This window comes from Nuphar pumila, chromosome 12 (genome assembly GCF_984573655.1).
Source record: "Nuphar pumila chromosome 12, dmNupPumi1.hap1.1, whole genome shotgun sequence".
NCBI lineage: Eukaryota > Viridiplantae > Streptophyta > Magnoliopsida > Nymphaeales > Nymphaeaceae > Nuphar > Nuphar pumila.
The window spans coordinates 105,790,273-105,844,032 of NC_143260.1; the positions used below are offsets into that span (position 1 = coordinate 105,790,273).

Sequence of the window (53,760 nt, forward strand, 5' to 3'; positions counted from 1 at the left end):
AATCCGACCTGTTGTCATCGATAGAGCTAAGTATGTAAACGGCTCAGATCTAGGCATTACCAAACCCGACTTAATTCGGATTTTGATTCAGATTCGAAGTCCGTTGAAAAAGACAAAACCAAATCTGGATCCGACCAGTCTGAAACCCGATATTTACCCTTGATGGAGTCGGACTTCAATGCAAAATTTATACCGAATCCGACATTCTGATTCAGATTCGGGTCGGATATCGGGTGATATTCGACCCGTTGACATGCCTACGACATAGAGCCCACCCTACATACATGAGCACGGCGCTCACGTTATCATTCTCCCATTGGCGAAATAACAAGAGGGCGCAAAGTCGCGCGTTTTTTACCCTCTACTGCGATGTGCGATCCGCGGGCAGTCTCCGTTTTCGTCTTCCATTTATCGCATCGTCAGGATTCTTTGCTCTCTTCCTTCTCGCTCTCTCCCGTTTTCGATTCGAAACCGTGTGGTTTTGTAGCTCAATCGACCCAATGAAGTTCACCGGACGATTCCTTCTTTGCTGTTTTCTCGTGATCGGTTCGTCGATCTTGATCGCCGAATCTTCGCCGGACGGTGCGTCGAGGAACAAATTCCGGGAGCGAGAGGCTACCGACGATACGCTCAGCTACCCTAACATGTAATCATCATTCACAGTTCGTTCTTGTTCAATTCGGAGCTTCACGAATTGAATTTGGATAGAAGCATCAATTCTTGCTTAAAACAGTTTTATCTGTTTCTAGGGCTTTTGTGATTTCATAGGTTCGCGTTTCGTTGCAGGAAATTAGATATTTCTCTCTTCGTCGTCTTTCAGACGCGCAGATGCACGCAACAAACAAAGATGTATATACACACCCAATTGGTGTATTAGTTTTGCACCAATTTGGAATTAGAAGATTGGATTCAATCGATATCAGTTAGGAACATTTAGCGGAGAAAATCCGAACACTTAGAGAATTAGTGCTAGATCATGTAAACTACGTGCCGTTTGTTTTTCTCCGTTATACTTGACAAGTTCTGTATGAATCACGGTGGAGGAAATTTTGATCCATAAATTTAACCACGTTATTCAGGCGCGAAGAGGAACTATTTTTGTTCATTAGTTTCTTCTCATTTAAGCTTTACACGGGTCGACTTCCGCTGCGAATAATTTTGAAGAGTTCTCTCTACGTTTTGTTCTTCACATGCATCGAACTGCGACTGCCGCACTTCTTGATTAGGGTTGGGTTTTGAGGGACAGACGATGGACCTGTATGTGTGCGCGTGTAATGTATGTAGTTATGTACCAACGTGTGTAATTTTGTGGAATTTATAGCAAAGAGTTTTGTTTTTGTCACCGATGTCATTGTTGTTATTGAGATCACTGTAATTATTATTTTAGTACTAGGTCGGAATCCTATTTGACAGCACTGGAATTGACTACACGATTTCTTTTGCAGCGACGAGGATTCTTTGTTGAACTCTCAATGTCCTCGCCATGTTGAATTAAGATGGCAGACAGAGGTTAGCTCTAGCATATATGCCACTCCTTTGATCGCCGACATCAATAAGTAATCTCTCTCTCTCATCATTTTAACAGTTATACGCTAATCGACATTTGCTGTATTCTTGTCTAACATTATCCATCAGCCTTGTGATGAATGAGTATGCAGTTTGTGTGTTTATTTTTATTTTTTGTTTTTTTGGATTGCTTGTTCATAACGGTCCTTATCTGCTCGTATTGCTTTTTGTAATTTGCAAAGCATCGTGCCATTTTATTGACGTTCTAATATACCACAATCAAATTTTTGGGGCGATCTTCTGTAGTTTATTGACATCGAGTCGATCACAGTTTCTTTTTTTTTATGACAAGAAACCCTCGCCAAAATGAGGAAAACCCCGGGTGCCATGCCTTACGTGGCCCACCTCTGAAAGCTATGGACACACCCGTGCACCATTGGGGTTTGATCCGGTGCCTTCATCTCACCACCCTCACAACCACTCTGCTGGCCACGAGGGCAACCCCCGCGGCAGTCGAGTCAATCACAGTTGACAGGGAGAATAGAGATGAGAAACCATGGAATTGTTCTTCTTGGTTAGCATTAATCAGTTCCTTCATGAAGAGTGTTTTGTGATAATCTTTTGTTCTATGTTTTTAGGATGCCAAATATTCTAGTTGATGTTAACTGGTATTGATTCTAAAGTCTAATTATGCAACCAATTACATTGCTCCAGTTAGATGGAAGCATGCTCTTATAATCATATAATTCCGTTCTAAAAAACTGATCAATAAACACTTTGATTTAGCCCACAAAGATACACAACTACAACAAAATTGAGAAGTTGAGATCACATCGACTTCTACGATTATACCGTACATCAAAATTTGTATAGATTTACCTATTTTGACCAACACATATGCATCAACATGGCAGTCAACAAATTGGATAGTTATTCTACTTTAGGTTCATTAATTTAAAATTCTTAGATGACCATGAATTAATTCCACCTTCTGGACTAGAACTTCAGTTTTTACCCTTGCTGCTGATCTCTATTCTATTATTATTTTTTTTTTAAATTTGTTACAAAAACAATAAAATTTACTAAAAGAAAACACATAGGCAACAAAATGATGAGTAGTCAAGAGCAAAAAAGAAATGAAAGGAAAACCAAGAGAACAGTGACTGCATTTATTTGGACTGCTATATTGTTCTTGGAGCTTGGGTTTTGGCAGCTGTCGCTTTGGTTTCAAGAAACTTAAACACACATGTTCATGGTAAAATTGTGGTGATAGATTGGGTTTTCCATGGTAAGTGATTTATGTCCTTTATGTTTATCCAGGTTGTTTTTTTGCCAAGCTTTTTTTTTATTGTTTTAAACCATGTTTGCACACATTTAATCTAGCTATTTGGCACAATCCATTCAAATTTCATCTAGCATCTGGTTTTGCATGTCTGACAACTGAAATGGAAACTCTAAATCTACTGACCACGATGTGCTTGACAAAACTGTTGGCCTCAGACAGTGTACTGAACAAAATGCTCCATTACAATATAATAGTAAATTCCGATATGGGTATTGCCTCTCAATATGCACACCTACAAACTACTTTAGAAGATGCCAAGAGTTTGCAGTAGATAACCAATGTATTTAGGTTTTGTTGGCAAATCATGACGAGTCTTGCATGTAGCATCATTCTTACCGATGGCTCTGATCCTATGTAACACAGACTCCTCTAACTGGTTACCGCACCCGCACCCATGCAGGTGCGATGCTTGGACACGGGTTCCTGGTGAACACACTGAGGTCCATTTCTGTCCAAAAGTAGATTCAGTTAACCCTAACCAAGTCCAGTTTTATCTATATTATATATATATATATGTATATATATATATATATATATATATATATATACACACACACACACCCTTCCCGCACCCAAGTTTTTTTAAAGTGCTGCATCGTCGCATCCTCACCCACACCTATGTGACATAGCTCTGCTCATTTTGATATTTATTCTGATTGTTGTAATATTGATGTAATGCTGATCAGTGATCACATTTAAGGAGCTATATTAAGAGCACAATATCTGGAATTCTTCAATTTGCTTAAGACTAATATATATTTGCTTTCTGTGCATTTCAGTGATGGCAGATTAGAAGTTGTGGTGCCATCTTTTGTTCACTACCTGGAGGTGCTGGAAGGCTCAGATGGAGATAAGGTTCCAGGTCAAAATTTGCAGCCTCGTTGATTCTCTCTCTCTCTCTCTCTCTTTCTCTATATATATGTATGTATGTATAAAACTTGAACCACAGTCCAAGCCTTGCTCCTATTTGTAGACACATTTCTTGACAATATCTGATTTGTTCAAAGCAAATTTGAGAATTATAAAAAATGTGCATAAAAGTCGGGAGCTATTGTTAAATGAGAGTCCCATAGTCCACACTTTTTACCTATCTATAACCAGCATAAGAGTTGTGTTTTTAGTATGTTTTTTCTTTCTCTCTCTTTATGACTTTCATATCTCATCCTTCCCATTTCCATGTCCATCTCTCTCTCTCTCTCATTTTTCATGTATTATCCCACATAAATAATCATATAGAATGATGTAGTAAAAAGAATTTAATAATGATAAAGATGACGAGGGGATAGTGGTATCATGGTTTGGGCTGTCTTAAAACCTAAAATATAGGGGAGAAAATGGATTAGGCTTTGTCAGACATTCAATCTGGATCTGATGTTTTTATGGTTACAACAACAACAACAACAACAACAACAACAACAACAACAACAACAACTACGCCTTCATCCCAAAAGATGTTTTTATGGATACAATCTAAAAATTAGATTCATTTAAGAATTTGGATTAATATGAATTTGCTTAAGCAAACTTTGTTACATTTAGATTCAAATTCATATTGATATTTGTATCAAATCTACATTTAAATTTGCCAAATTCTAAACCTATATATATAACTCGCATACACATAAAATTAGTGACCTATTGTTTCATGGGAGTCCCATGCCACCTGGTCTCAGTTGTGAAAGAATGAAACCCTAATCTACGATGAGAGAAGAGAAGAGAGGGAGAGAGAGATTTCCAGCTGAAAGGAGGGTTCAGTCCATCGTGACTGCCCTCTCATTCTATTTAACATAAAGTGTAAACATTAGGGTACGAAAATACCCTTTTACAAAATAATAATTTACAATACATGAACTGGATCTGGACCTGATCCATTATACAAATGGATCGGGTCAGACATACAATGAAGATAATAATGTCTTCTTTTCAGCCTCCCTCAAGTTGTGCATGGTGTTGGACCATGAACAACTTGTTCTTCAAAAACCAAAATCTATCCTTTGTTAAACCTTTAGTGAGGATATCAACAACTTGTTCTTTTGTTGACACATACATGGGCTCAATCTCTTTGTCTTCAACCTTTTTCCTGATAAAATGTTGATCTATTTCAATGTGCTTTGCTCGACTATGGTGAATGAGATTGAATGACATGTTGATGGCACTTTGATTGTCACATAGCAACAGTGATCGAACAATCGGCTCTCCCATTTCAGTCAGAAGATGTCTTATCCATGTACCCTCGGTCGTGGCAGTGGCCATTGATCTGTATTCGGCCTCAGTGCTCGATCTAGCAACCGCCTTTTGTTTTCTACTGCTCCAGGATACCAAGTTTGGCCCAATGAAGCTGCAATAACCAGATACTGATCATCGTTCGTCTGGATCCCCCGCCCAATCAGCATCAGTATAAGTAATAATCTCATGGCCCCCACCTGGATCTAATTCTTCCTTGCCTTTGTATACCAGCCCATCACCCACTGTACCCTTTAGGTAGCGAAGTATACGTTTGACTGCCTCCATATGTGACACACGAGGTTCATGCATAAACTGGGATACCTGATTAACCGAATATACTATGTCAGGTCTAGTAAAAGTCAGGTATTGCAACATGCCAACTAAACTGCGATACTTAGTGGGATCTCCATATATATCCCCTTCTTGCGAACTCAATTTCTGATGAATGACACTTGGAGTTGTTAACGGCTTACAATCTGTCATGCCTGCTCTGCCGAGAATGTCCAGCGTATATTTGTGTTGAGTAAGGGTAAGTGTATCATTCTTGTTATCAACTTCTACCCCAAGAAAATATCGCAGCTCTCCCAAATCTTTCATCTTAAATCTCTGATTTAATAACTTCTTCACCTGCTCAATGTGGCTTTTACAATTCCCTGTGATGATGATATCATCTACATATATCAACAGAAGAGTAGTAACTCCTTGTTCATTGTGAATGAATAATGAGTGATCCAGAAGAGACCTAGAAAAGCCATGCCGTTGTATTTCTAGAGAAAAACTGTCGAACCAGGAACGAGAAGCTTGTTTCAAACCATAGAGTGCTCTCTTTAATTTGCATACATATTTTTTGGCGTCTCGTTCTGCATATCCAGTCGGTTGTTCCATGTAGACCTCTTCTTTTAAATCCCCGTGCAGAAAAATATTTTTCACATCCAGCTGGCTCAATGTCCATCCATATTTAATGGCTAGACTCAACACAATACGAATAGTCCCCATCTTGACAACAGGACTAAAAGTTTCATCAAAGTCTTGGCCTTCCTCTTGTGTGAATCCCTTGGCTACCAGTCGAGCCTTGTACCTTTCGATGCTCCCATCTGGTTTATATTTTATCTTGTACACCCATTTTGACCCAACTACATTTCTGTTCAGTGGTCTAGGCACAATCTCCCATGTGCCACATTCATGTAAGGCCTCCATTTCTTCATTCATTGCTTCTACCCATCTTCTAGAGCTCGCAGCTTGATAGAACATAAGAGGCTCATCCTCTTTACTTATGGATGTCAAGAATAACTGAAAATCCATTGAAAATTTTTTATAACTTACCCACCTGTCAAGTGGATGTCGAATCCGTGAAGATCTTCTGATATCCGTGTTCGAACAAGAAGTGAATGAGGGCTCTTTCTCTCGCCGAGTGTACACAATTCCCTTATACCTTGTTGGCTCCAAGTCATATGTGACAGTTTCCTTCGTTTGAGTCTCATTGGCTGAATCCTCATGTGGCTCATTCTGACTGCAATTTTCTGGACATTCTACTGTACCATTGGAGAAGAGTTCTGAATTTAACCATGGGTAGTATACCTAAATGCTGGAGCTTGAGTTATCAGTTCCACCATAGTTGAATTATTATCCTGATCAGCAAAGTTCATTTCATCGAAAATAACATTCCTTGATATTTTGACACGCTTACTCAGGGGATCATAACACCTATACCCTTTGTAATCTTCGGCATATCCTATAAACCTGCATTTCAAAGCTTTATCTTGGAACTTGTGCCTGAGTGAGCTATCAATGTGCACATAACAAACAGACCCAAACACACGTAATTCATGATAATCAGGTTGTATGCCAAAAAGAGAGAAGTATGGTGACTTATTTTCTAAGATATTCATGGGCAAGCGCTTTATCACATGAACTGTGGAGTGGAAGGCCTCAGTCCATAATGATGTAGGGAGATTGCTCCCGTGCATCATGCTCATTGCAGTCTCAACAATATGTCGATGCTTCCTCTCAGCAATCCCATTTTGTTGAGGTGTATGAGGGCAAGACACTCTTCTCTTTATCCCATTATGTTGAAGAAAATTAACAAAGTCACTCGAGGAGAATTCACCTCCTCCATCACACTGGAAATTAAGAATGTTGGTAGAGAAATGATTTTGAACGAAAGAGTGGAATTTCTGGAACAATCCAAAAACTTCTGATTTGTGCTTCATAAAGAATATCCAAGTATAACGTGAATAACTATCAACGAAAATAAGATAGTATTTACTGCCAGAAAAAGAAGTAATTGAAGCAGGCCCCCAGACATCTGAACAAATGACCTCAAATGGCCTTGAAGCTCTTTTATTAATGGAAGCAAAAGGTAAGACATGACTCTTACATAGATGACAGCTAGAACATTTTGTATCAACGACTTCTGAACTCAGACTGGACTTAGGAATAAGATTATTCATGACAAGTTTTTCAATAAAATGGCGACCACAATGGCCAAGACGACTATGCCAAAGTCTTGGCTTATTACTTTCAGAAACATTAAATAAAAAATCAGAATCAAAGACTTGGTGAGGCTTCAAGGATGAATAGTTGGGATGAATGAAGGAAGGATCTTCTTGGAAGATGTACATGTTGCCCCATCGTTTTCCTTCAGCGAATGTCCTCCTCGTGCGAAGATCCTTGACATAAACAGAAGAGGGAGTAAATTCAACTGAAGCATTTGCATCATCAACAAGCTTTGAGACAGAAACAATGTTCTTTTGAATATTAGGAGCATGGATGACACTTGGAAGTTTAAGAGAGGACTTTGACATGTGTATAATGGCATTTCCAGTATGTGAGATGGCATGATGTGATCCATCTCCTGTGACAATGCTATTCTTTCCAACATAAGGTGTAAGAGTCAAGAGTTTACCTACATCACCTGTAACATGAGTAGCTGCTCCAGAGTCGACATACCAAGTTCCTTTGTCATTTTGTTTCATATTCAATCCTGCCAAGGCTGCCAACAACAACTCTTTTACTTCTCCATCCTTTCTAGCCTCTGCTTGTGAAGCTTTCCCTTTGTTTTGAGGATTAAACCAACAGTTCGCTTTAATGTGCCCTTTCTTGTTGCATAGGAAACAGGTGGGAATGGGTCTTTGTCCCTGAACATTGGGTGTTGGAAGTATGCCACGACCTCCATAGTTATTTCTCCCTTGTCCTCCTTTTCCTCGAAAAGAACTTCCTCTACCTCGACCATAACTCATTCCCATAGCCAGCACATCTTGTGTTCCGGAATTCCCATGAAAGGCTTCAGAGGAACCTTTCAGATTCATCTCATATTGCAACAGTTTTGCACGAAGATCTTCAAACTTTGGAAGTTCTGGTAAGCATAGTAAGGTTGTCGTCATAACATGATAATCTGGCCCCAATCCACTCAAGGTTTGTTGTACTTTATCTTTTTCACTGACAAGACACCCAATAACCGCCAACTGATCTGTGATGCCTTTCATTTTATTCAGGTATTCCATAATAGACATGGAATCTTTCTTCAGCATTTGAAATTCTCGCTTAAGAAACATAATTCTTGCCTCAGAAATTTGTGAATATGTTTGAACTAACATATCCCACAGTTCCTTTGCCGAACAATCATCAGGAAGAGCAATAAGGACCTCCTGTGAAAGAGTTGAAGTGATATATGCCACTAGCGATTGATCTCTCTTCATCCAAGCAACACATTCTGGATTCCTGTGAAGAACAACAGATTGTTCGCCTTTATCGTCCACTTTTTCTTGCGAGAGAAATTCTGGAGGCAGTGGGACCGATCCATCCAGATGGCCAGAAAGGTCCTGACTTTTTATAAACGGAATAATCTGTCTTTTCCAGGTCAAGAAATTACAGTTATTCAATTTTTCAGAGACTAGTTGACCAAGAAAACTTGAGGACAGGCATGATTGCCCGTGAGTAAATTCCATTTGATGAATATGCTTGAACTGACACTTAGGTATGAAGAACAAAGAACTCGGCTAACAGAAAAAGACAGATAAGATATGACAGATGGCTAACAATGATTAGCAGTGATTAGCAGTGATTAGCAGGAAAAACAGCAGAAAGGAAAAGGAAATCACAGATCAAGAGATTAACAATGGTTAGCAGGGATTAAACCACAGATCAAGAGATTAAATGTAGGAAAAACAGCAGGAAAACAACAGGGATTAAACCTGATGAACCTGATTTCACAAAGAAGCAATCACGGCTGAAAAGAAAACACAGATTGATGCTGTAACACACGGCTGAAAGAAATCACAGATTTTCTTCACACAGATTCACGCTAGGTATTTGAGGACCACAATACCACACAGATTCACAGAGATTTACCACACAGATTCAAATCACGGCACACAGATTCACGCTGGGATTCACGGCTGATAAGTTCACTCTGCTGACGCTGGTGGATTCACGCTGGGATTTGCTCACGCAAACTCAGGCTGGGTTTTCTTCACGCAGACGCAGATTCACGCAGATGGACTTTCTTCACGCAGGCTGGGCTTTCTTTCTTCACGCAGGCTGAAATCACGCTGATTCACGACCAGACATTCTTCACTGGGTATTTACGCTGGGTATTCACACCCAGATTCACGCAGATGGCTGATGCAGATCCACGTTGATGCACACGCTGTGCTTTCTTCACGCAGATTCATGCAGATCCACGCCTTGCTTTCTTCACGCAGATTCACGCAGATCCATGCCCTGCTCTGATACCATGAAAGAATGAAACCCTAATCTACGATGAGAGAAGAGAAGAGAGGGAGAGAGAGATTTCCAGCTGAAAGGAGGGTTCAGTCCATCGTGACTGCCCTCTCATTCTATTTAACATAAAGTGTAAACATTAGGGTACGAAAATACCCTTTTACAAAATAATAATTTACAATACATGAACTGGATCTGGACCTGATCCATTATACAAATGGATCGGGTCAGACATACAATGAAGATAATAATGTCTTCTTTTCAAGTTGGACCTCTCATCGGGATTGCGAGCACTTTTCTGGTAATTTTGAATAACGTTAATTCAAAATTGCAATTGGAGGCTTGGAGCTAAACCACATTGTTTAGGTTGCTTTGGGTTAGTAGTCCCTTGAAATATCAGTTTGAAGATTTTACATCTTGGAACTTATAACTGGTCTCTCTCTCTCTCTCTCTATACATTGCTTGTGATTTTTTGATGTCAAGTAGCTTTTGCCCTCCCTCTCTCAGGGTTCCCTGCCTTCCACCAATCGTATGTTCATTCGAGTCCTCTTCTCTTTGATATTGACAAGGACGGTGTAAGAGAGATAGCTTTAGCTACATACAATGGTGAAGTGCTTTTCTTCAGGTAGATGTCCACATTGAAAGTTGTATATTTGGGTGGCTGTGATGGTGTTCTGAATACTTTTGATGATATAAACATATGCTTCTTGTTTTGCAGGGTTTCAGGTTACCTGATGGCTGAGAAATTGGTTGTACCCCGAAGAAGAGTGCATAAAGATTGGTATGTGGGCTTGGACACAGAGCCTGTTGATCATTCTCATCCAGATGTTCATGATGAATCTCTTGTTAAACATGCTACTGATAAATTATTGTCTTGTAAGTAATTATTAGATAGATCAGGCCTCTTTCTTGTTTGACGGTGGCTTTGTATTCTTTTTGTTTACAGATATTGTTCTGTATTCTTCTGATTCAAGAAGTCAGTTATATGGATAAATTTTACTTGTTGGCAAAAAGGGGTCTTGCAATTCGTTCTTTGGAACTGATACTTTTGTGTGTGAAGTAGTGGACAATGATGGTTGAGCTGCAAAAACCCTTGAAAGGGAATTGTTTAGAATCTAGATGTAACACCCCAAAAATCCAGGACTTGTAACTTTTTATGAAAAGCTTGGAAGCTTTGTAATCAATCATTAATCAGAGTTTTTAAATAATAATTCAGCGGAAAATAGTGTTTAAAATCTAGAATCAGTTTGGTGAATGTATCTATTTTCCATGTAATGTTAGAAAATTTTAGTAGGCTATTTGAATAGAATTTAATCCAAAGAAACATACATATAGCTATGTCACATGGATATGGCTGTGGATACGGGGATGCAGCATTTTTATGAAGTTTTCAAATATGACTAGTATATAAGAGGACACAATATGCAGACAAAAATGGAGTGTCCATGTGACATAGACATATAGTACATTTTAATGAAGCTTTCTGTATGAAACTGAAAACTACTTGGAAGCTAGTGATTGGATGTGAACAATGAACTCACGAATCTATTCCACAGTTAAGTTGCTTTCTTTAGCAGTTTCAAAAGGCAAGTGCTGGTGCCATATAGCTTTGTTTTTTCAGCTTTGTGTGTGTGCGTGTTTATGCTATGTTCATGTGCTTGCAGGTAATTATCCTGTTTTTAGGTTCTTTGTCATAGCATAAACATCTAACTGAATTGATTGTAAACTTTCTGGTGATTCTTATTTTCACTGAAACTTCTTTGCAGCAAATACAAGTTCACCTGGATCAAATGCATCCTTCTCTGCACCAACAGAAGATAACCTTGCCCTGCTCAACAGTTCAAAAATAAATGAAGGCAAGGAGAATGGTACTCAAACAGTAGACCATCTTGAGTTGCCAAAAATGGATAATAAGAGTGTGAAAGCCGGTCCTGAAAATAATAGCAAGGCAGATGGTGTGACACAATCTCTGAGGCGTCTTCTTGAAGACACTGATTCAAAGGGGTTTGAGGTTCACGGTTCTAAATCCAATATTAATGCTAAAGATGATATTGGAACAAACAAATTCACGGTAGAGAACAATGAAAATCTGGAAGAAGATGCTGATTCCTCTTTTGATTTATTCCGAGAAGGTGATGAAGAGCAGGCTGATGACTATAATTATGACTATGACGATCATGTTGATGAGTCAATGTGGGGTATGGAGGAGTGGACAGAGGAGAAACATGAAAAGAAAGAAAATTTTGTGGAGATAGATTCCCACATTTTGTGCACTCCGGTGAGTGCAGCCAAGTCATTTGGTTAGATAAGCCCTTCCTTTTAATGCATTTGTGGTGGCGTTGTATTTTAACCGTAGATTAATTTTTTTCTTTTACAGGTAATAGCAGATATTGATGGTGATGGATTATCTGAAATGGTTGTTGCCGTGTCATACTTCTTTGATCATGAGTAAGTCCCTCTCCTTACTAACTAGGAAAATTTACTTGTTTCCCTGTACGCTATTTTGGCAGAGTTGCTGCACAGCATTTTGATATGGTTATGTGGTGAAATGTTGTTTTCACCCACTACTTTCGTTGCTTGCCATTAGGGTGGAGAGATGCATAGCTTACCATTAAGGGGAGAGAATCAGCAAAATCTTTCTGCATTTATGTGGAATACTAGGATGTTTATTACACTTGTAGACCAGGACAATATAGCATACATCACACCTTATATCATAGCATTTACTCATCACTTATAAACTTCATACTTTTCTCATGGAAATATTCTGTCTGGCAAGTTTGCAGGTATTACAGCAACCAGGAACATTTATCAGAATTAGGCAACCTAGATATTGGCAAATATGTAGCAGCTTCAGTGGTTGTTTTTGATCTTGATACAAAACAAGTTAAGTGGACTGCGGAGCTGGATTTGAGCACAGATAATGGAACTTATCGTGCCTACATATATTCTTCTCCTTCAGTTGTTGACTTGGATGGTGATGGAAACTTGGATATTCTTGTTGGAACCTCATATGGGTACTTTTATGTTATTGATCATAAAGGTAAACTTTAGAGGTTACATACTTGTTTTTGTATTCCACTGATTTTCTTGTTCCATTTTGATTGTCAATCTAAGGGTTGCTCCAAGGGTATTGAAACCCAATATCCCTGCTTAATATAATGTGACTCTAACAAGTCTAAGATTGAATTGTGCCTAAGTTAGAGATCCATGTTTTGATATAGCTTATTGTTGATTGAATTTCAGAAGCTTATCACTTTCGTAACATTGTGGGCTTCTGAATTTGTTTCTTTTAGATGTTGGTGGTATATTTTTTTATCTTTCCTGCTCATATATATTCTTTTTGTTTGTTAAAGTCAGTGAGTTGTCAAACTTTGCTGTTTCTCCAAATTTATGAAGCACTACTAGTTAATGAATTCTATTTACAGTGGACACTGATCATTAAGCCCATAATTGCTTGCCTTCTATGAGAGCAGGTCTTGACGAAAATAACCTATTACCAGTTCTTTGAACTCTCTCTCTCTCTCTCTCTTTGTATTCTGGGTTACACATGATTACTCTTTCTTATGTCATTGCAACAACATGACATATTGAAGGAGTGAATCTGATTATGCAGAATGATATATGTTAGGACTCAGATCTGTGTTGAAGAACCAAATGCCGTAGTATATGGCGTTTCACTTCTTATCGATATGTTACGAAGGGAAACTTAGTCACTTAGAATTAGCAGTTTCTTCAAAAAGGCAGTTTCTCAGGAGAATTTTGTCATTTTTGTTGGAAATATTTCACACAAATGGGAAACGGAGATTTTTGAGAACAAGTTGAAAGAATTGAGGTAAATACTTTAATTGTTTTCCCAATAATATGTGAAGTAGAAAATAAATATGATTAGTATTTTTCATGTCAAGGCCATGTGTTATGAAGCAGAATAATCCAAAATGTGACCTAATTTGTTTTTTTTTTTTGTATTTCGACAAAGTATGGAGCTACCATTGTCTAACCGTGTGGTTGACTTTGGCAGACTTTCCATCATCATTGTGATGGCTCTGTTACCTTGTATCAAGGCAAGGGGGTATGTAATATGTAAGTGGTGGTTCTTCCTAACCTGGTTATTCGTCTGGTTCAAAACAAACTAGAGGGTTTTCATTGGATCAGGCCAATTGCCCTTTACAGTGATTCAAATATCTTTTACTACTGGTCAGAAGCAGAAATCAGTTGGATTGGTTGCCAAGAATCAGGCACCCATTTGGAGTGGTGTAGCACTATTATAATCTCTCGTTACTTTGTCTTTTTAAATGGCCGACACCTTGTCACCCTTCCTCTTTTTCTCCATACTTACACTAAAAAAAAGGCCCTGTGTGATCTATCTAGAATGGGCATGGTCATTATAGTTTGAACATAGTAAACACCTAAATTTATTCAACAGGTAGGAATATTTAGCAACGGGACGTTTGGGTTGTGCATTGAAAAGTATAACATTATATAGTTGCTCATGTTGGAAACCCCTTAGATATATTTGGTATGGTGATGAAGCTGCCTTTGGAACATTAATAGGATTTTGAAGTCAGGCATTTGTTGAATTTAACTGTGCTACAAAGTTTTTCGTAGCAAAGTCATTTTTTTAATTTAAATAAAAGGGTTCATAAGCATTTGCTGATTTATTCTATATAACGTGAGTTGCATCTGAACCCATGTGCTTCTCAATGTTGACATGAATGATTCTGTTTCAAGTTCAGATGAAATTTCATTACATGGAGAATTTCTATTGTTATTTATTACCTTTATCAACTATGCCTCTTAGTTAAATCATGAGTTTCAGGTGAGAACTCAGGAACATGTGTATGTATCAGGTAAAGTCAGAGAGAAGTTTCCTCTTCAGATGGCTGAGATTCAAGGAGCAGTGGTAGCAGCCGATATCAATGATGATGGTAAAGTTGAACTTGTAACAACTGATACTCATGGAAATGTTGCTGCTTGGTCAGCAAAAGGAGATGAAATATGGGAAGTTCATTTGAAAAGTCTCATTCCACAGGCAAGTTGTCTTTCTCATTGCATTTTCTAGTTTGGGAAGAAAATATCATTACATTCCACCTGCAGTCTTCTCTATGGTAATAAGGGTGCACATTATTGGTGATCAGATGTAGATATACTTAAAAGATGCTAACTTTTTTCAAACTTAAATATTACTAAGGCACTGGGACATGATACATAATCAATATACTGGATGGTTTCGTGTCCAAACTTAAGCTTACCTTTTCATTTTGTTGTTCAAATTTAGTCTATATTGGTGCACGTATCTCGCTTTAGCAGATTTCCTGGATTTTATGGGTCAGGATGCTTCCTCTCGAGTTGGATTCATTTGAATGCAATTCTGTTTGGCATTCTTGATGATATTTGGTTCCATAGGATTTCTGTTTTGTTCGTTAAAGTAGTGGGGCCTAACTATGACGAGAAGTAACATATATTTTAACACTTGTATGTGTACATAAATTGGATCCAGGTTTACCTTTAAGTGGAGGTTGGGGATAAAGTGTGCAAAAGAATAAGTGGCCCTAGGCACTGTAAATAGGTCCTACCAGATTCTTGGATGGGCTTAAGAAGAAAAAGCTATAGTTTGGTGTAATATTTTGTAAATTAAGGGTGCGTTTGGGTTGATGGCAGAATTCTAATTAATTGGGTTTCCTAGAAATTTAGAAGAATGAAAATTCAGTGGCACATTTTTTTAATGACGATAAACCCTTGTTTAGAACTGGGTCACTTAATGGGCCCGCGAGGTAAACCTCGGCAGGGTCCATTGTTAAAATGCATTGTTTATATATATACATGTATATATATTACCTGATATACACATATTTATACATATACATATATCAGGGGTATTTTGGTCTTTTTATGCATTGTAATATATGCAGTCTTACTTTATTATGTAATTCAGTGTTGACCGATTGGGAGCTGCTCCCAATGGTCTTAATTATAACCGTTGAAGGCAGTCCAACGACTGTTGGACTGCCTCCATTGTCTCCTTTTTGGCTGTATTCCATGCTCTATAAATAGAGCCTTATGTAAACCTGCTAGAATATGCTTTCAGGCATATTTGATAAAGAATACAAAGAACATTTATTTTTTCCTTTGTGTTCCTGCTAAGTTTGGATTTTTTATCTCTTTTATGTGATTGTATTCGGTCCTTTAGAAACCATATTGTGATTGTACACTTGTATAGCCTTTTGTTGGCATTGTGATTGTGCACTTTTTGTTTCATTTCATGGTATCAGAGCCTTGGTCTCTTGTAGGGTTGAAAATCATTTTGGGTGTTCTCTCTTTGTGGTGGTGGTCTTGAAGCTTTGTTCTTCCACTTTCAGCTTTGAGGTTTTGTTAGTGGTGTTAAAATATAATATATATATATAATATTCATATTATTATATATATATATATATTTATGTATTTTTTATCTTTTTTCTTTCTTTAGTTCTTTTAGTGTCTAGTTCTAATAGAACTAGGCATACCTTATCTAGTTAAGTTCCACTTGGAACTTAACTAGAAAGGTAACTGTCCAACGGTTACATTTCTAACCGTTGGAACTAGTCCGACGGGTCCAACGGCTATAGGGAGAGCTCCTTAACAGTGTTGTGAGAGGCGTACGCCTCAGTACCTGAAGCGTACGTCTCAGAGGCGACGCGCAAGCTCAAGGTACCGAGGCGTTGTAGTGAGGCGTTTGAGTCTCGAAGCGCACACCTCGCGTCGAGGCGCGCTTCGCTTCTAAGGCGTACGCATCATGTTACTCTTCCCTCTTCGGTGCGCGGTGGCCGGAACCTCAACTTTTGGCGGTTCGTTGGAGCCGAAGATGACGGTGCCAGCAGCTGCAGTGGATGAGAAGAAGAAGTGGCCGACCTCTGGGCTGTCAAGGAACGACAATGTTGAAGACAGAATGCTGTCTTTCTCCTCTGCGATCGTCCTTCCGTCTGGGGTGAAGTCGGGGGGAGACTCGGTCCACTCCGACCTCGAGGCGTTGGTGCGGGAGGCAGAGTCCTGAGAAGCGACAGAGGAAGCAGGGCAGAAAGCCAGCCAACGAGCGGGAGGAGTCACTGAATCATGTGGAGGCGGAGCGACAAAGGCGAAAGAAGCTGAACCAGAGGTTCTATGCCCTGCGAGCCGTCGTCCCCAATGTGTCGAAGATGGACAAGGCATCACTTCTCGGTGATGCTGTCTCCTACATCAACAAGCTCCGCAACAAAATGCAAGGGCTTGAGTTGGACCGAGACAATTTGCAGAGCAAGGTCAAGGCATTGAAGAAGGATTTGGCTGCCCGAGAATCCCTGATCTCTAGCTCAATGAAGATCTTATCTTGGAACATCTCTGGGCTTTGCGAAGGCATCGTCTCACAGGGAACTATAGAATTTTATTTGTTCCTATCGCCCAGAGATGATGTTTACGCTTACATTCATCAATGGAGGTGTGCAACTATTTGTTCATATAGAATTTTTATTTTGATCATGAAGCTTACGCTTCAAAGCCTCGAGGCCTACACCTCGCTTTATAACAAGCTCAACGCCTCGTTTCGCCTCATCGCATTTAACAACCGTGCTCCTTAAGAGCTCTCCTCTTCCCACTTGTATATATAGGGTGCAGCCCCTCTTGTAAAACTCTCAATGCTTCTTAAGCATTTTAGCATTTTTCAATAAAGATTATTTCTATTTCTTTTTGTTCCCATTATACCCTTTTAAGGGTTATGTTCAAGTGTCTCTCTAGACACTTTCTCTTGCGGATCTAAGTACTTTTGTGAAAGATCCTCACTTCATTTCATGGTATCAGAGCAAGGTTCATCCTACATTATGAAGATTTCTTGCCTTGTTTTCCGTGCCAAGCTTGCAAAAGTGTTTCATCACCTTGGTTGTGGCTCTTAAAGCTTCTTTTGAAGGAAGGAGAGAAAAGAAGACTCGTTTACAACAAAATATTGTGATTGCTTTCTTTTAGTCTCTTTCTTCTCTTTATTTTCTTTTTTGTTGTTTCCCTCCATTTTATCACCCTTGTAAAAGATGGATGATCATGATAAAATCACCATCATACCCAGGAAGCTAAACGACACAAATTATGTAATGTGAGCTTTGATAATGAAGCACCACGTATGGGGAAAAGGGCTATGGGGCATAGTAGATGGTTCCGATTCGGAACCTAAACTTGTTCTCACCAAAATGGAAGGTGATAAAGAAGTTCTTTTAACCGAAGGAGAGAAATGCAAAGCCTTAGCGAAAAAAGTTGGAAGGAATGGAGAATAGGGCATGCTAAAATCACGTCATGGCTAATCAATAGCGTTGACATCAAAAAACGCTCTAGTCTCGCCAAATTTGAGCATGACGATAAGGCATGAGAATACCTCAAAAATATGTATTCCTTCAAAGATATTGCATATGTGTGCAATCTTCAAGAAAATGTTAGATCAATGACCAAAAATAACAAAACTATACGAGAATGCTACAATGAATTGTCTGAACTTTGGGGTGAATTGGCTATTTTAGAGCCAAAACGACATTGTCCCGAGGATATTGAGCTCCGTCAAAAGCAACTTGACATGGAACATTTTTATCAATTTGTAAACGGTCTAAGACCGGAATTCGAGTCGACTAAATCGACTCTTCTTCATCGGGGAAAAGTTTCCTCTATTATCGATACTATAGAGGAACTAACTATGGCGGAAAACAGAATCAAGAATACTCCAAAGACTGAAGATGATTCCATTCTAGCTGTATCTAAACCAGAGAATCATATACGATATGATAGACCACCACATTTTAACCGACAAAGTGGTGACTATGATAAGAAAAATGTTATTTGCCATCATTGTCATGAACCAGGACACTACAAGCCTCAATGTCTCAAGCTTAAGGAGCTCAAAGAAAAGAGAGCTGCGATTGCTGGATCAGAGACCAAAGATCAAGATGCACCCAGTTTTTATGGCCCTGCTAATGGAGATTCTCCAACCTCTCATTAAAGGAGCTTCCTCTTCATCTGAAGCTTCGACTGGGGCAGCTGCTTCATCTTTTTTTGATCCAGGTAACTTCCCTTGGCTTCTTGACTCAGGTGCTTCATTCCATATGACTCCAAATGATAAAAGTCTATCTGAATGTGTTAAAAATAAAACAAGTGTGTCAAAAGTTTTTACAGCTGATGGAACTTCTCTTGAAATAGAAGGATTGAGAAATTTTGAAAAAATCCATAAAAATGAGAAATTTTTTATCCCAGAAATTAGATATACTTCCAAATTAAATTTAATTCTTTTATCCATTTCTCAAATATTTGACCATGGGTGTAATATTTCCTTTTCTTCTCATGGTTGCTGGGTACATGATCGCCAGTCAGGAAAGCTGATTGGGGAAGGCCATGTGAATTTGTCTACGAAGAGACAATACATAAACAAGCATAAAAACCTTATAAAAGAAGTGCACGAAAGCACTCTCACAACACTTGAACAAAATACGCGAAAAGTGTATAAATAATAAACATGCAATAATGCATGTATTTCAATATATAAAAGCAAATGCTTGAGACTCTCAAGCTTAGGCAATTACAAGGGGGAACACCCATATTTATACAAGAAATGAGAGGTGCAAGGGGGCTCCCCAAAGGAGTCGTTGGGGAGACCCCCAAGGTACCTTTTTGAAATTACAAAAAGGAGAAAAATAAAAATAAAAGAAATTTAAAAAATAAAGGAAAATATACAACATATTCCAAATGGAATATGCGCAAAATGTAAAAGGACTAAAATACCCTTTTCGGGTAAAAAGGAAAAAATGTATAAATATATATACTTATATATAGAGATACGTATACATATAACATATGTATACGTATCTCTATGTTTATAAGTATATATATTTATACTTACAATAATGTTTTTGAGTATACATTTTAACACCCCCCCTCAAACTTACGGTGTGATAACCGCAAGTTTGTCGAGAAGGAAATGGAATCTAGGCGAACAAAGAGCTTTTGTGAAGAAGTCCGCAAGTTGATACTCAGACGTCACGTATGGTAGATCAATGACCTTCTTCAAGTATTCTTCCCTAACATAATGGCAGTCCATCTCTATATGCTTTGTTCGCTCGTGAAATGTGTGGTTCTTGGCAATGTAGATTGCACTTTTATTGTCACAGCAAAGTTTTGTTGGTTCTTTGACAACTACTCCCATATCTTCCAAAAGACGTCGAATCCATACTATTTCCATGGTGGTAGATGCCATGGCTCTGTATTCGGCTTCAGTGGATGATAGAGAGACCTTTTGTTGCTTTTTACATCGCCATGAGATCAAAGATTCTCCTAAGAAAATACAAAAACCAGTGGTGGAGTGACAGTTACTAGGGTCACATCCCCAATCTGAGTCAGTATAAGCAAGCAATTTTAATTCAGAAGAAGAGGATAAGAATACTCCCTTATTTACCGTTCCCTTCAAATATCTGATGATGTGAAGCACAACGCTCATATGAACGGTTGTAGGGGCATGCTGAAACTGGCTGGCGATGTGAATGACATGTGACAAATCGGGTCGAGTAATGCTGAGATACATTAAAGATCCTACCAACTGCCTGTAAGGAGTAGGGTCAATTAGAGGAACCCCGTCGTCAATCTTCATTTTTGCCCCCACAACTTCAGGAGTTTCGCATACTTTGTCATCAGAAATTCCTGATCTGTCAATAATCTCGCAAGCAAGTTTAGATTTAGACAAAAAATAACCACGTTGCGAATAAGCAACCTCAATTCCAAGAAAATATGTCAGAAAACCCAAGTCTGACATCTCAAATTTTGAAGTCAAGACGGACTTAATACCCTTGACTCCTTGAACATCATTACCTGTAATTAACATGTCATCAACATATAGTAATAATATAACAATTCCTGCCTTAGATTTTCTAGTAAATAAAGCAGTGTCAGTATAACATGAGGAGAAGCCATTTTCCAGCATTACACTGGTAAATCTGTCATACCAGGCTTTGGGGGCCTGTTTCAAACCATAAAGGGCCTTTCGAAGACGAATGACTTTATCTTTAGGGATCTCCATGCCAGGTGGAGCATCCATATACACTTCTTCATTAAGATCACCATTTAAAAAGGCATTTTTCACATCCATTTGAAAGATATTCCAATTTTTGATAGATGCAATAGTGATAAGACACCTAACTGTAACCATTCGGGCTACAGGAGCAAAAGTTTCTTCATAATCAATCCCATACTCTTGCCCATACCCTTTTGCAACTAAGCGAGCCTTATACCTTTCAAGGGATTCGTCACTCTTAGTTTTAACTTTAAAAACCCATCGACAACCTATAGTTTTCTTTCCTATAGGTAGAGATTGAAAATTCCACGTTTCAGCCCTTTTAAGAGCACTAAGTTCATTTTGCATAGCTTCTTGCCATTCTATACATTTCTTTGCTTATTCAAAGTTTCTTGGTTCAAAATAAGAATGAATGGCACTAAGACAAACCCTATATCGGGGCGAAAAGGAATCAAAGGAGACAAAACGAGTGGGAGGTCTCCTATTCCTCTCAGACCTTCGGTGATCGAGAACAGGAATAAGTTCACTATATTGGTCAATAGCACTTCTAAAGGTGTCTTGGTTTCTACGAGAGTATGTTATAGGATCACTTGAAATCCTGTCTTCTTGTTGGTTATGCTCTTCGATATTACTTTCAATGTTCTCATCATGGTTTGATGACATGTCATCATCACTGGATGTATCATCATTATTAGATAATAAGTCAAAAAGGAAGGAATAATCAAAATTTTCTTGTTGAGAAACATTTTTTTCAAATCCACTTTCATTTTCCAAAAAAGTTACATTTCTAGAAACATATAATTTATCTTCTCGAAGATCATAGCATCGAAATCCCTTTTGAGTTTCAGAATATCCAAGAAAAGCGCATGGGATAGCCTTGGGAGAGAGTTTGTCATTCTTATCCGTAAGTATGAAACACATACACTCGAAGACTCGTAACCTATTATAATCTGGTTCGAGTTTATACATAATCTCAAAAGGGGATATTTTTCCTAATATTCTAGAAGGCAAACGATTTATCAGATAAACAGAAGCAAGAGCAGCTTCAACCCAAATTTTTTTTGGTATGTTTTGGGAAATAAGAAGGGTTCTAGAGTGGTCTCAATAATATGTCTATGTTTTCTTTCGGCCAACCCATTCTGTTGGGGGGTTTTAGGACAAGATCTTTGGTGAATGATTCCTTGATCTTCAAGATATATTTTAAATTGGTTGGAGAGATATTCTCCTCCAGAATCACTTCTAAAAATCTTTATGTTACTATTAAATTGATTCTTGATCATCGAATGGAAAGTTCTAAAGCATGAAAAGACTTCATGTTTGAATTTAAGAAAAAAGATCCATGAATATCTAGAGAAATCATCCACAAAAATAACATAATAAGAAAAACCTCCTTTTGAGACAACAGGTGCCGGTCCCCAAACATCGGAATGAACAATTTCAAAGGGTTTTGATGAGAACATAGTTCTTTGCTCAAAAGGTAAACTTTTCATTTTTCCGAGAATACAGTCATTACAAGAAAATAAACTTTTACATAGGTCTTTTGCAAAATGTAAGTAAGACAACTTGGTGATATTAGGATGACCAAGTCTTTTGTGCCACATGTTTATATCTTTGTTTCGGGCAACATTACAAAAAGATTTTGGAACTCGAAGAGATTCCATGTAGTATAAATCACCTTTTCTAAAGCCTTCCCCAATTAATTTCCTGGACAGGCGATCCTGTATTAAACATTTATCACATGAAAATTTAATATCACAACCATGATCCGAGAGTTGAGAAACAGAAAGAAGATTTAAATTAAGTTTAGGTATAAATCTAATTTTTGGAATAAAAAAATCTTGAGTTTCAAAATTACCTATTCCTTTAATTTCAAGAGAAGTTCCATCCGCAGTGGAAACAAAGGATGGAGAAGCATTTTTTGAATAATCGGAAAGTGAAAACATGTTTGGGGACATATGAAAGGATGCACCTGAGTCCAAAAGCCAAGGGACTTTACCTGGAATGGAAGAAGTAGACACGGCGGCACCGGATGTAGCTCCCTTGAGAAGAGGTTGAAGGGCTTCCATTATTTGGTTCAACGAGAGTGACCCACTTGATGATGCCTCTTCCTTTTGTGGTGCGCCGGTGGTGGCCATAGCAAGAAGCTTCTTCCATTTGGGACATACCGGCTTGATATGCCCCGGTTCTTTACAAAAGTGGCATATAGTCTTGCTATAGTCCCGCTTCCCTCTTTGTCCACCATCTCCTCCTTGATTTTGGAATTTAAAGTGAGGAGGACGATAGGTCTTTACATTATTTCCGGGTCTTGATACGGCATTAACCTCATTATTTTCTTCATAATTACAAGAAACCATAAGAACACTTGGTCCTTGTTTACATAAATTCATACGAGTCTCCTCACCACTTAGTTTGGTGAGAACATCTTCAAGAGAGGGAGGAGTAAATGAGGATAGAAGTGATGACCTTATTTGCTCAAATTCCGGTCTCAACCCATTCAAAAAATTGAAGAAACGATCTTCTTCAAGTTGCTTGTGGTGGAGTTCAATTGCCTCTCCACTCCATTTTGGTTCAAGCATAGAGAGCTCATCCCAAATAGAGGAAAGATCGGCAAAATATTCCCTAATAGACATTTCACCTTGAGTAAGGGAGAGGGCCTTCTTTTGAAGGTAATACTTATGAGATAGATCTCTTGATGTATACATCTTCTCGAGATAATGCCAAGCTTCCGATGCCCTTTTGAATTTGATAATGTTGGCATTAATCTTCGTTTCGACGCATGCGAAGAACCAAGAAAGAATCTTGAAGTTCTTCATTTCGCATTTGTCGTGTTTCTTTGAGTATTCTTCAAGAGCTTTGATCCTTTCCTCTCCCTCAAGAATCTTGATTTCACTTCCGTCCATTATGGTTATCTTGGGTTCCGGTTCCGGAATTGTTCCTTGCACATAACCCCACAATCCTTTTCCTTTTATGTGGGCCTCCATATTTCCGGCCCAAATATGATAGTTGGACCCATTCAACTTGAAGCCAAGGGCAAAGTGAGACTCTTTCTCACCCATTAAGACGTAGAGAGAAGAAGAAAAAAAACGTACCAATACGATGTTTCAACTTCTCCTTAGCACAAGATCCTTCTAAAATATTTGAGAAGCAAGATCCACCACTCCAATCTCAAAAAATCCGAAGGCACGGTTTTCGAGGCACTCGAACAAAGGCGGATCTCACGATCTCCAATCACCAACCTGGCTCTGATACCATGTGAATTTGTCTACGAAGAGACAATACATAAACAAGCATAAAAACCTTATAAAAGAAGTGCACGATAGCACTCTCACAACACTTTGAACAAAATACGCGAAAAGCGTATAAATAATAAACATGCAATAATGCATGTATTTCAATATATAAAAGCAAATGCTTGAGACTCTCAAGCTTAGGCAATTACAAGGGGGAACACCCCTATTTATACAAGAAATGAGAGGTGCAAGGGGGCTCCCCAAATGAGTCGTTGGGGAGCTCCCAACGGTCACAATTGTGACCGTTGGGGGCTCCCCAACGACTACATTGGGGAGACCCCCAAGGTACCTTTTTGAAATTACAAAAAGGAGAAAAATAAAAATAAAAGAAATTTAAAAAATAAAGGAAAATATACAACATATTCCAAATGGAATATGCGCAAAATGTAAAAGGACTAAAATACCCTTTTCGGGTAAAAAGGAAAAAATGTATAAATATATATACTTATATATAGAGATACGTATACATATAACATATGTATACGTATCTCTATGTTTATAAGTATATATATTTATACTTACAATAATGTTTTTGAGTATACATTTTAACAGGCCATAGAGAGAGAAGACTCTATTACATGGATTTTTGGAAATGCCGAAGAATGCCTTTTGTTATAAAATTCAAAAAAATGAGTTGGAGTTGTAACACAAAAGACTTGGCCATTCACATATAGCCAAAATCTAATATTTTCCAAATCTAGGAAAATTTTATAACTCTGAAACATTTACTTGTAAAGATTATATTCTTGGCAAAATGAAATGATTACCATTTCAGAAGAGAACTTTTATTTCTTCAAGACCACTTGAATTAGTACACTCAGATGTTTGGGGTCCTGCACCAATAATTTCTAAAGGTGGTTTTGCATATTATGTTATCTTTGTCGATGATTTTTCTAGACATACATGGATTTACTTTCTTAAACATAAGTTTGAAGTATTTTCATACTTTCAAACATTTTATAATATGGTTAAAAACAAGTTTCAAAATGATATTTTCATTTTTCGCAGGGATTCAGGGGAAGAATTTTTGTCCACAGATTTTAAAAATTACCTTAACTTACATGGCATCACACATCAAAGGTCTTGTCCATACACACCTCAAAAAAATAGGCTGACAAAACGTAATCATCGCCATATTATAGAAACCACTAGGACTTTATTAATAGCAAATCAAGTCCCAAAAGATTTTTGGACAGAAGCTACCTTAACTGCCACCTATCTGATTAATAAGATGCCATCCTCTTCTTTGCAAAATATAACTCCAATTGAAAAACTTAGGAACCTTTATCCAGATTACTCTAGACTGAGAATATTTGGATGCAAGTGTTTTATATTTATGGACAAAAATGATAAACTTTCTCTTCGTGCGATTCCCTGTGCCTTTTTAGGATATGCTGAAAATAAAAAAGGTTATAGGTGTTTTAACTTAAAGAATGATAGATTATATGTATCAAGAAATGTTTCCTTTTTGGAAAAAGAGAGCTTCTTTGATTTTGAAAAACCAAAGGACGTTACTGAGTACTCTTTTTTGTTAGATCTGACATCAAAATCTGATGAGTATGATCTTGATTATAACTTTGATAATGATCAAGGTATTATTGATCTTGATCATAATGTTGACAATAAAGAAGTTCATAGAGACACTAGTATACAATATTTCAGACGATGAGAGCCTAATCTTCTATGTGCACTCGAAAGATATTCTGACATTCCAATCAGACGGTTATCCCGAGTCTCGAGGCCTTCGGAAATTTTTTTGTCATATGAATCCTTCTCACCTACATATAGGGCAATTATTGCATTAATTCACTCATATGAGGAACCATCTACATACTTTCAAGCAAAAAATGATGTCAAATGGATAGAAGCCATGAAAGCTGAGTTAAATGCACTCGAAAAGGCTTTTACATAGACTATTCAAGACCTTCCTCTAGGCAGGAAACCTACAGGACATCGATGAGTTTATAAGGTTAAAACCAAGAGTGATGGCATTCTTGAAAGATATAAAGCTCGATTAGTAGCCAAAGGTTATTCCCAAGAATATGGCATTGATTATGAAGAAACCTTTGCCCTTGTTGCTCGTATGACAATAGTCAAAACCTTAATTGCTTTAGCTTTCATCAAGAAATTGTCCATATTTCAGGTGAATGTCAAAAATGCATTTCTAAATGAAAAGCTAGTTGAAGAAGTTTACATGGAAGCCCCTCCAGGTCTTAGTATTCCTAAGGGTAAAACCCTTCGCTTAAAAAAAACTCTTTATGACTTTAAACAAGCACCAACAACTTGGTATGATAGGTTTAATGGTGTTATGCTTGATATTGGTTTTCAATTCTGTTTGACTGACACTGCTTTGTTTATTAAGAATTCTGATGCAAGAATTATGGTGCTTCTTCTATATGTGGAGGATATGATCATCACCGGAAGCGATAAACAGGGAGTTGAAAACATCAAAACACTTCTCAAATTTCACTTTGAAATGACCGATTTAGGTTTATTGAGATATTTTTTAGGCATTGAAGTCGCCAATGCTCCTAGAGGATATTTATTATCTCATACTAAATTTGCTCTTGACATTGTTTCCAGGTCTGAAATTACATATGATAAGAAAATACACACTCCAAAAGTTGTCAATGTTAAAATGAAGATTGATGATGGAGAACTTCTTGAAGACCCTACACTTTCTTATCTATCTATTACCAGACCAGACATAGCACATGCTGTTCACATAACAAGCAGTTTCAACATGCTCCCACCTCTGTTCACATGAGAACAATTATGCGTATTATCAGATACATTCAATCCTCTCTTTCACGAGGACTTTTCTTGTCTTCCTCTTCCTTGATTTAATTGCATATACTGATGCTGATTGAGGAAGTGATCCCAATAATAGACACTCAAACACTGGTTTTTGTGTCTTTTTAGGCGAATCTTTAATCTTATGGAGGTGTAAAAAGCAACAAAAGGTCTCTCTCTCATCCACCGAAGTTGAATACCGAGCCATGGCAACCACGACCATGGAAGTAATTTGGCTCCGACGTCTGCTTGTTGACATGGGAGCTGAAGCAACAAAAGCTTCACGAATATGCTGTGACAACAAGAGTGCAATCTACATTGCAAGCAACAGAACATTTCACGAACGCATCAAACACATCGAAATAGATTGTCACTACATCAGAGAGGAATATCTACATGAGACAATTGATCTACCATATGTTACTTTAGAATATCAGTTAGCAGACTTCTTTACAAAGCCTCTCGCTGCTCCCAAATTTCACTTCTTCTTAGACAAACTTTCGCTCATTGTACCGTAAGTTTGAGGGGAGTGTTAAAATATAAAAAATATATATAATAATATTCATATTATTATTATATATATTTATGTATTTTTTATCTTTTATTTTTCGATATTTTTCTTTTTTCTTTCTTTAGTTCTTTTAGTGTCTAGTTCTAATAGAACTAGACATACCTTATCTAGTTAAGTTTTACTTGGAACTTAACTAGAAAGCTAACCGTTGGACTAGTCTAACGGTTACACTTCTAACCGTTGGACTAGTTCAACGGCTATAAGGAGAGCTCCTTAAGAGCTCTCCTCTTCCTACTTGTATATATAGGGGTGCAACCCCTCTTGTAAAACTCACAATGCTTCTTAAACATTTTAGCATTTTTCAATAAAGATTACTTTTATTTCTTTTTGTTCTCATTATACCCTTTTAAGGGTTATGTTCAAGTGTCTCTCTAGACACTCTCTCTTGCGGATCTAAGTACTTTTGTGGAAGATCCTCACTTCATTTCAAGTGGGACCACTAATGAACCCCAACTAAAGCTAACGGGAAGAGAAGGAGTTCAAATCAAAGTTCCTTCCAAAGAATAAAAGGAGAAGGCTTTGCAAGACTATCTAGACAAAATTGGAGGATTGAGAGGTTAATAACGCTCAAATACTCTCATGGTTCATGAATACCATGGAGTTCAAGATTGCCACTAACATCATCAAGTTCAAGAAAACATCTGATGCATGAATTTTCTTAAAGAGTTCATTCATTCAAAAATATATGGCTAGAGTATATTATCTCCAAGAGAGGGTACGTACAACCAAGCAAGGGGATAAAAGTGTAAGAGATTTTTATGGTCTCTTATCACCTATTTGGCATGAATTGGCAATGTTAGAACTAAAATGAGAAGGTTCAACAATTGAAATGAGAAAACAAGTTGAAAGACAGTCTTTTATCTTTCTTATATGGTCTTCGACCAAAATTTGATCAAGTTAAGTCCTCTTTACTTCATAGGACTTTAACTCTTTCTATAAGTGAAGCCCTTGCTTAAATATGTCAAGCCAAAACTAGACTTGGAATTCACAAGTCTAGTGATGAGGTGCTTGCCGTATCAAGACTCGGTAACTTTGTTAAAACTTATAAACCTCCCCATTTTGAGAGAAAATTCAATAGAAGAGGACATAATGGGGGAGGATATAATGGAGAAAAAATTACTTGTCACTATTGTAAAGAACCAGGGCACATAAGACCGGATTGTCCTAAACTCAAAAAGGTGGCTGCGGTAAGTGAAGAACCTCAAGAATTAACGAAAGAGAGCAACTTTAATGATTTGACAATTGCTTAACTTGCGGAGGCCGTTTCACAAATACTAAAAGCCACTCCTACTTTCGATGTCGCCGTCTCATTTTTGTCTCTTTTAGATAAGTCTTCTTAGATTTTGGATTCGGGAGCATCTTTTCACATGATTCATAATGGGTCTCTACTATCTGATTGCACTAGTTCATGTTTTTCATGTGTGTTAACCGCCGATGATACTTCTTTAAAAGTTAAAAGTATAAGAAATCTTGACAATAATTCAAAAAGGTTCTTTGTTCCAAATGTTAGAGTTATTCCAAAACTTGATTTAAACCTTTTTTCGGTTTCTCAAGTTTTCAATTATGGGTGTAAAATATTCTTCTCATCTAAGGCTTATTAGGTGCAGGATCTCTAGTCAGGGAAGCTGATTGGGTAAGACCATAGAAGAGGAGACCTTTACTATATGGATTCCTTATATCTACCTAAAGATTCTTTTTGTAATCATATTCAATAAATTAATTTGGATCTTTGACATAGAAGACTAGGACACCCAAGTATATCCAAACTATCTCTTTTTCTGTTTTTGAAAAAATTTTGTAAGAAAAAGTAATTTGTATGTGAAGGTTGCATACTTGAAAAAATGCAAATGTTGCCTTTTGAATCTAAAACTTCCTTGACTAATGAAAGTTTTGAATTAGTGCATTCGGATGTATGGGGTCTCGCTCCCGTTATGTCAAAAGGTGACTATTCATACTATATCACATTCATAGATGATTTTAGTACACACTTGGATTTACGTCCTTAGACTGAAATCCGAAGTTTTTTCGTGTTTTAAAATTTTTTATAATTTTGTTAAAAATCAATTTAAAACAAATATTAAGATCTTCCGCTCCGACTCAAAGGGAGAGTTTCTTTCAAATGATTTTCAATCCTTTCTAAAAACCCATGATATTTTGCATAAAAAATCTTGTGCTAGGACCCCTCAACAAAATGAAATTTTTGAAAAAAAATATCTTCATATTATTGAAACTACTAGGACCCTTCTTATTTCAAAAGAAGTCTCGAAGAAGTTTTGGGCCGAAGCCGCCCTCACTGCGGTTTACTTAATAAATAGAATACCTTCAAAAACTTTAGAAAACAAATCTCTTTAAGGTTACTGCTGATTTGAAAAGATTAAAGGTTTTTGGTTGTAAATGTTTTGTGCTTCTTGAAAAATACAACAAACTCTCTCCTAAAGCTATTAGATGTGTCTTTTTTAGATATGCCGAAAATAAAAAAGGCTATTGATGCTATGCTTTTAAAAATGATAAACTTTATGCATGTAGAAATGTAACATTTCTTGAAAAAGAAAAGGGATTTGATCTTGAAAAAACTAAGGAAGAATCCGAGTACGCTTTCTTGTTTGACTTATTGGTTAAACCCAACATTGAGAATAATGATAAAATTAGTGATAATATTAAAACAAATGATGAACCAAATGAAGAACCAACTCATAAGATTATACAATACTCTAGACGAGATAATGGGGAGCATTCACGTGCCCTTGAAAAATATAGCCAATCAAGAAATATAAAAGAATATAGTGTTAGAATATCTGAACGAATACCTAGACCTCCAAATAGGCTTGTCTCCTATGAATCTTTTTTCACAAACTATAGGTCATGTCTTCTAGCAATTCACTCATATCATGAGCCATCCAACTATAGAGAAGCCAAAGACATATTAGATGCATTACATAAAGTACATACTTGAAAAATTCACTTCTTAAGGAAAAGAAGACAATAGGATGAAGATGGGTATTTAAGGTGAAAACAAAGGCTGACAGATCCCTATAAAGATATAAAGCAAGGTTAGTTGTGAAAGGATACTCTAAGGAATATGGTATAGGTTATGAGGAAACCTTTGCTCCGGTAGCTCGCATGACCACAGTTAGGATTCTAGTTGTAGTAGCATCCATTAGGAATTAATCTATATATCAGTTAGATGTTAAGAATGCCTTCTTAAATGACAATTTATATGAAGAAATTTACATGGATCCTCCTCTTGGTTTGACTATTGAAAATGATATAGTTCTTTGTCTTCAAAAGACTTTATATGGGCTTAAATAAGATCCTAAAGCATGGTATGATCGGTTTAGTAAAACTATGGTTAATTTTGTATTGAAGTCATGTTATACTGACAAGACTCTTTTTATAAGATCTACAAGTAGTTTAATTACCATTTTGCTCTTATATGTTGATGATATGATTATCACTGAGAATAATCAGAAGAAAATTGAAGAAATTAAAATTATGCTTAAGAAATCTTTTGATATGACTGACCGTGGTTTTTTGAGGTACTTTTTAGGTATTGTAATAATATTTGCCAAAAGGATACATTTTGTCTCAAATAGAGTTTGCAGTTGATATTGTTGTACGTTCGAGAATCACAGACACAATATGCTGACACTTCAGAAGTGATAAATGCCAAAATGAGAGTTGAAGATAGAGTTTTATTAGATGATCCAACTCTTTATAGGCAACTTATTGGATCACTAATGTACTTGTCTATTACTAGACCAGATATAGAGCATGCAATGCATATTGCAAGTCAGTTTCAGCATGTGCCTACGATAGTTCACATGAGTGTTGTCTTAAGAACAGTTCAATACATCAAAAAAACTATATCTAAAGGGCTATTCCTATCATCTTCTTCATCTTTAAATCTTATTATTTATACTGATTCAAACTGGGGAGAAGATCCCAATAACTGATACTCAGCTACGAGTTTTTTTGTGTTTGTAGATGATTTGCTCATTTCTTGGAGATGCAAAAAGCAACAGAAAGTGCTTTTATCTTCTAAAGAAGTTGAATATAGCGCGATGGCTACAATAACAACCGAGGTCCTGTGGATGCGATCATTACTTTCAGATATGGGTGTTGATGTTTAAGAACCTTCAAAATTATTCTGTGATAACAAAAGTGCCATATAAATAGCCAGCAATCACACATTTCATGAATGAACAAAACATATCAAAATGGATTGTTACTATGTTCGAGAAGAATACTTGAAGGGAACACTTGTGTTACCATATGTTCAGTCCTAATTTCAGATTGCGGACTTCTTCACCAAATCTCTTCCTCTACTACGATTTATGTTTCTTCTTAACAAACTTTCGGTGATTTCACCGTAAGTTTGGGGGGGAGTGTTAAAATGCTTTGTTTATATATATATATATACCTGCTCTATATATATTTATACATGTACATATATCAAGGGTATTTTGGTCTTTTTATGTATTATAATATATGTAGTCCAATAAGGGCTGTATAGTCTTTTTTTTTTCATTTTATTTTATTATGTAATTCAGTGTTGACTGATTGGGACAGTCGTTGGACTGCTTCCCTTTTCTCCTTTTTGGGACTGCTACCTTTTCTCCTTTTTTGCTGTATTTCATGCTCTCTAAATAGAGCCTTATGTAAACCTGCTAGAGTATACTTTAAGCATATTTGATAAAGAATACAAAGAACATTTATTTTTTCCTTTGTGTTCTTGTGAAGTTTGGGGTTTTCATCTCTTTTATGGGATTGTATTTGGTCCTTTAGAGACCATATTGTGAATGTGCACTTGTATAGCCTTTTGTTGACATTGTGATTGTGGACTTCTTGTTTCATTTCATCCATGACCACCCTACCTTACGTGCCCCAACTGTGTAAAAGCTGTGGACACCCCCACATGCTATGGGTGTGATCCGATGTCTTCATCTTAATGCTCTCACACAACCCTCACTAACCATGCGGGCAACCCTCATGGTCATAAAAGTTCAGTGGCATTTAAGGGCCCCAAAGTTCCCACTAGGGCTGGAATCCTCATTATCACCGATAAAGATGGTTATTAGGATTCTCGTTGATGGCTAAAACTTTCTGTGCCTATCTCATGTAAGTAAAGGTACATGTATGGTCACATATACATGCATGTATGACAAGAATTTTTCAAAGTATGGGTGCAGTGTGTATGTATGTATATATGTATTTCTATGCATATATGTATATATAGGGAAAATATATGGCAGTTCTGTACCATGATTCCATATGGTGGTACTAGCTCTTGTTTGCATAGATCTATTCACCAAATGGTAAATCTAACCGTATAAATGTGTTTATCATGTTTTAATATGTTTAATACACCATAAAATTTCATTTTTGAGACTATGAAAATCGATGGCTCACAGTTCATGAAAATAAGGGTGATTTACCTACAAAATGGACACGGTGCTAAATGAAACATGCTAATGGATTTTCAGTGTTTTTATTGAAATTCGGACCATATAGATGTTATCCACTTGTTTTTATAGGAATCACTTTTTGGAGCATTTGATTCCGATGCATGGATAGGTTTTTATAAGGTTTCAAAAACCAAAAGCCTATAATTTTCATAAATTTTTTAGGCTCCAAATACTATTTTTTTTCATCCAAAATGCATGATCCACATGTTGATTTCTAGTAAATCAATTATGTTGAGCACATCTATAGGGTTAGAAGAATTAAAAAAAAAACACTAAAAATCCATTAGCATGTTTCATTTAGCATCGTCCCCATTTTGTAGGTTTCTCTCTCTCTCTCTCTCTATATATATATATATAATGTTTGCTACCCTCATGAGTTCCTAACCCCCTTGTGAAAAACTTTAAATTTTTTATTTTTATTTTTTTTTGCACATCTGACCCTCCAGATGTGATTTACACATTTGGTTTGGTAGAACCCAGTCCTTGGATCGCGTTTTTCTATTGTGAATTTTGGATTTTTTGGGGGTTGAAAAATCAACGGCATACAATGTGCCAAATTCTCAAACCTCAACAATCACATTTTTACATTGAAAAACTTACGATCCAAGTGTCGATGCATACTATTTTGACCATGATGAACACATCCATGGGGTCAGATTTGGTTCGAACAACCTCCCCGAATGAGTTCCAACTAGGGGGGTTTGGAACCCACGAGGATAGCCAATATTTTTTTCACACACACGCACACACACACAAACACTATACAAGAATGAATTTTATATATACATATAAACACAAATACCATACAAGAATAAATAAAAACAACTCTTTGCGCACCTTAAGATGGATCAGGTACACTAAACTGGTCTGACATGAAGTACCAGTACCAGACATGCGTCAACATGGAAATGGGCACCTTGAAGTACTCATGTTACATAGGTCGATGCTTTGTAAATTGATGGAACCCTCATTCTGTCTGACAGATAAAGCAAATGTGTTAGTGTGGGTCTCACATTCTCATTGGTGATATCCATATGCACCTTAAAAAGAACTCTGATATCATGATCAAGTACTTTGTAAAACATCTGACTTTACAATATAACTTGGCAATAGAAGGCCTTATATAGGATTATTATACAAAATGTTTACTTATACAAAAACTGTAATCTGGAAAGGAAATAATTGTATGTGATAAAGTTCATCTTAATTAAGTATTTTATCACAACCTATTTTACAGGAAATCCCATAATTTTCAGGGTCAAACTTGTGGGCTGAAATATTTGAGTCGAGACAATTTGGAGATTGACCTGTTAAATGGAGGGAATAAGCAAAATGCTGACATTTAGATGTCTTCATAAGTATCTGACCACATTTTGTTTATTTATTGGTTGGGTTAGCAAGATTGTTGTTGTGAGGAGGATCTCTAATCGGTATGTGGTCAAAAGGTAAAAACAGTTCATTGTTTGGCATAGGTGGCTTTGCACTACTTTGTGGGCTGTTTGGAAGGGAAGAATTAATCAAATATTCATGGTCACTAGCTGGGACAAATTTCTGTTCTTGCTTCCACTGAAATATGTTTCCACACTTGGGCACCATCGAATGGCTGGGTGTGGATTGCTTTTGAACCAGCTCTTGTTTAGTGGGCATGGGATTCTCCCATGTTTAGGGATGCACATGAGCCGAGCCTGGGCTGTTCAAACTCGTCTTGCTTCAAAATGCATGTGTTCAAGCTCGGCTCGAGCTCGGAGCCGATCTTGAACAACATTGTCCAGGCTTGGCTCGGTTCTGAGCTCGAGCTGAGCCGAGCTTGATCGTTATTAAAAAAAAATGTGCCAGAAAAGGTGGGTTTTGAACCCCAATCTCTCCAGACATAACACAACTGACCCACCATTATACCAGTCTCTGTTTTGTGATTAATATGACCCAGAAAATTTACATATAGTAAAAACCTGCTAGATTATTGAAGAGAGAAAAATTCCAGACATGAAATTCGAAGTCAGCACCTCTTGGGATAGAGACCAACGCCCTAACCACTACGGAGACAACGATTTTCATGTTTTATTTTGCAAATATATTATATATATATACTCTTATGCAAGCCTTATGGAGCATAATTGAGCGGAACAACTTGATCAAGCTCGGATCGTTTATCCACACCGAGCCTGGACTTCACCGAGCCTGGACTTCTGTTCAAGCTCGGCTCGGCTATTTTTTTGAATGAGTTCGAGCTGAGCTTAAACAGGTCGATCCCGAACCGAGCCAAAGCTAGCTCGGCTCATTGTGCATCCCTACCCATGTTAATGTTATTATTTGCTCATAAGATATCTGTGCTTCCATTCCTTGACAATTTTCTTGTTTCTTGTACTCTATGGGTTAGACATTGCTATCTCCTTTCTCTTGTTTATTTATATTAGAGGTTTTCTCTTTCTTTCTCCCCAAAAGGAAAAAGACAAGAAACAAGAAGAAAAAGACCATGACTTTTTGTGATTTGACATAGTGACATCTCTTTTGTAGTGGATAATTCCATTTTTGAGATGTTTAGACTCTAGAGCTTTGCTTAGTTTTAATTTTTCAGTGAGTTCTTGTTGCCATGTTTCTGTTTTTGCTCACGATTAATGAAAGTTTTCAGTTTTCACTTTGTGAAACTGAATAAGATAAATGAAGATTAGACAATTGCCTGTATTATGGTTAATGCACCATCTGCATTACCATTCTTTGACCTAATGGTAGTCTTTTTCAATATGCAATTTGTTCATTTAGTTAGAAGAGGACCGGTGAGAGGGTGCTTGATTAAATGGTAGCCCTTCCCAGTTCTTGTGTTTGACTTATTATCCAGCTCCAGTTCTTCACTTTCGGCCCACTGTGGGCTATTCTATTCTTCCTAGGCTAATGCAAGAATTGCTACAGGGCCCTACAGTAGGTGATGTTAATGGAGATGGGAGGACAGAGGTTGTGGTTCCAACAGTATCAGGGAATATCTTTGTTCTTAGTGGAAAAGATGGATCTCGAGTCCGTCCGTTTCCTTATCGTACTCATGGCAGAGTTATGAATCAGGTTCTTTTACTTGATCTCAGTAAGCATGGAGAAAAGCAGAAGGGGCTGACTCTTGTAACAACTTCTTTTGATGGCTATTTATACCTCATTGATGGTTCTACTGCATGTGCAGATGTTGTTGATATTGGAGAGACCTCGTATGTAGTATTGTGGTTTTATACTAAACAGTACGGATTTGGTTGTTTTCATTATGTGAAAATTGCTCAATATCTATGAAACATAATTCATCTAGTGGTTCTTTTGTCTATCTCAGATACAGCATGGTTCTGGCAGATAATGTTGATGGTGGAGATGACCTTGACCTTGTTGTTACAACCATGAATGGCAATGTCTTTTGTTTTTCAACTCCATCTCCTCACCATCCTTTGAAGGTATAGCACATAAAAGTGCAACTTCTGATGCTCTGAGGGTCCTTTGGTAATCTTTTGTGCATGTGTAACCAAAAGATGGTGGTGGTGTGTTATTAAGGATATATTACTTATGTAATCTTTTTAATTCTATAACATTTTGAATCTACGCAATCTTGTAAATGATCTCTCTGCTACACGTGGTTGTGGCTTCTGCAATGTGCACAAAGGTGTGTAACAAGACACCAAGATTTTCCCATGATTTTTAGGAGAGCTTGTAATGTTTTTAGAAATTGTCTCGCTAAGGTATTATCAAGGCCTATATTCACTGACCATATGCATGTGTGCAGGTGTACATATACCTTTTGAGTTTGTCTCTTATGTATGGTTTTAGTTCTTGGTGATTTTATATATATATATATATATATATATATATATATATATATATATAGAGAGAGAGAGAGAGAGAGAGAGAGAGAGAGAGAGAGAGAGATGTCACAGTGCCTTTGTAGATCTATAATTGTTGACTTTTCTATTTTGTTCTTTGACTAGCTTGGTAAACTTGGTGTTCCGTTGACTTAATTCCTGTTTGTGAACCAGGAGTCTGCCCAGTTTGCTCAATCCCTAAATCAGCAATCGTGAATGAGTTGTTGCGTGTTAAGTTGGTTTTATGCCAAGTCCATTGAAGTTTGAGTTAGGTCGATGATTCTATACTTGGTTGACACTTGGAGCTGTTTCCTTTTTCAGTCTTGGACATCCATCAATCAGGGAAGGAATAATGTTGCATCACAGTATAATCGTGAAGGAATTTACATCAAGCCATTATCAAGAACTTTCCGGGATGAAGAAGGCAGCAACTTCTGGGTTGAGGTTGAGATAGTGGACCAACATGGATACCCATCATCAAGCTCTCATGGGCCTTACAATGTCACAGTAAGCTACTTTTTCTGATTTGTTTTCACTAGAGCAAATTGTTTTATCCAAGTGATTTGATTTCATCTGTTGGAAAATGCAGACGACTTTGTTGGTTCCTGGGAATTACCAAGGACAAAGAAGGATAACCCAGAGTCAGGTTTTTAATCAGCCTGGTAAGCAAAGGATCAAACTTCCAACGGTGCCTGTTCGGACAACAGGGACTGTACTAGTCGAGATGGTTAACAAGAATGGGATTTACTTCTCAGATGAGTTTTCTCTCACTTTTCATATGCATTACTACAAACTGCTGAAGTGGCTGATTGTTCTCCCAATGCTAGTAATGTTTGGTGTGCTTGTCATTCTCCGTCCACAAGAAGTCACACCATTGCCATCCTTCTCTAGGAACACCGACCTCTGAACACTTTGTTCTTGAGTTAATTTTTAGCTTCTCATTTTTGCAAGAAAGCGGCTGCCTTCACTGATGCATACAGCACTGTGGCCCTTGGAATCCCATTGTACTCGGTGAAGTGATGAGTTTGATGCTTCAACCCTTGTCTAGGTAACTGAAATTGTGTGAATGGTTTTGTTAGACTTGGGTACAGTAGCTTAGGACCTGTCTTTTCTGTGTAAATGCTATCAGAGTATTGGTATTCCTCCCAAATACTATAGTGGAACATGAGAGAAAGATTGAAACAGTAGATATGAATGTGTGATGCTTCTACATGGACACTCCTGTTGCTTACTTTGAATGGACCTTCATTGTTGTAAATGAGATGGATTTACACCAGGTTGATTGGCTGAGGTTGTAACTTGGTTGTTTTCTTCATCAAGACAAAATGAAATTGAGAAATGAGTTGTTGGTCAAACAAAATAGATTATTGCATCTATTCAATGTCGCGTATTTTCATACTTAGTCATTTTATGATTTTCTTGAAAATTTGGTTAAGTCTAAGAGAAAAATCGTTTGAACCTCGATTTTGGATTGATGTTTTTGAGTCGGGGTTTGACCCAGGTCTCATCAACTAGGTCTAAATGAGCCAATCAAAACGTGAGAAAAAGTTTTATTTTTACCTTTAAATTCAAGTTATTTTTGAGCGAAAATTCAGAATTTGATATTTGTGTTATATGTTGTTGGATGCGTCTCCAAATTCTGAGCACAACGATATTTTATTTTTCTTGATTCGGGCTACGGTTGAGCCAAAAATTGCATTTTTCTAAAAATTGAGCAGTTTGTTAGGTTGGATCCGGACTTGGATCAGATCGGACTTGATGAATTTGATTCAAATTAATATGAATTTGGATATTATCCAAGACCCATATTAATCTGATTTTGATCCAGTACAAAACCCATTTGGATTTCAGAGATGGATTTGGATCTTAGATCCAGATCCAAATACATGCCCAATGATTTTTCAGCTTTAAATTCATCTAAAACCTTTAAATTGAAGTTTAATTATGTTAAGAAGCCTCTTACGTTATTTTGGTAATTTTTAGAAACTTTCATAAATTTATTTGTAATTTAATATTAATTAATTTAATATAATTTCGAAATTATATTTTTATGTTTGTTTAAGACTCTTGTAAGAGCTTTTAACCATCTCTAGAAACATCTAGGAAGGTTGAGAGACTTAGAGCCTTTTTTTAAACAAAGTTTTGAAAAGTCAAACTTGGAGAGTTTTAAAAAAATTGAAAACAAAAGAGAAATAGTCATAATAAAGGAAGGCTCTCTCTCTCCAGCCCATTTTAGAAGGAGGAGTGACTTTCCCTATGAGGCCTATAAAAATATCACAAAAAGAGAGAAAAGAGAAATGGAAGGAAAAAAAGGAAAAGAGATAAAGTGAGGAAAATAGAAAAAAAATGAAGAAGATAAGGAGTTTGAGTCATCTCCAACCATTTACCCATGTTTTTCAATATCTACCATCATTTTCTTCATCTTGGATTCATGGTACGAGTTTTTCTCTTGTTACGGATGAGAAGAGAACATGGATTTGATTTTCATATGATGTTTTTGAGAAAAAAACCCCACGAGAAAGTGGTAGATCTAAATATTTACTCTAAGATCCATGGTGGAACTCAATGTATTTTATTCTTTTTAAAGGTTATTGTAGAATAAAATATGTGGATCTATTTTTATCTTAAAACAAATTTTTTACCATGATACGATGGTATGTTTAAAAGTATATTTCATTATAAAGGGTTATGTAATGGGTTTATGTAAAAGCTGATGTAAAAAAATCAATATATGTATTCAGGTTTGCAATTTATTTGTTCATATGTGTTTACTACATAAAAATTTGCAGATGTATGAATGTGAAGGAGATATATATATATACAACCACGGTGAGAGCCGGCTGGCAGCCCAGTCGAACTGAACTAGGTTCGGCTGGCCAGCCTGGCATCTTGTTTAGACTCAGCCATCCGTTGGCTGGGCAGGGTGTTTAATAAGGTAAACTGATTTAAAAAAAAATCTGTATATGTCTGTCCTCATGATAAAACATGTTTATTCACGATAAAAATCGTATAACGAGTGCTTGTTTCATGGCAAATTTACTTTTCATGATTAACCTAAGGAAAACATTATATACCTATGCTTATGAAAAGTTCCTTGTACACATACAACATCTCGTTAAGTCAGTCTGCAAGAACATGTTCACTTGTTATGAATAAGGCATAACTGAATGACAATATAAATATTCATGCATACGTGAAACATTAAATTTTTGCTTATACATGCGCACAAATATGATTGTGCATATGCATACATATTTGAAAATTAATGTGTATATTTTTTTTGGTGAAATGTTGCAGCATGTTTTTTTTTTCGGGGTGTGAGTGGCTCGGTAGGGGCCGACTTGGGTTCTACCCAACCCAATCGAACTGGGCTGGTTCAGACCTGGCAGACCCTACTAGGCCAGCCACTCAGCTGACACGTTGACAAAAAAAATTATATTTATTGATGTTGCAGGGAATGTGTTCATTGATAAAAAAAGAAAAAGATCTAGTTATAGTTTGTGTGTCATCTTTTGGGTAATCTTAACAAAAGTCTAATTTATTTTAGTCTTGTAGCAGTTGAGAAAACCTGAGTTTTTGTGAACAATTTACCTGTTGGATAGTTCAATTAATTTGATATATTGCACCTTCTTTATTAGTGTGCTCACTAGATTATTGGGCATACTCATAACAACTTTAAAATCTTGACAGATTCACACCCTGTTGAACCCAACCGACCTGGGTTCGGCTGGGTAGGTGTGCAGGTTATTAAAAGAATAAAACACAGGAAGTAGTGGGTGCTGGATCAGTTTTCCTTAAAAAAAAACATATGCAGTTTGGAGTGAATATGCCCAAATTTTTCTTTTCTTATGAAAATAAACTGGTGGTTATGCTATGCATGCAAATATTTCAAAATATGCCAAATGTATTAGACTTAATCATATGCATACAAAGGGGTGATATTCCTTATGCGCTTAAACTTGCTGAGTGATACTTCAAAATTACTGTTGTAAGCAAGTTTACTTGTGCATACATATATGAAATTTAGATGCTTTTGTAGGATCAGAATGACATGGTTGTTTGCATGTTTTAATTGGAATGATTCAAGAATGAACTCATGCATTTGACATGAATTGTACGTTTAGTGAAAGCATGCATTTAATGTGAGTGTGTGAACTCATATACACACATATGAATATTATAGTTACTCACGCATTATCTTTAAGATGACATAAATGAATGTGCTTTGAGAAGCATTTAAAAGTGAATGCATATTGGCACATGATTCATGATTTTTGCATATAAATGCGTTGATGATCAAATGGACCATTTTGGGTCGTGTGAGCCTTGAATATGTGTTGCTCTTTGTTAAATGCATTACAAAAGTCAAATGTGATATTATTGTTCATATTACAATATGCAATGTTACCACGGACTGTGGTCCCGTGAAGAGCTTGGCATGTTGATTTGCAAGCTTATGTTATTAATTCTGCATGTTCATTTGCAAATGTAAAAGAGATGAATTAATAGCAAGATAAAAGAAAGTAAAGAACAATGTAATTTATGTTTCCTTGATGTCCTTTCTTTAGTGTGAGAATCTTGGATATTGCGGTTTTGAGGAAATCGTGAGGATACTAAAACTCTGTGTGCGTTGTTGTTGCTCCTGAACCCGATATTGAGGTTCTTCTCCTGGTCACAGTTTTAGGGAGAGTCCGCCATTTTGCCTAGGGTGGTGTGTAGACACAATTGTTATTTTAGTATACCAAGAAAGTGACACTTGTGGATGCTGATGTTCTGACATTAAATGATGATTTCTAATATTTCTATGGATGGTGTTGTTTCCTGATATCGGTCGATGGTTAAATTTGAAACCCAGTAATAAAATATTTGTGTGTTAAGTTACTCTGGGGACCTTACTTGATCTCAGAAATTCTTACCCGTTTTGAGTATTCGTGGGTAATGGTAATTAAAAAGAGAAACTTAAACTGTGTGTATTTAATAGAGACATGCATATAAAAAGAAAACTCTAATAAAATATAATAATTTATTCATGCATTGCACTGAATCATACATATTTACTTGTTTTCTTAATTGTGATATATTGGAAAATGATAATGTTGTTTCTTAATGCACATTAAACGACTTTAATGTTTAAACTGTGATATTTGTTGTTATTTAAATGTTCGCTCATGCCTAATAATTATTTTCTATTGCATGAATGATTAATTGAATTATAAATGCGTTATATTTATGTTTCTCTAAAATATCGCGTGAATCTTATTTATGTTCTTTATTCTTATTTGATTCATTAGAGGAACCTGTATGCAAGATTCTTTAGATTCTGACACCTTATTTTTTGGTGTTTTTCGCAGCCTCAGATGCCTAGTGAGAAGGACTTGCTTTTGAGAAGAGTCACAAGGGGACTACACGATTACATGACAGATTCTTGGGATGGCGTAACTCTTTCTTTTTGCTTTCTTTACTTTCATTTACTTATGTCTCAAACTCTTTATATTTGAATAAATAAAGTTTGGTTTGATTTGGTTTGGTATGAAAGATGAGTATAAGATCCCTGATTGTTTCCGCACTTGTTTAAAAAAAAAAAATTCATTTTTTCATAGGTATGAGTTGGGGTCATTACAATTCAGCAGAAAGGTTGTCTTTTCCGTTCATCTTTTCTGACGTGCACTCTGGTTATGCTAATTTTGATACTTGGTCTAATTCAAAGGGTGTAAGCTTTCTGGTTGGTGTGGGCCGGGAATCGGTTTGTCAAAAGGTATACCCTTTCGGGTTGTAGGTTTGGTTTGGGTTGTGGTAGTTTTGGCCTGAAATGCATGCAAATTCAGTATTTTTCATATAGAAATCTAAATCTCTGATTAACTATATGAGTTCTATAACGAGGTATGGAACCTAAACCTAATAAATATGTGCCATCTTTCATGTATTATAATTCTGTTTAAAGCGGGCGCACTACATAAATGTGAAAACATTGTGCTATTATGATATTTAGGCTATGTTTGGGAGCCTTGAATCGGAGGTTGTGTTGTGGTCTCTGCCATGCTCTCATAGTCTTGCTGTTTGAGAGCAGTGGCATTGCTGAAATTAGGGATGCAAACGGATTGGATTTTGGATCCCAAAATATATCGGGAAGTCGATCGGTTCGGATCTGGTACAGCCAAAATTTGCAAATTTGGCTTCCTAAATCTGACCCATTTGCAAGTTGAAACAATGCATTGTGAATGGTGTTGGCAGCCCCAACACCATTTCAGCATCTTTCACGAGAGGATGTTTTTGGCAACTTCATTTCTAAACATCACACATTGGCAAAACGAAAATTTCAAAACTTACATGTTAAGAATTTAGAAAGTTAGTTTTTCATATATTAGAAAGTTTACATTGTGAAGGTGTACAAAGATTTTTGAGGATGCCTACTTAAAATCGTTCATCCTATGGATCATCAAAAAGAAATGTCATCATAATACTAGTTATTATATGCATGCAAGTAATTTTTGTTTTTAAATAAAAATAAAAACAACTAATGAGCAAGGCTCATCGAAATCCTTTTCACTCAGATTGTAGACTTTTTCTTCGTTTATCTATTGAGACGTGAGGTTTCCTAGTTTAGGATGGATTGGTCTGATTGAATCAAACTAAACCCAAGTTAATTCAAGCCTCACTTTGCTTCTACCTTTCCTAGGAGTTGGTCTTTCAATAGGTACTACCTTGAATCAGATAAGAGAGCAATCCGATGCCTTGGTTTCTTCTTTTGGTTGAATCTGACACTTTATCTCTGGATACGCGGATCATTAAACTAAGATTCAAAAGATTATTCGGATTGGGTTTAGATTTACACAATTTGGTTCATTTTTGGATCAGTATTTTGTGTCGGATGTATGTTTGTATTCGCATCTAATCCAATAGGTTTGCACATTTTGCATGTAAAAACCTTGGTTTTGGTCTTCTTTTATGGATTCCAGTATCACAATATATCTTTCAACTTCAGATTCAATGTTACATCGTCTGATGTTATTCGGATTCATATTGTTTGCATAAAATTTAGATTCAGATCAATGCGGGATCCGGTCCATATTCAATCCGTTTGCTGACTCCAGATAAATGATAACGGGTCCAAATCAAACTCCATGCTTCACATTCCTGGTTTTGATGCAGCCATATATCCAGAAAAGTGAAGAAATGGTGCTGAGCACACAACAGGCAATTGAGACCTAAGCCGATGTGAACTGTTCAATTTCTGATTGGATGTGGTCCATACCAGATCTGACTAATCAGATCTTGGCTAAACGGTATGGATTCAGATTCAAATGGTGAAAAACTCATACAAAATCTGATTTTTTTTACATATAATTGGATTCAGATATCCGTTGGATTTGGTATCTAAAAAGCAAACCTATATCTGCATCCAAATATAGTCGGACATGGTATAAATCCAACTAAATGATGTTGGATTCAGTTGAATATCGGATAAGATCCGATCCATTGACATCCTATAAGCTTCTTTTCTTTGAATCAGAGCGTGAAAAGTTCTCAAAGATCCAACCTAATCCAAACCATAAAATTAGGACTGTCAACGAGTTGGGAATCCAGCCCATCAGAGCGTTCCTAAAGCTGCCCAAATAATAAATTGTAGGGTTCAAGTTTTGCTCGGTCACAAAAATGAAATCTCAAATCCGGATCTGTATAATGTCAGAAGTTTACTTTTACTAAAAATACATATAGGATACTCAGGTTGGTTCGGATATATGAAAAAAAGCCAGGTTGGGTTGGGTACTTGGCAAAAATTACAACCCAAATCGGTTCCAGCATATTACTCAGATCAGGTTCGGGTTCGGGTTCGGGTTCGGGTTCGACTTAAATATTTGTTTTTTTATATTTACATAGAGAAACTGCCCCTATGATCAGTGACCTAGCCGTGTTGGCTCTGCCTGCTGTACTCAATATCACTGTCCTGACAGCGTAAAACTCCGTGAGTTTATCCATTGCGCTGGGCAAGAGGTGACACCCATGAGATTTGAACATAGACTGCCTGATTAGGGGCTTAGGCCCTATCCCACTACGCCAAACATCTTTGGGGCGACTCAAATATTGTTCAGTCGGCAGTTTCTATGCCCGAAAATCCAGGTTCAGATCGGGTAGGATACCTGATCCAAACCAGAGCCGTTGATAGCCGAGCTGCGTACTTCAGTGTCGTGTCCTTTCAATGTGCGACTCTTAAATAAGTAGCTACAGCACAAAAAAAAAAAACGTGTCTCATGTCGTACCTTCGTATCCCTGCGACCAGAGAATTTTCAGTGAGTGAGTTCAATTCGACGGCGCCACTCCCTTTCTCGCCCCCCTCTCCCTACGACGAGGCAGGCGGCCGCGCCGCGCCAGCTCTCTCTCTCTCTCTCTCTCTCTCTCTCTCTCTCTCTCTCTCTCTCTCCTGCATTGTTGGAAGCCTATGACGCCACAAACAACTCAGGCGAACCCTTTCTTCTTCCCTTCCAGCCGTCGGAACGCCGCTATCTCCAAACGCTTCCCTTCACTTCCTTCCATGGATTTCCGACGCCCCTCCTTCGTCCTCAACCACGAAATCAAACCCCTAGCCCTCAATCTCATCCGTCCGCTCACCGGCGCCGCCTCCGCGTCCGTCCATCACCATCATCACGAACCCCTTCCCCCCGACGACGATGACGACGGCGGCGGCTTTGCGAAGAAGCTGAAGCGAGCCCTCTCCCAACCCTTCCTGGACTCGTCGAAATGCGGCGAAATTGTCTCCGGTTCGAGCCCGAGCGAATTCGAACGCGCCTTCGCGATCGTCCACCCCGCCGTGAATCCGCTAACCTCGCTCAAGTTCTTCAATTGGGCCTCGAAATCCCGCGATTTCCCCTTCACCGTCCGCTCCTACTGCGTCCTCGTCCACGTCCTTCTTCGCGCGAACCTCCCGGCCCCTGCTAGATTGGTTTTGATCCGGCTGATTGACTGTAACTTAGCCGTCGCGTTCGCCAACCCAGGCGATCGGCATCTCGAAGTCGCCCGTGCTCTCGTCGATACGGCTCTTGTGTCATCTAGCTCGATTGCGTTCGATTTGCTGATCCATATCTGCTGTACTACTTCCAAGGATGCCGGCTTCGCGTTCGATGCGTTTCGGTTGTTTCACGTCCACGGGTTCTTACCTCCGGTAAGAACTTGCAACTTTCTGCTGAATTCGCTAGTGAAATCGAACGAATTCGATAAATGCCGAGTGGTTTTTGATGCAATGCCGATGGGCGTCGCCCGGGATGTTTATACTTTCAGTATTATGATTAATGCTTACTGCAAATTTGGTAAGCTTGAAGAAGCAATTTCGTTGTTCCGTAGGATGGAGGATTCTGGATGTTGCGGTAGCGTTGTTACATATAACACCTTGATTCATGGTCTATGTAAAAGTGGGAAATTAGATGATGCTTTTCGATTCAAACAGAGGATGTTCGATAAAGGGATCGATCCGAGCATTGTTACTTATAGCGCGCTTCTTAATGGTTTAGTTAAATCGGACAGAATTTGCGAAGCGAATTCTGTTTTGAATGAGATGGTTGAGAAGGGCATCACGCCGAATGATGTAGTTTACAATACCTTGATTGATGGTTTCTGTAAAATGGGTAATGTTGCAGAGGCTCTGAGAGTGAGGGATCAAATGGTGATTAATGGGGTTTCGCCGAATGTGGTTACTTACAATTCTCTTTTCCATGGATTCTGTAAAGTGGGAGAGATGCAGAAAGCAGAGGAGCTCTTGGAGGAGATGCTATTGGGAGGGATTGATGTTCATCCCAGTGCTATTAGTAGGATGATTCATTGGTTATTAGGTCAATCCAGATTGGATTCAGCAGTTAGGCTCTTTGAAGAGATGCTATCTAGAGGTGTACGTCCCAGTGGTGCTACGAGCACCATGATGATTAATGAGATATGTAAAGGGGGTATGACGCAGATGGCGTTAAGGTTATGGTCTAAACTGTTTGAGAAGGGATTTGGGGCCAACCTTGTAACCTGTAATGCACTTGTACATGGCCTCTGCAAGGCTGGTAACGTAAAAGAGGCAGTTACGCTTGTTAGGGAGATGCTCGAGAGGGGCTTGCTACTTGACACTGTAACGTATAATTCATTGATTATGGGGTGTTGCAAGGAAGACAAGGTTGATGAAGGCTTTAAGCTGAAAGAAGATATGATTAGACGAGGTATGAAGCTGGATGTTTTCACATACAATGCTCTTTTACATGGCTTGTGTAGTTCGGGTAAGATGGTAGAGGCTATGGGCCTCTGGAAGGAGACAGTTGAAGTTGGTTTGGCGCCTGATTTGGTTATGTATAGCACGATTATAAGTGGGTATTGCAAGCTTAAGAACCTTGATAAAGCGACTGAGATATTCAAACAGATGGTTGAATCAGGGTTGAATCCAAATGATGTTGTTTACAATACTCTTATTGATGGGCATTGCAAGAACGGAAATATGGTGGCTGCTCTCAAACTCCTTGATGAGATGAGACAGAGAGGCATCACACCAACTAATGTTACGTATGCTTCCCTCATCCATAGCATGTGCAGTATGGGCAACATTGAGGAAGCAAAGATGTATCTGGATGAGATGAGCAGCGAAGGGTTGATTCCTAATGTTGTCTGCTATACCATACTAATTGATGCTTACTGTAAGCTAGGGCACCTGGATGAAGCAAACAACATGCTGAAGGAAATGCTTTCTCATGGATTGGCTCCTAATAAGATAACCTATACTGTCATGATTGACGGCTACTGCAGAGCTGGTGACCTTGAACAAGCTGTCAAGCTTCTCAATGAAATGGTTGAGAAAGGGATTGTTCCTGATGTTGTTACATATAACACATTGGCTTATGGGTTCTGTAAAGAAGGGAATATGGAGGAAGCAAACAACATTATTGGGAAAATGCGTGTGTGTGACTTGGCTCCCAATAAGATGACCTATGCTGCAATTATTATTGGCTATTGCAAAGCTGGTGATCTCAAGCAAGCTATTAAGCTTTTGGATGAAATGGATGCAAATGGTATGGTGCCGGATATTGTGACTTACAATTCATTGATTTATGCATTCTGTAAAGAAGGTAATATGGATGATGCTTTCAAGGTCTGTGATCACATGGCACAAAGAGGTCTGGTCTTAGATGAAGTTACATATACAACACTTGTGCATGGGCTGTGTGTTTCTGGGTATGCAAAAGAAGCTAGTTTGATAACCAAATGGATGGTTAAACGTGGCATGGTTACTGGGGATGTTAGGCATATGACATTTCTTGATGAACACTCCGAGATTGATATTGATCACAAAAGGACTCACGAAGATCATGAGTTGGTTGAATAGCTTGGTATTGATCACAAAAGAACTGACAGATCATTATTTGTGAGCTGAATATTCCATATCATCCAATTTCTTGGAAGCAATGGAGTGATCTGCAAGTTGTGTGTTTGGCTGTCCAAAGGAGGTCAACTTGAATCATCGATAAATATGGTGCAACAGGTTCAGAATCAATTCCCTGCGGTATTTTCCTTTTTGTTCTTATTATTGATTCACTACTATATGTTTTAAATGATGATGTTCTGGTTGGATAGAGTTGCAATGTATGTGAGCTGAATATTCCATATCATCCAATTTCTTGGAAGCAATGGGGTGATCTGCAAGTTGTGTGTTGGCTGTCCAAGGGAGGTCAACTTGAATCATTGATAAATATTGTGCAACAGGTTCAGAATCAATTCCCTGCAGTATTTTCTATTTTGTTCTTATTACTGATTCACTATTCTATGTTTTAAATGATGATGTTCTGGTTGGATAGAGCTGCAATGCATGTGAGCTGAATATTCCATATCATCCAATTTCTTGGGAGAAATTAGGTCATCTGCAAGTCTCAACCTTATCCAAGAAGTGTGTTGCTGTGTCCAAGGAGCTCAACATTGAATGATCGATAAATATGGGTGCAACAGGTTCGGCATCTATTGGCTGCAGTATTTAACTTTCTTCTCCTCACTATTGATTTCCTGTATACATTACAAATTATGTTGTGCCAGAGGAGAAATTTTATTAAATATGCTGGTCAAGTTATACTTAGCCCATACATTTGTTCTGATCAATCTTTCTCTTTCTGATCTTGATCGTTCTTATTATTCTGAGCAGATCACGACAATGGATTGTGAAGTGATTACAGGCTTTTCTTGGTGTGTGCAATGATTGTGCTTTCTTCCAATTAAATTTATCTCTCCATGTGAGTTACTTGAACCCTGTTATCCACATAGTTACTATATGCACAGACCCTTAATTAGAAAATCTGGGTGCATTAACGATTGAATCATTGAACCATGATGTGTGCCTGGCCCAGGATACATTATGTCAGAGATGCTCTATCAAATTCCTCCATTTAAGCCAGGGTTCTACATGAAGAAGGGATCCTAATCCACCAGGTGAAAAGCTGTTCTTTTTCAATTCTGGGGTGAAAGGGGGTCGTGTTGGCAGTGATAGTAATAAATTACACCATGCAATTGCCACTTCATTAAGGATGAAGAAGGCCTTGTTGAAGGTGCCTTGCAAGCAGGAAATCACTTTATTACATACAAACGAGTTCTTGGGGATCAGGATTAGGATCATTTTGTACAGTGCATCAGGAGCATTCTCTCTCTCTCTCTCCTGAATGTCTGAAAGATGTAGATTCTTATTTGTATTCTCAGAAATTTTGGAGGAAGCACCCATTGAATGTGCTGGTGATTGACTTTTATTGGGCTTCAGGATTTGACCATCCAGTGGGTTTTATTTTCTCAGAAACTGCATGTTATAAGCAGTTTGTGAAGGGAAAATATAAGCAAGGTATATTATCCATGCTCACTTAATGGGTACTTAGGTGCAATAAGTTGTAAGTCAAATTGGATGAATGGGTGACCTTTACACTGCCTGAAGGGAAGTAAGCCTTTGAGAGTGAAGCAGGAATTTGATGTCTCTTTGTGAACCTCCAATTTCAACTCTTTTTAGGGACAACTTTGCTTTATTTTCATATATGCTACTCAAGGATTGCCAGTTCTTTAGTACATTCCTGGTTTCTGCATGGGCATTTGGAACCCGTGCAAATGAGAATGGGGGACTATTTCAATTCTAGTTCATATTCTTCATGTTTTACCAAAATTGATGAAAACTAGCATATCCTATGGCACACGGATGCTCCATTTTGGCCCCCGTATTGTATCCCCTTATATACCAGCCATGTTGAAAACTTCACAAAAATGGCTGTATCCCCGTAGTTGCAGCCATATCCTTGTGGCATAGAACTTATTTGATACTTGGAGAATGAGTATCATAATGTTTTACTTGCCAAACCTAGAAATCTTTCATGAGGAGAGGAGGAATCTATCAAGTTCCATTCTCTCCATGGGAAGCGTCGATTCTTTCTTCAAGGGAGCTTTTCACATTGAAGGATTAACATCCATTCAGTTCAGTCCAAAAGGATAGTTTACTGGAGCTTGTACTGGGGCCAATTTGGATGAGGGTGAATAGTTGTTTTTGAACCAGGTAAGCTGAATCACATTGTAGGATATCGGGGATCTGAAATTTTTGTTTTGCACAATGATATATGACCAGCTGCCCTAGTGGCAATGACCAGCATGGAAATTGCAGGTAGTCAGTGTATGATCAATTGGGCTTCATTCTTGAAACTAAAAATTGGTCTAGTTGGTGAAGTTAGTGTAATATATTTGCATTCTTTGTTAACATTTGCACCTTCTTTGAATTCACACATTCATAATAATCATCCACAAGCCAAGTATATCGTGATTGGAGGTTGGGGTACTGCTCTATATCTTTGAGTAATTTTGAGCTGGATCTTTTGTTGATTGAGCTGAAATAAGTTTTATGTTGGGTTGCAGATGAACAATATGAGTTTCACGTCGACAAATGAGCTTCCACCCAAGCAGCACGTATACTGTCAAGGAATTCATCTTCTCAGGAGATCAAACACAGATACAGTCCAGTCAGATTTATTTTTAATCTCTCCCCACCTCCCTGTGTGCCGACAGAACAACTGATGTTGCCTAACCATAGTCAGTATTTAATGTGGTTGAAGAGGCAAGATTGTGTATCATGTAGAGGTAGCTGTGGCCTGCAGGAAAGCAGCTACTCATGGTGTTTGAGAGGCAGGAAGAAGCAAAAAAAAACTGAAGCACTGTTTAAACCCACGTCTCCTACCTTAGATAAGAGACATTAATACTGTATACGGATGCGGGTATGATGATACGACCATTTTTGTGAAATTTCTAATATAACTAGTATATAAAGGGTCACGAAACAGGAAACAAAATTGAGAACCCGTGTGACATGAATGCTGCCAGATATCGGGTGCGACCAGCTCAGATAGGGTGATGGGCAGTGTGTACAAGGCCTGGGAACGGATTCACCGATGTATGGTTGACCTGCAAAAAATTTAAGGGCACTTTTGATGATGATGATGAAGGTATTTTGGGGAAAACTTTGTGTGCTAGCTGTAGATTCAATTTGCCAATAAGTCAAAATGCTATTGATGTACACAATGCCAATGTTAATAGTTTGTATACAAATTTGACATGATATGATATCCAAATCATGTATCTTAGCATTGATTTGTGATTAAGACATACACTTTGCCAAAAAAGGAAAAAAAGGAGAATTTTAGTGTATTTGGATACCTTAGATGAGAAATTTTGATAATGAGAAATATTTTTTGGATAAAAAGCATGTGCGGAATGGTATGAGTTTCACTAGTTTTCTTGAAAATTGTTGGGCCAAACAATATCTCACATTTCTTATTTCTCATTCTCAAAAGCCTCATTAAACTTTACAAAAAAAAACCCTCATTAAACAGGATTTTTTTTACCGCCACTTCGTCTCCTGTATGACCCTTCAGTTTATAACAAATGTAAATCAAGTACACAGATATAACGTGTGATGTTTATGCCCAATGGATTTTTGGATTAGCTTAATTTTTTGCTTGATTTATTGTTGAACTCTAGTTCATGTTGGCTGCATTTATCTCTGCGAATGTTAGGCTAGAAAAGCATGGTAAAGTATGTGAAAGGTGAGACCATTTTCTTTGTATTGTGCAGAGAGAGAGAGAGAGAGAGAGAGAGAGAGATGTAAACAGTTGGATGTGGCTAATACCAAATCAAACTAATTGGATGTTGGCTAAACGGATTCAAATTATATTTTGGATTCACATGGTGAAAAGCGCATACCATATCCAACTTTTTACATATGTAATTGGATTAAGATATCTAGTAGCAAAAAATCAAAATCATATCTACATTCAATTATAATCAGATATTGTTTTAGCTTCAAATCTGACTAAACAAACATATTCAGTCGGACAAAATAAAATCCACTACACTGACATCCCCAGAGAGAGAGAGAGTGTAATGACCTCAACTTATTCTCATGAAAAGTGATTTTTTTTTATAAAACAATTGCGAAAACAAAACCCAAGGATCTGAAGTCTCACAGATTTAATAAATATCACACCACAAGAAATAGTGCATTGAATCAACAAATGAATAATCAACTTTATTAATGAATAGGATGTATGCCATATAAATAATTAAATAGTATGTAACAAAGCTATTTTGTCAAGAACTCAAAACATGACATGCTAAACTTGTAGGCTTCATATAGCAAGTCACCCCATCATTGAGCTCCTGATCCTGAAAAACATTTTTGAAATACAAGGGCAAGAACTAAAGTTGTTTGTACAAATTCCTCTAAAAATCCAAAAAGAAAAGAAGTGGCATAAATCAAATTCATGCATAATTTCAGAGGAATGCAACAACAACAATCTTACCTTTCAAGCATTTAGCACAAGTATCATGCAATAGCAAATATCATGCGAAATAGAATAAACAGAAAAACATGAACTAATTCAGAACAGTAAAGATGCATGATTCAATGCACATGCATGAATAACTTAATAAGTTATTATCAGAGTTTCTTTTGTATGCATGTCCCTATTAATTGCACACAATTTTAGTTTCTATTTTTTTTAAACCCGCAGATACTCAAAACGGATATAACAATTCTCGAAGTCCAAGTTAGGTTTTCAGTTATAGCTTATCACATAATTTGTATTTTACTACTAGGTTCTACACCTATTCCTTAACCGATATAAAAAATCAACACTATCCATCTGAACATTAGAAATCAACATCTAATATCGGAATATCAGAAAAATCAACACTGACTGACGTCACTTTCTTAGTGTACCAATAACTATAGCTATGTCAAAAACACCCCTCAGACAAAGTGGTTGAAATCTCCTTAAAATTGTGGCTGGAAGGTGAACTATCACATCAAGTTCAGGGGCACAATTGTACGCAGAGTTTTAGTATCCTCATGATTTTTCCAAAATCGACCTCCAAGATTCTCATAATGTAGAAGGGACATCCAGGAAAAATTAATTACACTATTTGTCTATTTTACCTTTTAATCAATTTCAAGTTCTTTACACAAGAACCATTTTGCAAATCCACGTACAAAACCCAACTCGCACACTCACCCACCATATTTTAACAATGCAATTAATTTTGGAAAGCCAATAATTTCATAAACAAATTTTGTAATGCATAAAAACAATTTTGGAGCAACACATGCTCCTGGCCCACATGACCTGCAGTGGTTCACATCTAACCACCAAAGGTATCTCAAAGTGATTTATGCATCTTCTTGCAAAATCTTAGTGAACATGTAACACACTTATTCAAAACATGTTCAAAATGCACATTAAATCACACAACAAGAATGCACATAAAAAATAATTTGCATACGCATGCGAATAGATTCTTGAAACACACATTAACATGATTTAATTCATGCATAAACTCCCAAACATGCACATGATCATATTTATGCAAACATCAAAATAACTTTCACAATTTCTATGCGTATGACATAAACATTTGCAACATAATAATTAAATGTATAACATACACAAT

General features: G+C 37.4%; 2 protein-coding genes across 3 annotated transcripts; both read left to right on the forward strand.

Annotated features, from left to right (window-relative positions):
• The first annotated feature begins 313 nt into the window (after positions 1–313).
• Positions 314–38,128, forward strand: LOC149821469 (protein DEFECTIVE IN EXINE FORMATION 1-like). 2 transcript variants are annotated; one of them, XM_089982199.1, is made up of 13 exons: positions 314–646; positions 1,446–1,556; positions 3,631–3,713; positions 10,307–10,424; positions 10,518–10,675; positions 11,566–12,077; positions 12,177–12,247; positions 12,586–12,842; positions 14,650–14,831; positions 35,870–36,183; positions 36,270–36,387; positions 37,111–37,296; positions 37,379–38,128. In XM_089982199.1, the coding sequence occupies exons 1-13, from the start codon at positions 501–503 to the stop codon at positions 37,694–37,696; spliced, it is 2,574 nt and encodes an 857-aa protein (XP_089838325.1). In that variant the 5' UTR covers positions 314–500; the 3' UTR covers positions 37,697–38,128. The 2 variants fall into 2 exon arrangements, with proteins under 2 accessions (XP_089838325.1, XP_089838326.1); XM_089982200.1 differs by having other exon boundaries at positions 35,870–36,153.
• Positions 38,129–45,124: 6,996 nt separating this feature from the next.
• Positions 45,125–51,514, forward strand: LOC149821470 (uncharacterized). Its single transcript, XM_089982339.1, has 6 exons — positions 45,125–48,289; positions 48,382–48,510; positions 48,603–48,750; positions 48,941–49,028; positions 49,143–49,224; positions 50,674–51,514. Exon 1 carries the CDS (start codon positions 45,227–45,229, stop codon positions 48,131–48,133), a length of 2,907 nt encoding a protein of 968 aa, XP_089838465.1. The 5' UTR covers positions 45,125–45,226; the 3' UTR covers positions 48,134–48,289; positions 48,382–48,510; positions 48,603–48,750; positions 48,941–49,028; positions 49,143–49,224; positions 50,674–51,514.
• The last annotated feature ends 2,246 nt before the right edge of the window (positions 51,515–53,760 follow it).

What these genes read in the sequence shown, in the direction of transcription:
- LOC149821469 (XM_089982199.1), top strand. Translation starts at nt 501, where the DNA reads ATGAAGTTCACCGGACGATTCCTTCTTTGCTGTTTTCTCGTGATCGGT. An exon ending in CCCACATTTTGTGCACTCCG is followed by an intron (nt 12,078 to 12,176) that starts GTGAGTGCAGCC and finishes TTTCTTTTACAG; the next exon opens with GTAATAGCAGATATTGATGG. An exon ending in TCATACTTCTTTGATCATGA is followed by an intron (nt 12,248 to 12,585) that starts GTAAGTCCCTCT and finishes GCAAGTTTGCAG; the next exon opens with GTATTACAGCAACCAGGAAC.
- LOC149821470 (XM_089982339.1), top strand. Translation starts at nt 45,227, where the DNA reads ATGACGCCACAAACAACTCAGGCGAACCCTTTCTTCTTCCCTTCCAGC.